Source organism: Podarcis erhardii, assembly GCF_964252035.2.
Source record: "Podarcis erhardii genome assembly, chromosome: 1".
Taxonomy (NCBI): Eukaryota; Metazoa; Chordata; class Lepidosauria; order Squamata; family Lacertidae; genus Podarcis; species Podarcis erhardii.
In genome coordinates, this window is record NC_138497.1 from 88,854,222 (window position 1) to 88,926,310 (window position 72,089).

The 72,089-nt window shown below is 43.7% G+C and overlaps 1 long non-coding RNA gene across 1 annotated transcript; it reads left to right on the forward strand.

The window, feature by feature from the left end:
- Positions 1 to 12,791: 12,791 nt before the first annotated feature.
- Positions 12,792 to 41,928, forward strand: LOC309337195. The gene is made up of 3 exons (XR_014154139.1): positions 12,792 to 12,878; positions 27,943 to 28,028; positions 41,861 to 41,928. It is a non-coding gene; the product is annotated as an uncharacterized lncRNA (long non-coding RNA).
- Positions 41,929 to 72,089: the final 30,161 nt, after the last annotated feature.

Sequence of the window (72,089 nt, forward strand, 5' to 3'; positions counted from 1 at the left end):
AAACCACACACAACCTTGTTTTATTATCCCTCGTACTATAGCACTTTGAGTGTTGTGCTTCACAATCTCACTCCTGCGCCTAGCAGCCAGGTTCAGCACTCTACTTTTGTGATTGCCAGGTGTTGCTTTATTTTATGAGGGTTTAAATTCTGGTGTCGGGGCTAGGGTGAAAAAAAGATCAGGTCTCCTGCACCTTTGAACAGAAGAAGGAATTGCAGCCCATGTCACTTCCATGTGAAACTATGAAAGGAGGAGGAGCCTCAGGCTCTTTTGCATCTGGTCAGCAGTATGCAGAACAGGGGGTAGCAACTGCAGTTCAAAAATATCTGGAGGGCTCCATGTTGGCTACCTTGATGCAAATCATGAGAATGTCATAGCACACTGTGGACAGAATTCCTCTTTGTGGGCACTGCAACTCCCAAATGTTCCTGAATCTATTGCTCCAGTATATTAGCAATAGAAGTGTTCTGTGTGAATTATTGTCTGTTCTGCTGCTATAATGGAGAATGTGAATAAACTACAGTGAAACCTTGGTTCCTGAAGTCAATCCATTCTGGAAGTCCGTTCGACTTCCAAAATGTTCGCAAACTAAGGCGTGGCTTCTGATTGGCTGATTGGCCCCGGAAACAATGCCGACAGCCGAAACAGATGTTCAGCTTCCAAAAAACATTTGCAAACCAGAACACTTACTTCCAGGTTTGCAACATTTGGGAGCCAATTTGTTCAGGAGCCAAGCCGCTTGGGAACCCAGGGTTTATAAAGAGGGAGAGTTTTTACCCCATGCAACTTTTCCCTGTTATGATGCAAGGAGCTGTCCTTTGCAAGGTTCTCCCTTCTACAGGAGCTCTGTCTACTCTGGAACAAGGCCATCCTGAAGTGTTTCCATGTGAGGAAATAGAACAGCAACAACATGATCTAATCTTTTGGACCATCTCTGATTCTTTGTTGGCCTTTCAGACTATTCTGTTCCTCTGCATTTCAGCACCAGATTTTTCAAGGGAAGATGATCTTAGGGTTTCCTGCCACCTGTGTATATGTGTTTGAGAGAACCATATAAGGCAACAGCTAAAGGAGTTCCTGGCAGAAATGCCTCCCTGACACTCACCTCTGAGCAGGCAAACAGAAAGACAGCTGACACCCATTAACAGGCGATGAATTTCAAGGCACACTTCTTGCAAATTACTCCCTTTAACCCTCCCAAAGCCCAGAGATTATTAGCAGCAAACAAAATAAATCCCCTCTCTATCTTCTATCCTTCTCCTTTCGTACTCTCACTTTGGTTCCTCAGGTTTATAATAACCTCAAGCTTGATTTGTACCTTCATATGCTGCTTGGCTTCAGAATCCAAGTTGTGGTCGTGGCAAGTCGTGGCTGTGGATCTGGCCAACTGGCAAAGCAGAACTGGTTCACAACACAGCAGTCTACCCATACTGGGAAATGGAACGACCACTCCCATCATCCCTGAACATAAGGCCAATGCTGGTGGGGCTGATGAGAGTTTGACTCTAACAACATCTGGAGGGCACAAGGTTGGGAAACGATGCACCTCTGAGAATTGTGCAGCAGAAGGAATTTCAGCAGGTGTTGCTTGTCTTACAAGTGATTTCAACAGAAATGCTGTCTTCTGCACAGCCATTATTATGGGTGCAGGAAGGAACCCTTTTGTCTTCTTTTTCACCTGGCTACCTTAGCTGTGAAAGGCACATTACAACAGTGCTTCAACATTTCCCTAGATACCATTCAAGGTACTGGTTTGGGCCTCAGGAGATATGGTCCATTCCACTGCAGAGGCCACTTTCTCCAACATGTTCTATAACGTTCAGAGAAGAACATATGGGGGAAAGGTAGCCTTGACAGTATAAAATGTAGGAGCCCTGTCAAAAATACTACTGGTGTGCCAGCATCAGACAGCAAGGCAGGCAGAAAAAGCATTCTTGGCATTGACCCTACTTACTTATGAAACTTTATCTCCTTGGAGACTTACTGAAGTTTAAGCTTGATTAATAAAACCTATTTAGATTGGCCCTGGGGGAGTTGGAAGTGGAGGGTTGAGTGGGTTTAAACCAGCATTCCCCAACTTGGTGCCCAAGTAGATGTTGTCGGACTGTGACTCCTATCATCCCTGACTATTGACCATGCTGGCTGGGGCTGAAGGCAGTTGCAGTCCAGCAGTATCTAGAAGGAACCAGGTTGGGGGAGACTGGTTTGATCTAGCATCTGTCTGAACATTATTGTGCTTCAATGGGAGAGTAATGTTTATTTAACTTTTATGAAAGTTGTTCGCCTGCAATCATTGTGTCCTTGAACACATATTGGTTTTCATCATACCTGCAGTTCTAAGTTACAAGCTTTTGGGACAGCAACTGGGCTGCCAGTTAACAGCTCAGGTTTGAACTGGTAACCTGCATGGTGGTGAAAACTTGTTGGCATCTGTCTGTCTCGGGAGACAGTGGAAGAGTGAGTCTGCAAACCACTGGAGATTTACAGAGCCTGCTGTGGCGGTAGAGACTGATATGGGAGAGACATGTTTTATTGCAGGTGGGGCAGATGAAAGTGTCCATTTTTGGCCCATGGCGTTTCTTCTCTCAGTGCTCCTCCCAGCTGCCATTCCTTCTCTGGTCACTGCTGTGGATACACAACCTGACTGCCTGTCCCCAGGCACTGCGATTGTCAGCAAGAGATTCCCATATGATGGGGCTGATGTTGCCAGCCTTCATGCCACGTTTGCAGACATCTTTGTAACATAGAGTTTGTCTGCCAACAGGCCTAGTGCCTGAAAGCAGACCAAGGATGCAATTTCCATTCATATCCTTGAGCAGTATTACCTAATATAATAACACTGACCAAATGCAAACCATTTGGTAAGAAACAGGGCTTCCCCCTCATTCACTCTTCCGCACGGGAAGTGAATAGTCTCTCAGTGTAGTTTTGCTAGGCTAACACAGTGGGATGATGAAATTAACTAACAGGAATAATGAACGACAGTGATTAGCAATTGGCTTGCAAAATGCACAGAGAACATGGCCCAGGGCCATCCTTTTGAACTGTATTCCTGCCTAGTTATCAGATAATGACAAGCACTGGCAGGTTGAAGACTCTGCCATTATGATTAAGATGCGTGTAGTAATATTGGACGAAAGGTGGTTTTCATTTATTTGGCTTGATCCTGTTATCTGAACACAGTGTGGAGATGTGTGTGGCAGGATCAACATGAGCTAATTCCTGGAAACCAACCAATCATGTCATTACATTTTTGAAATGCAGGTTGAACTCAGAACTTCCTGCTGGCCTTTATTAAGGGGACACTTTGAAGTTCCAGGTTGCGGTCTTCAGAGGAAACAGCAAAGGAATTACTAATTGAGCTGCTCCTTCCCACTGGAAATATTATCTTCCCTCTATTGGAAGGAATAACCTTTCAAGTGAGTCGCCTCCCCATCCCCCACCCCTCCCTGTGTATCATCTACTGGCTGATAGAAGAGAAGAAAGGACAGAGAAGAGAACTCAATGAATGGTTCTTTTTTTACACTTTACATGAGGGGTGCAGGACCTGTGGCCCTCCAAATGCTGCTGGACTACAACTCCCATCACCTTGACTATTGCTCATGCTGGCTGGGGCTGATGGGAGTTGGAGTTCAACAACATCAGGAGGGTCACACAGTCTCCACTCCTTCTTCACAGATATTATTCACTCCCAGACACATGTACATATGACCTTGCCAATTTTTCAACTAGTCCCTGTTGCTGTGGCTTCAACAGCAGCTGGATTTGAAATGATGACGATAATGTTTGTCTCTTTGTCACTGAAAAAAGTATCAACTCGTATTCATGTTGAGAAAGCCACTCATAAGACCTGGCTACGGGGTCCAGATGAAAAGATGACATTAGCAAGGGCAACCCAGCATAGAATACATGCCAGAAGTCTGTGTTACAAAGAACAACATAGATAGCTTAGTCTCCAGCAAACTTGGGAAGCTGTAATAAATGATACCTTGCCTGAATTCTTACATATACAGGCCATCCATTTATGAGGAATGCACACTCAACACAAGATTCACTTTGGGCCCTGATTTGCTGAATTGGAGAGTGACCAGTAGCATGACCAGTAGTGGTCAGACCTCCTGTTGTCAGGTGGTGGTAAGGTCTGGCAGGAGCACAAGAGTGTACTGCACCAACCTCACCACGGCCTGAGCCCTCCTCTTCCCAGAACTCCACAGCAATGCCCGTGATAGGAGGTCTGGTTAGCCCCACAATCCTGCATTGCCGACTGCTACTGAAAGTGGTTCTCATAGAGCTACAGTTTCCAGAGTAGACTAATAATCAAGCTCTCCTCCCAGGGAACTCTGTGAAGGCAATAGGAATCTCTTAACAACTCTCAGCACCCTTAACAGGCTACAGTTCCCAGGATTATTATTTTTGGAGGCGGGGGGAGCCGTGTTTGTTTAAAGTGACACGACACTGCTTTAAATGTATATTACAGATGGGACCACTGACAGAGCAATCCTGAATATGTCCATTCAAAAGAAGTCCTCATAACGTTCAATAGCATTTATCTCAGGTAAATGAATACAACAGCTGTTGCCAATGTAGTGCTTTCTGTTGTATTGGCTGGGGCTGATGGGAATTGTAATCCAAATCACCAGTTGTTACCAGCTTGGTGAAACCTTGTGTGGAGGATTGTGGCAGAAGGCATTTTACACTGAAACTCCTTTAGCTTCCTTCAAAATTCCTCTGTTGACTCATTTAAGGGGAATCAAAACAACAAGACGCAGCACCATGAAAACCCTCCATACAAAGAAAAGCAAGATTTGGAGATAGAGGGGGGAGGGGGGGCAGAGACATTGAGGTGGTCAGAGCAGGCTCTTTGACAAAGTCCACTCTTGCTCACACAGAGCAAGAGCAAGTCTTCAGCAGATGGCCTGTGTAGCGAAGTGGCAGTGTAGAGAACGCTGGAGCAGCAATGCTGATTGGCTCCAACTAAGAGAATATCACACTTCCAGACTTCCTGACAGGTGTGGAAGGAAACCATTAAAATTTTTCATTACATAAGAGGCAAAGTAGCACCTGCCCCTGTAATTGCAAACCCTTCCCAGAGGAGAGTGAGATCTAGGCAGGAAGGAAAGACCAAGATTAACGAACAAGGCAGCGCAAACAGAACAATACTGAGATACACCTCACTGGTTCACACCCAGAAGCAGATGAGGCCAGATCTCCTGTACCTTTTAGCACAGCCATGGGGAAACTGCAGCCCCCAGATGTTGATGGACTACAACACCCATTGTCTCAGACCATTGCCATACCACTCAACAGTCCCAATTTAAGCAGGACATCCTGGAATTACAGAAGCCAATCCTGACTTCTGGTTGGATTCTGGAATGTCCTGTCTTTTGGTCTGGCATGAGTCAGTTGGCTCACACCAGAGTGCTGGACTGGAAGATGCTCCATTTTTGGTCTGGCACAAGTCAGCTCTTGGGACCAAAAATGGAGTGTCCTGATTTTGGTACCCAGGATGTTGGAGAGTATTCCATTGGTCACACTAAGCAGGGACTGATGGGAGTTGGAGTCTAATGACATCTGAGGAGCCACAAGTTTCCCTGCTAGAGGATTTCAACAGGGGCAGCTTTTCTCATCCCTAAGCAACAAGCCCCAAAAGTATTTCTTTGATGGCAAAAGGTGCAGGAGCCCTGTCTTCATTTGCATCTGGCCCCACCTATTTGCACCAAAGCAGGCTGCATACCAGGCACATGTGTTTGAACAGTGCAAACCAGACTCTCTTTTCACCTCAGTTGTCCTCTCTCTCCTCTGTAGTTCACTGCTCAGCAGCAGAAGGGGGAGGACCAGTTCATTGTTCTGCACAGGAAGTCAGTGGTGGGATGAAAGGATTTAATCTGTTCCATGTGTGGGTCGCAGCCTGACAGGCGTTGGGTGCTTCCATGCATTGGGATAATTCCCATCAGGCAACATTTCTGCATAGTTTGGATATTGCAAATACAGCTCTCTTTGCCATTCATGCCCCCTTCTTCAGCTGTGGTGGCTGGAAAGGCCTAGTCTGTGTTGCTCAGGCTACAGGGTGTGCAAGAACTGGAAACAGGCATCGGGAAATGAAACAGCCACATTCCACTACAACATGGATCAGCATGAATCTGTAAGTGAGGTAGAGGCATCTGGGCACTTGTCTGAGGGTACCTGGCACCTGATTTTCAAGCTGCAGGGATTTTTATCCACTGAGTTCATCTGCTCTTTTTGAAACATGAATTTTGGAGTGAGAGTCTGACACTGATGAAATTACACACGACTTTTTCCCCCTGGCTCAATCTACAGGATCAGGGCAGGATCCTTATGACTGTTTTCAAAACATGCTGCACTGAAACCACCAAGCTTTCCTTGAAGGCAACTGTCAAAACAAGGGAGATAGTGTCATGTTACTGAATCAGATGAACTGTTCCTGAGGCAATTGTGGCAAGCTTTTAATATATAAATAGACACAGTGCAATCCACCTGGGCTCTGCACTGCCCACAGTTGTCCTTGTGGGCTCCTAGTCATTGTTTTCCTTGTATGCCTTTTCTGATATCCAAGAGTTCAAGGAGCTCCACGACTCTGTTAGGTGAATGCCTAATGTTCTTGAGTTGCATTCTGTATGGCACTACAGGGGTCTATTCCACCAAATGTGCATATACAAAACTTTGTTTCATGAAAGTGGTGCTCAAGAGTGGGCATGAAACCCCACTGAAGTACTTGAATGTAAGTATTTTATCTGTGATTGTTTGTAACACCTGTTTACCTTATTGCTCCTTCCATATCATTTTCTAAGCCTTGGGGGCTCTAAGGGCTTCTCCTCCTCCATTATGTGATCTCAGCTAGTCAGGGATCAGCACGATGACATCACAATTCTACATAGCCAGTCAGATGTGGCTACATGGAGATACCACAAAACCAATGGAATATGGATGGGACTAATTCAAGATTGCCATTTTTTCAAGTCAATAACCACATTCCATCAACACCGCAGAGGCCTGTGGCTGTGCATCCTTGCTCACTCTGAACTCTTGAAAATAGACTATAACATCGCCACAGTCTGTAATCCATATGACAAAGGAGCCCCTGGTGATGCTGGGGCTCTTCCATCATCCATAATATGATTATCTGTGTACATATATAATGTGAAATTGAAGCATGTTAATGGTGTTCCCTATGGGATGAACGACAGGCCCAAAGCCAGGAATTAAATGTAATGTGTATTTGCAAATTTATTGGAAAGTTTCACCAAGGAAGCCAAGAAACTGAGTGGGCAGTTCCAAGAAAACTCCTCAGCTCCTCCTTTGTCCAATTTTTTAATGTGTTAGATAAGCAGGTTGTTAAATGTTATGGCTCTTAGCAAGCCAGCACTTCTTAAAGGTTTGTGTGCAAACTTTGTGGCAGTTTGAAAGCTTGTGCAGTCTTCGTGATATACCCTGGTCTGCTGAAAGGTGTCATAGTACCAACATTTGGTAATGCTGAGAACACATTTGTACTCCCCCAACTCTTGCAGGCTGGGGTTGAACTAGGTTGAACCAAAGCACTTTAGTTCTAAGGGACACTTGTACTGGAAAGGGAGGTGAGAGAAGAACTAGAGGAGCAGATAGCTTTATGTGGCAAGTTCCTTGAAAACACTCTACATAGTGGCCAGCAATGTAGTTTACCAAAGCATGTTCTCCTTCATGGAAAGCACGTGTTGCGGTGGGGTTTAACAAGACATCCCACTGTTGCTGGGTGGGTAAAGGTAGTTGGCCACCATTGCGATTGGGCTCCTCTTGTCATTGGGGAGAATTTGATGTTGCCATTTTGTGGTGGGCAGCCAAGAAGTCTTATATTCCCTGCGTGCAGCATTGCGCTTCCTCTTTTCGCTGCACACATCGGATCACCTGCCCATCCTCCCTATATTTAGGGTTGTTTGCATTGACCTTGCTATGCCTGTCATGGGGTCATCTGCTTTAGGGGCAGGGGCCTGGCAGGAATTTTGTCCATTTGGCTGATTGGCTGGTGCCATTTGGTTTATGCCTACCGCGTAGCAAATCGTCACAACTTGTAAGGTTGCGGTTAGGCATTGCTTTTATGAATTGGTTGGTGGAGGGGCATGGATTGGCTGTGCCTGCCCCTCCAATGCTGCTGCTGCAAGGGTATTCCATTAAAAGAATCAAGGGGCTCGCCATGCTTTTGTCCAAACCCCTGTCAAGGGGCTAGGGCCACGCAAGAGCCCCTGGGAGCATTTGGGGAGAGGTGAGGGCATGGTACCCAGCTCCATCTTTCTCCCCAAAATGTTTTCCCTTTCTGATTTTTGCAGGCGTGCGAATGTCAGTCTGTCCCTGGGCAGGGTCAGATAGTCGCACAATGCCTAAGCAACCACTCACATTTATTTGTATTTTAATAAAGTTGAGGCCAAAATTATGCCAAAAACCTTTTTAAAAAATCTGTGTGAATTGTGTTTTATTGGGGTGGCTTGGGGACCTCGACACACAATTGGAAGTATTGGACATCACGCATAGTGACTGAGGTGCACCTCAGTCAACAGCACCACAGAAGTACATGGTTGCTGATGACATCAGCAGGGACAGCTAACCTGTCAGAACCACGCACTAGCTTGGTGCTGACAGAGATACACCCTGCCTACATTGCCAGCTCCCAGTGATGGAAGGAATTTCCATCACCCCTGCTACAGCACAGGGACACACCACTGTTCCCACCAGCAAATCACTTTGCCAGCTGCCACTGCTGTTAGAATGAAGGCACTGCTTCTGTTTCAGGCATTATTAACCTCTTGCACACAGACATACACACACAAACGCACATAAACGCTGTGCAGCCACCCACCCAAGCACACACAGAGTGCACCTTCTGTCTCTTCATATGGGAAAGAAACCTCTCCCTTACAAAGGTCCAAATCCAACTTCAGAGAAATTCCATAGAAATCCTTACTAGACCTTTTGGACTTTTTTCGAAATTTCCCAGCTGTTTGGTTTCTGGCAATTATCTTCAGATTGTGCTTTGGGCAAACTCCCATGGAAATCTAGGGTAGTACAGACCTCCACCACCCCTTGTGCTGGTCTTGCTGAAACCCTTTCAGCTTCCCTTGGAAATCTTCAGTTTGCATTTGTTCCAAAGCTTGCTTCAGGCAGAACTTCAGGGGTAATTCTGCTCTCGCCTTTGCTCTGAGACCAATTTGGGCACAAAGCCTCCCTGGGGTTGGCAAGACCAGTGAGTGGGTCAACCTAGCCCTTCCTCTGTTTTCAAGAACAAATATTTTAGCAACAATAATTCAAACACATGAAGCAGAGTGATGGACTGTTGTGTACTTTCTTCTTCTGCCATGACTACATAGCACATATTTTGTTTTCCACCTCTGCTAGTTATGCCTTTTTTCTCCAACCTTGAACACAGCTGTCATTTTATTTTAATTCCCCCTAATAATAATCATAATCATAATAATAATAATAAGAGGCTTGATAGCTTTCTTGTCTTTTGCACACAAAAATTTACAGATGAGAGGAAAACAGGAGATGCGGAGGGTAGGGGGAGAGAGGAGAGATCGTGCAAGGAAATTAATGCCCTGGTGAAGAAATTACAGCATCCAACTGCAATTCCCTTGCTCACATTTTTCTTAGAAAGCAGTTAAGTTCCATCTGGCTCTGGGCTGGCTGCCAAATTCAGCTTTAGAATAAGTGAGACTTTCAATTTAAGAAATAAAAAAATGGACCAAGAGGCTACTGCACCCATGGAGAAAGGAGGCAAGGGGTGGGGTGCTCAAAGACTTCATTGTCTGACCCACGGTCCACAACCCCCGTGTGGGTCATTAATCTTTTTAGGGCAATTATCTTAGGGCTTAACAAGGTTGTAAGTATGTGAAAGGGGTTTGGTGTACGATCATATCATCTATCAGATCACATCAAATAAGAATATTGCTGTCCTTGTTGGTAAAGAATCTATATTACAGGGGCAGCAATTCTTGAACTCTAACTCCCATCAGCCCCAGCCAGTGGTCACAAAAGATGGGAGCTGAAGTCCAACTAATTTGGAGGGGTGCCATGTTGACTGCTACACCACATCTTCTGGGACTCACTGTTATGTCTTAATGGCAATTGCTTATTTTGCTAAAAGCAGATTAAAAGGTTGTGGAGGTCTTAGCAGCTAAGCGGCCTTATCTGCTGTGAGATGATTCCTTCAAGACCAAGGATGAGTCATGAGACTGATAGCACCTCTTCAGCTAGAATCTCAGTGGCCCAGAACATTTCAGGATAGCATTGCTCTGGTTTGGGCAGTGACACTATGACTGCACTCAAAACTGTTTGTTGTGGATGTCAGTAGTCTTCAATCTTTTCAGACCTGGAACCCGCCTTTAATCCAAACATGCATTTGGAAACCCTTTTCTTTTTCTTTCTTTCTTTTACCATATATTTCTATGGTGCTGCAGCTGCTATTGCAACTGAACTTTGATCAGGCTGCGAGATGGTGATAGATACCAACCTGCCAGTTGAAGACCAATGGTGTAGATGAGGATCTATGATGAAGGCTTGGCACTGGCTCTCTTCATGGGTCAGCTGGCCTTTGGTTGCTTCCAGCAGACAGCTGGTCAATAAGTTTGTTCTAATGCAGATGCAGTTTTAAGTGGCATAGCCGCGGCATAGAGTGTTAGGTATCTGTTGTCTGTGGAGCTGCTGGAAACCAGAAAGGAAAAAGAGAACTCTTTCCAATCCTCTGATTCATCTTAGCTTGGCCAAAGTCCACCCTTGGAGACAGGGCTTCGGTGCAAATGATGAACCATTGTGTGATGTCACCAGAAAGTTTTTATGAAGGGCTCAGAAAACACGGTGAAAGAAAGACCTGCAGCTTGTTGTGTGCTCTCCAACTGCAAGTATTGTAGAATTTTCCCCTAATAAATGTCCTAATAAATTTGACCAATACCTCAACACTGCTTTTTGTCATTTGAAAACAAGGTCTGCTAACAAAACACAACTGGTTACTTTTTAACCAATAAACCAGTTTGTTTTTTTTAAAAAAAAAGGTTACTGCATGACAGCCAGTTTTGATTTGCAAGAGAAGATTCATAAGAGGTAAGAGTTGTTTAGATAAAGGTTGTGATCTGCCCAGACTATTGAGGTCTCATTCCTCTAAACAGTTCATTCAGCTACAATTTCCACTATTCTCTTGGCTTCAGACCCCCCACCTGCAATATGGAAATAATACTGTGGGCTTATTTTACGTGATGATTGTAAGGGGTGCTGAGATAGCCTATGTGAAGTGCTTCGAATGGAAGACAGTTAAGAGCCCCTGGCTCAGGACAGGCCTCAGACTGTGCTGGTTCTGTGAGCATGCTGAGGAAGCAAATTCGAGATCTGGACATGGCATGCCCGTGCCAACCTCCACTAATGCCCCACTAATATGCCCTCTTTTCCCCAACTCCTCTTCTTGCAGAATTATCTGCCATGCAGTTGCACTTCTGGTAAGTATTGTTTCACCAGCACACCTGCATCACCACCGATGAAACAGCATGGTCCACTCAGGGTGGTCAGGGCTGATGGTCACAAGGACAAGTGCACATTGGAGGTGGGGCTTCTTCTGCACTCTGCTGCCCCTGTCCACAGGTTGAGCTTTCACATTTTTGGAAGGGAACAGTGAGAGACAAGTTCTTCCACAAATAAATACATATGAATTATAAAGTGGCCTCTGAGCTGACACTGAACAGGTTAAACTGAGGAATGAAGATATGAGAGAACTTGGCTTCAGCTTCACCTTCGCCCTAAGATGTTAACAGCTGAGAGTACAAAACTTAGTTTCCTAAGCAGTTTTAGAGGCTGTTGTCTCACCAGGCTTGGCCCAAAGTATACTGTGATCCTCGAGAGTTTGGACAAGGCATGATGAAAAATAAATTGTATTTTAGATAAATGATATATCTTCTGGAATAAAGCTTACTCTTTGGGAACACACATAAACTGCATCCCTTACACTCTTTTTGTGTGAAAAAAAGTCTGCTGTTGACAAGTTATTACCATCAGTAACATAATACAATGGTGTTAGTCATGCCCCAGCACAGTCAGAGGAACTGGCACACTTACTTCACACTTACAGAGGAGGCAGAGACAGTAGTCATCAAAGGATTTGTGAATTACTATTGAAACAAATGGAACAATGAACATTAATCATGAAGTCCTACTCAGGCTAACCCTCGGGCCTCCCTCCGTCTAACTCCCTCGACTCACTCTAACTGAATCTCATTCCTTCTCCCTCAGCTTCTCTCAGCTGATTTTGAATTGCCTAGAATGCTTCTGTCACTCTCCAGCAATTTCTCCCTCAACATTCTAAGAGCATGACACCAGCCCATCAAGAGGCTGGAAATCAAGCATTGCCCAAGTTGTATGGTAGGGGAATAGGTGTGGGAGTACAGTGGAGAACACAAGATTTTGATGCCAAGGCTGAGATAAACCTCCCCATTGCTTCACCTGGATCTGTCATCAGTGGAGCTGGCCATTCTAAGCTCACTTTGATATTTGCCAGTTGGACTGCAAGATGGGGAATTCCAAAATGTCACCTCTTATCAATGTAGGAGTCAGGCCACGAGAGGCACCAGGTTGCCAAATATCATCTGAGGTTTATCACAAGAACCCAGGACTCTTTTTTCTTTAGCAGAAAGCTCATTTAGGCACACCTTAAGCCAGGGGTGGGGATTTTTTTTTTCTGCCTGTGGGTCACATTCTTTTCTGAGCAACCTTCCAAAAGCGTCTTGTTGGCAAGGCCAGAGGTAAAAAGTGTGAAGAATATCCAGGCAAGAAAAAGGCACCATCAGAGCTCAAGGACACATTCTGACCAGGCAAAAGCATTCAAGGAGGGTGAGGAGCAAGGCTGGTGAGAGGTACGTACACTGGAGTTTTGGGTGTGTGTGGCTGTGGTGCCTCAAGGGGGATGCCCCTATCGTCATCAGAGAAGTGCTGGAGGGTATGCAAATAGAAAGGCTTGGGAACAACAATGACATATTTGGCCCTCTAGTGTGAGCTTTAATTTTATGTTGCTGAGTTACGCAGGAAGTGACATAGGCTGAGGCTTCATTTCCTATTGCTTCTGCTCTGGTACACAAAACTCGAAATGCCTGGCCTAGACCTAATGGGTTTCTAGAGTCCAGGCAGCATTGATCTGAATGGCTGAATTATAGAACAAGAGATGCAGAATTGATTTGGAGTGGTTTATGCAGACTGCTGTGTAAGTCTTAAAAGAATCTGTTGGAAAGTGACCATTCCATCACTGGTGAAAAGCAACAAAGCAGCTCCTCCAGGCTCAAATGATGTTGTGGTGTGAAGGCCAGAGTTCAGCATGTCAAGAGGAGACAAGTACAACGGCTGAAAAGGATGCCCAGCAGTTTTTAGAATTTTTTCACCGTCACTTTTTGATCACATACAATATACTGTATTGACTTTGTCAATGTGGAGCTGAAAGGTCAGTTCATCTAGATCTGGAAGGGTGTACGGACTTGAAGCTTGAAGGACCAGTTGAGCCTAAATAGCCTAATTGGACATGAGATTATGGCTGGCATTTATGTCCTCTTTACAAAGACAAAAATAGTAAAATACATCCCTTCAGCAGCAGATAGATATACTGAAACCAAGGCACAAACTTTGATTCCATTTCTGTAAAGGGTCCCCCCTTCACATTTCAAGGTGAGACAAGAATAAACCCTACTCCCAAGAGCATTTGAGTCCACATGTATTTTTCTTTTGTTTGCTATTGATTACTCTGCAAACCTGTTTTGTCTTAGTCTTTCCCAGGCTCCACTCCTATTACTTTAATCTCTTCTAATTTTAGCTATGCAAGACCACAGTGACCCAACTGTTTGATACTAAAATAGAGCAAGGAGTGTTCAAAGCTCAGGCCTTGCACTTCTGTTATGTGCTGAGGGAAATGGTGAGGTGTTTGGCAATGCATGCTGCAAAAGTCCTTAGCGGCAGACATGAAGGAGGAGGATGTTCAACTAAAACAGGGAGATTAAAATAAGGAGACTCTGGCTTCCAGGGTCAAGGTTCTTTTGAGCACTCTGATACAGACAATTTTCACATGGGAAACTTAAAGATAAGATTTGCTTAAAAATGGTTTCCAGCTAGTTTAGACAAGGGCATTCTTTAGAAAAAGTTGTGCATTAGATTTGGATAAATCCTGAATTCCGATGTGAAGCAGGATGCCTCACATGTATGTTCTGGGCTTGTCAGAGGGAAAGTGGGATCTGTAGAAGATGGGCATTAAACAAAACAGGAACCCTTGAAGTGCTCTGTGGCACCTCAGAGATCCACATTTTTTAAAAAAAAAGATGCAGACATGTACTTGCTGAAAGTTAATGTCTCCAAAAGTACCATAATGCCAGGGTAGGAGATGGAGGAAGGGAGAACAGACACCACAGTGTGAAGAGAGAGCGTAGGAAGAGCTCCATTGTGACTGACAAGTCTAGTTTACAATCAGAAGGAATTATTTTGCCAGTGCTCTTCAATGCTTGTTCTTTGGGAATGGCGAGCAGCTTTTCCAGGGAAAAATGTATGTCTCTAAGTCTAAGGAAGACACCAGGGTGGGAAGGGGGAAAGAGAAGGAGTTCCTTTATGAATGACAAGTCTAATTTGTAACGAGAAGGTATGATTTTTACCCAGAAAGCAAATTGCTTTCGGTTCTTCCTACAGGAAAATCAACTTGCATGGTACCTAGCACAAAATCTATCAAGCTTCTATGTGTGTTGCTTTCGATTCTTCCTACAGGAAAATCAACTTGCATGGTACCTAGCACAAAATCTATCAAGCTTCTATGTGTGTTGCTCAGCAAGTTTATTACCCAGGGGCACCTCTCATGCCTATAATCCACAGAACGCCCTCTGCTGCTTGTAGAAAAACCACTGAGGCATGTTCTGAAATTTAGCAGGTTTCAGAATTTCATCAAATTCTGGCAAAAAATAAAGAAGGTTAGAGAAGATTCCTATCTGGGAAAAGCAAACGGCACGTTATAGCAGTATCCAACACAAAACTCCCATATTTATTTGCTTTTAATTTCTCAAGCTTTATCTGCAATACAATATGCCTGCAAATTTCAGCTACTTCTGTCGAACAACAACATTTTTTCCCTCTCAATAGTGAAAGGTGGAATAGAGATGGCCCCAAAATTGTGATGCCCCCAAGCCCAGACGCAGGCATCTTAAATCCTCCCACAGCAGACCTCAGTGAAGACTAGTAGCTTTCATGTCACCAGAACAGGGCATGAAGGCTGCGGGGAGGATGAGCAGAGAAGATAAAAGGAGAAATCAAAGAGAGAGGCTAGCTGGTAAGGAAGATACACTCCGTGCCTTGTTTCCAGTTTTTCTTATACAGGACTAGATTAACCATCAGGCTAAGCATACAATAGAGCAAAGCCTGCATTAATCTTGGGTAAAGAAAAGTGATGGTTGTTGTTGTTGATGATGTCATCACTTTAGCTTACTTTGCTAAAGATCTCTCAGCGGCCTTTGACACCATCGACCATAACATCCTTCTGGACCGTCTAGAGGGGCTGGGAGCTGGGGGCACTGTTATACGGTGGTTCCGCTCCTTTCTCCTGGGCCGTATCCAGAAAGTGGTGGTGGGGGATGAGTGTTCAGACCCCTGGGCTCTCACTTGTGGGGTGCCTCAGGGTTCTGTCCTCTCCCCCATGCTTTTTAATATCTATATGAAGCCGCTGGGAGAGATCATCAGGGGGTTTGGGCTGGGTGTTCATCAGTATGCAGATGACACCCAGTTCTACCTCTCCTTTGAATCAGAACCGGTGAAGGCGGTGAAGGTGCTGTGTGAGTGCCTGGAGGCTGTTGGAGGATGGATGGTGGCTAACAGATTGAGGTTGAATCCTGACAAGACAGAAGTACTGTTTTGGGGGGACAGGGGGCGGGCGGGTGTGGGGGATTCCCTGGTCCTGAATGGGGTAACTGTGCCCCTGAAGGACCAGGTGCGCAGCCTGGGAGTCATTTTGGACTCACAGCTGTCCATGGAGGCACAGGTTAATTCTGTGTCCAGGGCAGCTGTCTACCAGCTCCACCTGGTACGCAGGCTAAGACCCTACCTGCCCGCAGACTGTCTTGCCAGAGTGGTGCATGCTCTAGTTATCTCCCGCTTGGACTACTGCAACACGCTCTACGTGGGGCTACCTTTGAAGGTGACCCGGAAACTGCAATTAATCCAGAATGCGGCAGCTAGACTGGTGACTGGGAGTGGCCGCCGGGACCACATAACACCAGTTCTGAGAGATCTGCATTGGCTCCCAGTACGTTTCCGAGCACAATTCAAAGTGTTGGTGCTGACCTTTAAAGCCCTAAACGGCCTCGGTCCTGTATACCTGAAGGAGTGTCTCCACCCCCATCGTTCAGCCTGGACAATGAGATCCAGAGCCGAGGGCCTTCTGGCGGTTCCCTCATTGCGAGAAGTAAGGTTACAGGGAACCAGGCAGATGGTCTTCTCGGTAGTGGCGCCTGCCCTGTGGAATGCCCTCCCAGCAGATGTCAAAGCAATAAACAACTATTTTACTTTTAAAAGACAACTGAAGGCAGCCCTCTTTAGGGAAGTTTTTAATGTTTGATGCTGTACTGTTTTTAATGTTCAGTTGGAAGCCGCCCAGAGTGGCTGGGGAAACCCAGCCATATGGGCGGGGTATAAATAATAAATTATTATTATTATTATTATTATTATTATTATTATTATTATTATTATTATTATTATTATTTGCTGGGCTCCTTTAAAATTCCTGGTGCTCTAGAAAGTGGCTTTATCATATGACATGAGGTCAGCAGCGGCTTTGCATTCCCAGTTTTGTAAAAAATTGAAATGCTAATAGTGTCTGCACAGAACGTCTGTGTGCAATTGATCACGAGTTGCCACTAGCGACTTGTGCAGATGATTAGCCATGGAAGTCCCCCCTAAGGCCACCATACCTCTAGCCCCAGTCCTATAGGAGTAACATTATAACTGTCCATAGAAGGACAAGGAGTTCTGCAGCTGGGAAAAATGCCTGCTTGCCACTCTGCTGCTGTTGTTGTTTTAGGGTCTGGAAACTGCAGGAGAGGATGTGCCCTGCTTATGCTAGGCATGGCTCATTTTATTTTAAAGGACTCCAGGAACACTCATGTGTTGTAAGAGTGGAGCGGTTGCAAGGAAGGGCACATAGCTCAGTCGCAGAATTAGTGCTTTGCTTATATAAAGTATCAGTTTCAGTCCTTGGAATCTCCTGTTAAATGTTTATCAGCTTGCAGGGCAGAGGGGAGGAAAGAAGTCTGCCCGAGCCTGCAGAGAGCCAACGCCAGTTGGGAAAGAAAGACAATACAGGGCTAGATGAGTCAGTGGCCTGACTCAGTACAAAACAGCTCCTTTTATCATTTAGTTTCTGGAGAACTATAGAAGGGAGAGGAGATTCTCTTTTGTGATGCTATGATTTAATATACAATGGCTGGCAGTTGCAGCCAGTGGGGTGGTATACTGGGAAGTAATAAACCACCGAGTGGTGCCCAAGGGGGAGGGTAGCTAGATGCCTTTCCCTGTGGGTCACAGGGGATGGTCATGGGGCTACGAGTCAGCTGGCGCCAGCACAGTGCAAATGCCCAGCTGATGGCTTGCAATGACTCCCCACTGGCAGCAGCAGCAGCTGCAAACCTGCACTGTGATGACCAAGGATGTCCCAAGATAGTCCTCCCAACTCAAGGTGCTCAGCACAATCATAGAATTGTAGAGTTAGAAAGTACCGCCAGGGCTCATCTAGTTCAAACCCATGCAATGCAGGAAACTCAGCTAAAGCATCCATGACAGGTGGACATCCAACCTCTGCTTAAAAGCCTCCAATGAAGGAAACCTCCAATAACTTCCATCACCATTGCTGGGAATATTTTGTCTGAGTTGGCCTCTCCCAACTGTACCTAGGATTTTTGCAGTATGCAACTCTTGGAGGTTGTCAGAGTCTGAGAATCCCTGGGTGAAAGTAGTAAGAACATCTGCAACCATCCCCTTAGCACTGTTGTTGCAAGTGCAGATCTTGCTGTGCTTTGCTGGAAAGCATTTGGATGCCAGGGCCATCTCTGCAAAACATGCTTCCCAATCAAATCTGATTTTTATTTGATTTTATGATCTGCCATGTGCCTGCAAGCCAGGTGAAGTGCAGCTAGTTCATTATGAGTCCACCCCAGCATAATCTGGCTTTCATTGCCAGAGGCCTGACGGCAAGAAGACGGATGAGGCTTGAGAAGCTCTGCTATTGTCTCCTTTCTCTCTCTCTCCCCCCAAGACCTGATGGGAAAGTGACCTGATGTGCCCAGGAGGCAACATGGATCTGGCTGCTGGGGCAAAAGATGCATCTGGAAATTATTTGGTTGGGGTTTTTTAGTCCCTCTAACACTTCATGAATCTGTGAGTTGGGACAGTCCAATTCCCTTCATTGCTCCCTCCTCTCCCACCCCACTTGCCAGCCCCATCTCCTCACCTATAAGTGAGCATCCCTCCTGATCTTACCTTGTCCCTGGAAAAGCAAAGTGGGATTTCCATGGGTGCAGAAATGGACTGATTCTCCTTCACACCTACATACCATCTTATCTTTAGAATTCATTATTCAGAAGAGTACAGAGCAGGATTCCCCACCATGAAATAGCATTGTTTCACAGTTTGCAATAAGTCTAACAAACCATTTCAAAAACTAATGTTCAAAAGCTGGAGTATTTGTTTTTTGACATGCATTGAGCTTTGCCTGAATGTAGGAATGGGTGATCTGTAGTCCACCAGATATTGTTTAACTCCAACTCTTAGCCACTTCCAGCGTGGCCAATGCTCAGAGATTGTAGGAGGTGTAGCTCAACAACATCTGGAGGGCCACAGATCTTTAAACAATGGCTGGGATCCAAAGAGCTGCTGACAATCACAGAAAGGATTTGTGGTAGCCTAGCCCAGAGGAGTTTTGACTTTTCTTTCTTCAAATCCAAAAATAATGTGTTATGCAGCATGGGGTTTGACTGTCTGAGAAAAATAAGTTTAGCACACAGCCCACAAAAGTTCACAAAATTAATTTTAGGGTTCTGTGGATCCTGGCCAATGTCATTTAAAAAAGCCCCAAACAACACTGTAATTGTTGCTTTGTTTTTACAAAATTACTTTCTTTTCCCCCAAAAAGCTTCTTAAAAAATCATGGTCATTTGCACATCACTATAAATTATTTACTTTGTTTTTGTCTTTTGCATACAGTGGTACCTCAGGTTAAGAACTTAATTCATTCCGGAGGTCCGTTCTTAACCTGAAACTGTTCTTAACCTGAAGCACCACTTTAGCTAATGGGGCCTCCTGCTGCTGCCGTGCTGCCACCGCACAATTTCTGTTCTCATCCTGAAGCAAAGTTCTTAACCTGAGGTACTATTTCTGCATTAGCGGAGTCTGTAACCTGAAGCGTCTATAACCTGAGGTACCACTGAGTTTCAATGGGGATGGTTTTTTGCTATGCAAAATATGAAATATCTACTTTCAGAACCTTAAGAAATTGGCTCCAGTAGCAACAGAAATCTGTTTTCAACCTCCATGTAGTTGGCATGTGTGTTGGAAACAACAATAATGTCACTGATAGGCAGAATGCAAGGATATCTCCTGAAGAGGATAGGCTTGTACCCACATCCTAAATATGTCCATACTGGGGGCTGCATCTCTGCTTGCTCCACTCTACTTACCAGTCCCACATACCCCCTATCCCTCAACAACCCCCCCCCCAAAGTCCCTTATCTCATCTGGGCTCACCACCAATAACAACCCAATGCTCCCCCTCTTGCTGCCACTGCTGTCACAGTACCCTGCCCCCATCCCAGTCCCAGTGCCACCAGAGCTATGAGGGAAGCTCTGTGGCACTGTTCCATTTCACGAGCCATGACTGTTTCATTTAGTTACTATGATAATCTGCATCTTGGACTTTGAATGTTTTTCTAACAGCTGGTGGAGGCTTTGGTGGATGTGATAGTCTTGCAGCATGAAAATAGAGTTTATACCCCAGTATACTTGTTGCTCTCTTCTGTACTCTCCTGTCCAAGTTGAAATTGGTCTCCTGTAGCTATGTAAAATTTGGGAGAGAAGAGTGTTTTGCTAGGGCTGCCATATTTGAAGTAAAATGTCTGACACCTGCAAAGTTGTTGCTTTTGGGGGGGAACAAACCTGGATCATTGAGCTTTTGGGGGGGGATCTACAGTGATTTTAAGCTTCTTGAGCTGTTTTCGCTGCTTTTTCCATCGCATTGACATACATCCGGGTTTTCCCTGACATTTTGCCAATTTGGCTAAATTCTCCCAGACGCCATTTTTTACACCCGAAAACCAGGACATGTCAGGAATTTTCCTGACATATGGCAAGCTTAGTTTAGCTTTCCTCCTACTGTCACTCACTATGTTCTGATATCTGAGATATTGCTTGGAGGGGAGGTGCTTTTGTGGAGCACCACCACCTCTGTCCTCCTTTAGAATCCTAATGCGAGCTAAATGGGAAGTTGTTGCATAAGGCAACACAGGCCAGTGCATGCTCACATTACTAATTTAGCACTTAATGCTTAGTTGAACTGAACTTTGCTCTGAACAAAACTTTAGCATGATACGCAGCAGGAAATTCACCCTAAACCTTGGCATTCAGTTGGACACCGTGCACTGATAGATGCCAGAAGCTGCAACCTGAACTCACCTGGGAGCCCTCCTAGTCTTGACCTGAATACCTGTAACTAAGACCTGATTTACTTTTGACACAGTGGAATCCTTACAAGATGACTTTATCTTGTCAATTTCTCATGCTGACAGCTGGTATTTACTATGTCTGTGAGCCTGCTAGTCCTCACGCTTTTCTAATGACATGGTGTACATATCAGCTGTCCCCCATGTAGGAAGTGCATGCATCAGAAATATCTGCCATGTGAAACTGATGGAAAATATCACGGTGACTTGACCGTATCGAAAAGGAGCATGTGGGTTCATGCCGGAGTCTACAAGCTGCTAACACTGACTTTGCTCCTCTAAATCCCTCAATCACCCAAAAGCTCTCTTAAATCACTCCACCCTTGCTATTCCTTACATTTGGAATCCTGTTCCTGAAAACATTGGTGGTGGCTACCCCTCTCTTCATTCAGGACCAGAGGTGGCAACTTGAAAGCTTAGACTGAATTTCATGCAGCCATTGATACCATTGCATGTGGGTGGCATGGGAAAAATAGGGTGAAGAGGGGCAAAGGGCTGACAGAAAGAGAAAAGGGAATGGTCCCACTTACCTTTAACTTTGATCTACCCCACTTTCCTCTCTGCTCCCCCCACGATGAATTACTCCTGAGAGAATCCAGCCCTTTCCCCACTCAAGACTAGTCTTTTTCTCAGAAGCCTGAAGCATAAACCTTTATTTCTCAACCACAAACAAACCCAAGCCAAAGTATGTTTTGCTGCGCTTGGTCAAACAAGGGATGGAGAAGAAATTTGATTCTGCTTGCATTTAAAGGCAAATTTCCCTAATCTGCATTTTCCAAAACTATGCACAAACCAAAAGACAGCCACTCTTCGGAATTCACACTTTTCTGAATTTTGCAGTGTAATTCTCCAACCAAGTAACATGTACAAAGCGCACAGGCTAGGGTAAATTGTGCATATATTAGTAAAAGTAAAGTAACATAGATAAATTATTTTGGGGGGGGGATTGCTTTTTTAAATTGAGGGTATTAAGCAAAAGTGCACACAAAATGTGTATACTGAAATAAATTCCCATAGCTATGGTGATTGCTTTGCCCCTCTCACTGCCTGAGTACTCCAGGCACCAGAGCCCTGCTTTCATAGTTCCCATAGGCCCATCTTTCCCTTAGAATGCATTTTTTTCAACTCCACCTACCTGTCTCTGCACTACAAGATTATAGATCTTGGAGTGCATGGGGAAAACTAAATACATTTCTATTAATCCACATACTTTATTCCAATTGCATAATGTGGAGATATCGGAGCGTAGAAAGGTGGTCCTCCTAATTGTAGCTGGTCTTTTGAAGGCTCATATACACACCATGGATTAACTTCAGAATTGGTGTGCATAATCCCCATATGGACTTGCATACGCAAAACAAAAGCACTGCAAGTTTACCATGTTTATTGTGGTGGTTTTACTCACAGCCTTCTTTATCTTAATCAGACGGCTGCGTTAGAGAGTTTTTTCCACAGTGTGGTTCTCCCTTACTATCTCTCTCAGTCTGTATGCATATATAATTGGTATGCCACATGCTGCATAAAATATATTACACCGGCATTTAGAATATAGCTGGAACATATTACAGTCCAGGGCCTCTGCCATGCTCTTTCAAATATATTATACAGGATGACACATAATATATTTTCAGCCCATTCTATTAATTTTAAAGTCTATGCTGTGGTGTCTCATATTTTAAACAGCAGGACAATGGGCCAGTTCTTTTCTTTGCATTCTTTTCTTCCTTTCATTTATTCTCTTTTTGGGGGGTTGTTGTTTAACAAAAATGTTTTATACTTTGTCAGATATATTTCTACCATGTGTGCAGTAAATTACATGAAATACATAAGAGGCATGTGGGTTAGGACTGAGCTTTCAGGATCGCTCTGTGAAAAAGATCCCTTGAGTCAAACCTTGCTCCTTCCCATACCCCCATCACCTTTGTTTGTGAAAATTGTTTGCGCTTGACTTCCTTGAATTCAGCCAATAGGTGTCAGTGTTTGAAGAAATCATTCTTTTGGACCACTGTCCCTGAATTCTGCCCTCTCAGAGAGCTCCAATGCAAGTGACTGTGGATAGTGACTGCTGATGAGACAACAACAGCTACCAGTATGTTTGCTGCTACTGTTTTCCATTACAGCTTCCAAGCTGTTGTGCAAAAAAAAGAAATGGAGATGTAGAGGCATTTAGTTAAACTATAGAGCTTGTTCCCACAGGAGGCAGTGATGGACAAATTGATGGAGGAGAAGGCTGCCAATGGTTACGAGCTATGAGGGCCATGCTCTCCCTCCACAGCTTCTTCTGAATACCTTTTCTGGAGAGCACAAGAAAGAGTGCTCTTGTGCTCAGGTCCTGCTTGAAAGTTTCCCACAGGTTGGCCCCTGATCCAGAAGGCTCTTCCTATGTTCTTACCTTGAGTTCAGTATACATGAATGGAAATAAAAAAGGTTGTACTAAGAGGCAACATTGTCTGGGATGGAGGGAGAGCGTGTTTCTACTCTTTGGTCTCCATGGTTGGACACCTTTCTTCTTTCTTCATACTAGTCACAACAGAACATTATTCAACCATGATGCATGTGCTCTGGCAAGGTTCCAAGCTCACAGCTTCAATGTTGACTTGTAGAGATGACTGTTGATTCTAACTCCAGCAGGGTAGATAAAAAGGGCAGGTCCCTTTCTGATCTCTGGGATGAGAAGAATTTCATGTCAGTGTAGTCTTTATAAGTAGGAGGGTGGGGATAGTGTTAATAGCCTTGAATCTATGTCCTGATCACTGGGATTACTATTGCCACACACCTCCACTGGCTTGCTTAGACGTTCTGTAGTCACACCCCGATGACGGTACTGGATTATTTAGGCCAGTATGATGGCTGGTATGCTGAAATGGGACACTCAAATCATGTCAGGCTTGGGAAACCCAGTTCAAGTGAGATCATCCATGGAACTCACTGGGTGGTCCTGGGCAGTCACTATTTCTCAACCTCAGTCAGAAGACTATAGAGAGGACACATGATGTAAGACTTCTAATTGTGCGGTGAAGAGTGCCAGAGAAATGACTAATTTGTTATGCTTCTGACCGTTGATTTTGCATGCACATAACATTTCTCTGTCTTTTCAAAGAAGACATGCACAGTGGGATTCACCTGTATAATATTAAAGATAGATAGCCCAGATACTGAAAGAAAGAAGATCTACTTTTGTGCTAGAGCAAGCGTGGGGAGCCTTTTTTTTTCCTGTCGAGGGTCTCATTCTATTTTGGGTAGTCTACTGGGAGCTGCAGTGGTAGTACGTAGGTGCTTCAACAGGCAGTGCTGAGTGGGGTCAGAGCCAAAAGTGACCAGAATCCCCCATTTAATTAGGCTGGGAGCTGCCTAAAATCAAAGTGAGGAGTGTAGGTTGTCTACCAGGGTGGCCATGTGTTCTGCTTTACAGAGCACAATCCTCTGCTTGAAAGTGCCCTCTGTTTCAAGGGGCTGTCTAGTCCATGCCTCATTTAAAGATCAAGAAAACTTAAATGCAGGAGTGGGGGCCCTTACTCATCAATTATTTGCACCTGGACTGAGCAGGCACAAAGCTTCCCCCACCCCGGTGGTGAGATGCATTGTATTTCTGTTTAAATACCAGCAATTATTTCTACAGTTGCAGTTATACATTTAAATTGAAATGTGCAAATTTTATGCAGCTCTCTGTCTTCCTTTGTCATATCTCTTGGTGATGCATTTCCTTTTTCAAAGATGTGATATTTAGGCAGCCAAAGCCAGCTTGTGTGCTAGAGGTTTCAACAACTTCCTAGCATGCCAGCCAGACACTTAGGAGTCCATCACAAAAGGCTTCTACTCTGTGGGTTGCAGTCTCTGGCTATGTTGAGAATCTATGCAGTGAGGTGCTCAGCAGGTCCTGGAGCCATTGACCCTTCTCGTCCAGTGTTCTGTTCTCATTGGCCAAGCAGAGGCCTATGGGGAACCCCCAAGCAGGACCTGAGTGCAAAAGCACTGTCCCCACTCCCAGCAACTGGTGTTCAGAGGCAAGGACAGAGCTGTTGTATAGCCACTGATGGTCTTATCCACATTCCATTAGTATGTAAGAATGATGGCATTTATCTTGATGATGTTACACACACACACACACACACACACACACACACACACAATATTATATTTCACTGAATGTCTGAGATTTGGTAACAGTTGATACTCATAAAGGAATGTTGACAATCCCTGGTGGACAAATGTTATGAATGTCCACAGACTCAAAGATATCGCCTAAATGCCATCGTCAGCATTCATTGGTGTATATCAGAAAAACTGGCCAGCATATATATATCTAAACATTTTTGATATACATCTGGGTTTGTCAGTATTCCCATGTGGGCATCAATTCAACATTCACCAAAAATTTTGGACATTCATTGTGTGACACAGCAAAGTGGAACAGATGGATGGGTTGGGAGTCTTTCCTGGCACACAATAAACAGTCATTCTTTTTATCCCTACTTCCTTGATTCCCTTAAATTCCAAAGCAACATTATTTTAAAATCAGAAGGCTGAGGTCATTCCATCCAAACCCCTGCGCCTAGCCCCAGCCAATCAAATTCTCTTCTGCATCTGGCTGCAGCTAGACCGCACCTATTAAGACTGCATTTGAATGAAATGTCTCTTTCAGAATATTGTTTTATCTCAGGCGGGGAGTGTCGCCACATTTTATAGGCACCCTCTCTGTCTCTCTCTCTCTCTCTCTCTTTTTTGCTAAACGAAATGGCAATGAAGCTGACAAATGACTTCCGCTCCTTGGCGGTAAGAGGGGCTACCACACAGCCCCCTCCCCAGAATTTGCATATCAAATGATGAGATCATGAGAACTTTTGTTGGTGTCATTCCCCCTCCCTGTTTTCTTAATTTTAAATCTGCCATCAGATAAAAGTGATTGTGGGTCCCCTTTGAGAAATGCTGCCCTTTGCTATATCATGCCAGGATAAGGCCAAAAAAAAGGGGGTGGGGGGAGGCGGGAGAGCTTTCTGATGTGGCGGGGGGTGGAGAGAAAGAGGTTTGGTGCTTTCTGAGATTTTTGGCAGGACAAGAGGAAAAGAAAGTAAGAAATCATTCTCCTATCCAGCCTCCTTGGTTGTGCTTTTGGGTGGTCTGCTGGAAACAGAGAAGCCCTTAACATACCTTTTCTCTTCACTCCCCCAACCTGCCAAGGGGTCGCATAGGGGACACTGTGTGAAGGGAAGGACCCTCAACAAGAAACCAGCTGTGTAGGAGACAGACAAGGAGGAGAGGAAGGGACCTCCCTTTAACCAGCTGACCTCTGCCTGAGCACAAGGGTAGGTGAGGAAGAGTCAACATTTGCTGCTCTCCATCAGGCCCTCCGTGTTTTCATCACAGTATTCTGGGGCCTAGGAATGGAGAATACACCTTGGCAAAGGTCTGGCATAGTCATAAGACTCTGGATTTGGTTTTAATCATGTGGGCAATGACCAGCAGTCAGTGGAGGCTGGTCCCCATCAGGACAGGCAGAGAGGTCAGCAGGAGCCAAAGCAAATGTTGGCAGAATGAGAGCCAGTTAGAGGCAGAGCCTGCCCATTTTTGTTTCATCACCATTATCTTCCCTCCTGAGTCCCACAAAGACAACATTGAGACTAAGGAGGATCAGAAAGAATAGATGACTGAGTCAGCCTCACCCGCTAGACTGCTTGTAAGTGAGGAGGTAGGCAGGTAGGGACTGGTTGAGGGCAGACTGAGCTTGATGGGGAACTACCCTCATGGACTAACTTCCACTGCCAATGGCAGCTGGTGCCCACTGGGATGGGTAGGGCAGAAGGCTAGAAGACCAACAGTAACTGGAGCCAGAACCAATGACTGGTAGAGATACTAATGCTGGTTGTCTCCCCAGCCTCCATGGGAACTCTACTCCCTCCATGCACACACAGAGACACCAAATGTGTTGTGGTTAGGGTGGCCACATGTCATACTTCAGAGGACTGTTCCCTATTTAAGGGCTGTCAGAGGACAATCCTCTCTTTGAATGTGTCCTCTTTTCCCCCTTTTCTTTTCTTTTCTTCTTTTTCTTTTTTGAAGTGCTGTCTGGCCCAAGTCCAGTTTAATGGTCAAGAACCCTCAGGAGGAAGATCAGGATGGGGGGCTTGAAGTTGCCTATCAACAGTTAGTAGCACTGTGACAGGAAAACTGATCAGGCACACAGTTTCCCCCATGATGGTGAAATGTGCTGTATTTCAACAAATTAGTCAGATGTAAATTATCATAAACACATGTAATGCAAATCTGTGTCTGCCTTTGCCCTCTTTTTTGGTGATGTATAAGTGGGCATGCTAGTAAGTTGGTTCAAGTAACTAGAAGGTGGTTTGTCTTCCTGTTATCTTTAGTGCTCATCTTGCAAACATTGGTCTGATTTCTATGGATGCCTCAGCCAAAGCACTTACCTTTCACCCTCGCAGGATGTATGGTCTACACCCTGCAGCCTATGAAAACCTACAATAATCTTGTCAGGGCAAATCTGCATGGCAGCATCATGGATTGCTTGTTCTGTGCCTTCTTAGCGGTAAACTACAGTAATGCAGTAAAGTGTTTCACGGTGCCCTGGTGCTTTGGTTTTGCTTCTTGCAGACACTCGTTTTAAGGTGGGTGTTAATTAGATCAGAGAAGTTGTGGTGGATAAGAGAAGGGTGCTTAACTCTCCCTGCCTCTTATTTTTACACACTCTTGTTTACAAACCCTTTGGGTTTCACATGCATGTTTCCCCTTACAAACCAGGGAAGCAGGGAATATGGGAAAGCTGTAAAGGAAGTGATAAGTGTCCTTCCCCCACAGTTCCATTCTCTGAATTCCTCCCTCCTGGAGTGCTTTTGCTTTTTTAAAAAAAGGTGTGGTAATCTATTGCTGTTCCCTTCATTTGGCCAGAAGCTGGTGATACAACACAGTCTTAACTCTCATGAGCTATCCCTCAGGATCCATGTTCTAGTATTGCTGCAGACTTAGGTCTTGGCATAAGGTTCTCATTGCATTTATTAAATCCTCCCCCTTCCCCCACCACCACTGCCTTCACCAGGTAGACATCTGGCTTCTTTGTGTAAGAACATAGATGCAAGAAAGGCTAATCCAGCTACTTGCATGATCCCTGTATATTCCAAACTCCAGATACACAATGATGCCAGGTTTTATTATTCCCCCATACCTATCCCATTTTTCAATATTATATTAGAAATGAGCTGCCAGTGAATGCAACAGAGCTGCAGTGTTCTGGAATACAATAAATGAGGACTTGGAGGAATCTGCAAGCTGGAACTGGTAAGATGAAAGGGTCCCTGCCCTGTGCATGGTGTAAATCTCTTCTCTTTTGTGTTACCCTCAGCTTTTGATACATCACATCTCAATGCCTGCTATTTCTCAGGGTTGCAGTCTATGGGGGCCACAGCAATTCAACTTGTGACTTCCTCAGCTGGACTTTCTCCTGGACTTGCCCTGTGATACAGAACAGAGGCAGCAGAAAATGTCTGGGCAAAAGAAAACATCTCTCCACTCACTCCTACTGGAATGAGAATGCAATAGCCCACCAGCTATGTATCATGTATATCAAGCAATGCTTCCAGAATCCTTAGTTTTAAAAGCAATACTGAATACTGGCATACTGGATACATGGTATAGCCTCTCGATAAAATGAAGGTCCTTCAAAGGCTTTTGCAATCGAATCGCTGAAATGAATGACAGAGGACAATAATAACTCACAAGTGAAAGATTCCTTACTGGAGCTGTAATAAGGAGATCCACATTACACAAACCAGCACTTAGACATATCCAGCCTTTTTTGCTAACACTTCTCTTAGATCTTAGGCAGGCTTGAGACTCTAAGCAACCTTTCTTCCAGCTCTCATTTGAAATGGGAGTGAAGAAGGGCAATATGACTTTAGAGGAGGGAGGAATTTGCTTCTCCTGCTCCTTCCAGAATGAAGTTCTTGCTTGCAAAAGGCAATGCATGAATACATCCAGAAATATACCAGTAGGCAAAACTCCCAAGTCATTGGATCCATCACATGGGCAGCAGCCCAACACGGTTGTCGTCAACTGACTGAGACACAGAGTTATGTTGAATCTAGGCTAATCTGACCAAGTATTCCACAGGAAAAGGATGTTTCCTGATTTCTGCTCTGAATTTCTGCCTCCTCGGAGGTAGAAGGGAATGGCACGTAGAGAATGCAGCCTCCCACACACCCGTCTCATGTGAAATTATAAGCAACCACAACCCATCTAGCAAGCAGCTGGCTTCATGGACAGTGTCTGCCCCAAGTGAAATACATGGATGGGTTTCACTTAATAAATTACCTCTCTTGACTCCAGCATACCTAAATAGTAGGTGTTTTTGCCTGCATCTTCTAATGCAGGATAGGGCTGCCTCCCCCCCCCCCGCCCCGCAGTTCTTCCCATGTTTTTCTTGGATGACATGTTATGCTTCTCTCACCCAGTAAACATTGGTCTGTTGATGCCTCCACACATTATTTAGTGGGAGAACTACAGCAAAGCATATGGAGAACAGGGAAGTTCACAGGAGAGCTGTGTTTCAGTGTGTGCACTGGAAGTGCAAATTTGGTAAATTTGCATTATAATGCAAACACATTTCTCCCACCTCCTTAGGCCGCTGTCACTACTTGCTGCTTCTCTAAAAGCAAAACTGGGCCCAGGAACAGTCCTGGGCTATGTGCCTCTTCAGATAGGAAAAGTGTCGCATTCTGTCTGAGGCTTGAAGCTTCACTGCCGGTATCACCTTTGACTTCCTGGATTCAGCTTTAATTTGTTTGCTCTCATCCACTCAACCTCTGCCTCCAGATACTGGTGCATAAGGAGAGTCTGCTGGATCAGGCCAAGGGCCCCTCTAGTCCAGCATCCTCTTCTCATGGTGGCCAATCAGATGCCTGTGGGAAACCTGTAAGCAGGACCTAAGCAAAAGAGAACTCTTTCCTCCTGTGGATTCTGGCAACTGGTATTTAGAAGCATTAGGGCCTCTGACTGTGGAGGCAGAGCATAGCCATCATGGCTAGTTCAAGTGAGTTAAGGCACATTCAAGAAAGCTTTACAACTGAGCACCATCCATCAGAATCAGCTGTTTGTTGCACTTAACCCTTCTGTCCTGAGCACCACTATTCTGCTTTGATCGTTTTTGGTTGTTGTTTTTTTGCAAGTGGCCATATTTTCCTATCTTAAAGCTACCACATCAAGGGGATGCTTCAGTGGCTTCCAAATTAAAATATAACTTCACTACCCATTATGCACACAATCCAACAAAAACCATTTATATATCATTTAATTAATTATATATCATTTAATTAAGTGCGCACAGGTCAGAACTGTCCAAACAGGTGGGGATGGTGTGTGAGTGTCTTTGAATCTCAGTTTTCTACTGTGGCAACATATACTATTAAATGGTCAAGCTGCTGTTGGTTCCCCTCCACACACCCTGCCCAGGGTAAAGTAGATCACTGCTTCAGTATATAATGGAAACTTCAAAGAAACCTCTGGCTCTTAAGCATTTTTCTGTTATTTTCATTGTGGTTTAGGGGACATTCTGAAAATGCAGACCACAGTTTAAGAACTACAATATAAAAAATATGGTCCCCAGCCTCAAGTAGCCTCCAGCAGTACACAGTGGTATACTTTCTATTTATCTGTCCCTTTAGTGAGTTACCAAATAGCAATATAACTCTGCTGTAACTTTCATTCATTGGCCCCAACGCCCCTTGGTAACATTGCTAAAATATCCATTTCCATGATGTTCTGGTTTTGTCCAGCTCACTTAACAGCTGAGGAGTAAAAGGCAGAGAATGATGATCGGTGCAAAAACTGTCTGTGAAAAACTAATAAACATGGTTTATATAAGGGGTGGCCAACTCCTAAGAGGCTGTAATCTACTCACAGAGTTAAAAACTGACAGTGATCTACCCCCTTTTGGGGGGGTTCAGGTCAAAGTTGTTGAACTTCTTTGGTGGGAGCCGGTGATCTACCAATGATCTACTGCAGATGTCCAGTGATCTACTGGTAGATCACAATCTACCTGTTGGACGTGCCTGGTATATAAACAGGCACATTCATATGTCACAAAAAGCCAGGATTGCTGGTTTCTTGTGGCTTCTTATGCATGAGCAGCTTGATTACTGGTGCACACTTCCTGAACACTCCTCCTTCAGTCTGTCCCTGATGTGAACAGAAGCAGCAAACCAGGAATCCACAATTTCACTTGACTTCCCATTATATCATGGTTTGTTGCTCCCTAATAGCTAGAATGGCTTGTGAGGCTTAAACCTTGGCATACAGATCCTGGCTTGTTATGGGGGTGGGGTGGGAATTCATGCTCCTGGAAATGAATGTAAAAGGAAGTCAAGCTGTGACATGGTTCATTTCTCCAACTCATGCCAGGAAAGGAGCAAAGCAGGAATGACTGTGGAGTATCAACCAGTATGCAGCTCATTCAAAATAAAATATGATAAGCCAGTAGCCCAGGCTTATTGTAATATGGTGAACACAGACAACGAACATATCTCTGTTACAATGAAAAGCCATAAATGGAGTGTGGAGGTTCAGAGACTTCAGATGGAGAAGCTTGACAGTATGGGGAAGACCATGTCTGATGGAGGAGTTGTGGGGGTTGGAGAGAAAAAGAGCCTCAAAAGGGGGTGTTGTGATCTTACAAGTAATATTATGGGTCAAATGTGATGGCTGTGGTTTGTCTATGGAAAAGCATATGGCTGATTTCCATGAAGCTGAAGGTCATCTGTGCGAAGGGCTTTCTGAGAATATGAGCTAGATCACTGTTCTTCAGCTTTGGGTCCTCTAAAGCTGTTGGACCACAACTCACATCATCTCCAACCAGCTTAGTCAGGGATGATGGGAGCTGTAGTACAGGAACACCTCGGGAACAAAGGATGAAGAATGTCAAGATAGATGCTGGGATGGGAATAGGACCTTTCAACAGTGAGGAATCCATGCTTGGCCCCTAGAATACTGCTGAGAAAGAAAGAAAGAAAGAAAGAAAGAAAGAAAGAAAGAAAGAAAGAGAGTTTCATTCCCATTGTAGAGAATTGGGGGTGAATGGGAACAGAGTTTTGGATTCAATAAATCATATTCTGACCTAAATGGGGACATTTTGGTATTGCCTTAATGTGGATTTTGAATTTCTGTTCTCAATGGTTCTAATATCTTGTTGGTGTTTGTGACTTCTCTTTTAAGTCCTGGGAACTACCAGACTGATGGGGAGGATGTGGGGGGAGAAGGAGCTGAGACTCCTTGTGCTGTGAATTTGGTGATTAAACATTCTGCGAAAAGATTAGACTGAATGAGCAGCCCACACTTTCCCTGTGGGAATTACATCGAGGAACTTTTTCCAGTGCTCACTTCATCTGGCATGTTTCGCTTTCCCATTTAATTGCCTTTGCGATACACTCATTTTGAAGTTCAGCCTATCCTGCCAATAAACAACCTCCACTGCAATTAAGTGGTGTGATAAAAAAATAAATTAAGGCAAAGAATGTGTGAGATTCAGGAACTGGGATGACCTTGGCTGCTGCCTCAGCAAGGTTTTCATTCATTCACGTTTCTCTTGTGTCCACTTTTCAAGTTGCAAGTTGAGCTTTAGACAGTGGGAAGATTTAGAGTGTTGTTAGGTAGTGAGCAAGGAAGAGGATCATGGGTTTGGAATGCAAACCCATTGAGGAAATGCTGGTGGAGCTGGATAGTCTTAGTTCTTTTCATATTGTGCATTTTCACATTTGTTAGTTTATTTCATGAGGCTGCAGACAGAGGTATCCACAGAAAGTTGAAAGGCATGACGAAACACAGACCTGCATTGCACAATCTTGTGCTACCATTCTTGCAGGAGCAAACGTGCTTGGCACAGCTCCAGATTGCAATCCTGCCCCCCAAACACCTGAAAACATTCTGTGTCTTGGAACATTTGAAGCTCCTTTTCCAAGATTGTGTCCTAAGAGTGCTTCTTGTTAAATAACCTAGGCGAGCTATGGTAGCAATGCTAAATTTGCTGTTGGTCTAAGGGATTTGCAGCAAGCTGAATTGGTTGCAAAACCACAATAAAGCCCTGCCTTTTTTCTTTTTTTCTTTTTAAAGGTATTTCACGCATCCTTCCAAAAGAGAAAATATTTCCTAAGCAGTTATAGGGCACTGAATATCACCACCATCAGCTCCTTAATTTCCAAACTTGCTTAGTACAAAACAAGGGGAGGGGTTGGGTGCGGCCATGTAGCGCTGAGCCAAAGGGGAAAGCTGCCAATACTTTCTTATTCCCCTAGTTGGAAATGGTCACTGCCTCTTATTGGTGGAGCAGCTGAACCAGAATATGGAGCAGCAGGTTGAAGTCTCCAGTTTGGCAGCTGGTGCACATGTGGGGAGCAAGGCAGCCCACCCAAGAATAATGACATCAGAAATGGAAGCAGTGGTGACATCAGTGGTTGGTCAGTTGGGTGTGGGGGACTCTGGCTGATGATGAGCCCCTCTACTGGTGTGTGGGCCCCAGCAGATGTTCAGTCATACCAACCACTGACACCAGGCCTGCTGAAGAGCTAGGATGGCGTGGCCCAAGAAAAGAATTGTTGTGGTTGTTGTTTTACATCTCTTACTTTGCTGGACAGCAGGGTTGCAAATTTAAGCACTCACACTCACAGAGAAACCAAAACTTCCAACTGCAGATTAATTTTCTCCTCCTCATCACCCTGAAAGATAACTGGCAAGTATTTCCAATGGCATGCCAAGCAAAATTAGATCTGCAGTCATCTCATCCGGAAAAGCAAATTAAACCAATCATTTGAAAGCTGTGCCTTTCCTCCCAGTGTAATTGGCTGCAGCTATTTATAGGGACTGATATGGAAAGCAAATGGTGCTGTATTGGCAGAATGACCCTAGATCACTTAAAAAACCCCAGAATAATTAAAGACAGTCACAACTTTCTTAAAAATCAGAGACAGGTTCTACTGTTTCAGGATAGCACTGCATAGGATGCAGGAATTTGGTCTGTTGTCTTGGTTTGTTACTTGCTACCTATTCTCAGACAAGTTTGAATGGTAGTTTCACATGCTGAAGATTTATTTGTCTCTTTTACATCTGAAATAAATTCCCAAATCACAGCCCAATACTGAAGATAGTGTCATGAGCTAAAGAAATATTAGAGGAACTTATATGATTGGTTGTTTGTTTGCATTCATTTATTTATTTATTTATTTATTTATTTATTTATTTATTTATACATACTCCGCTCATCTGGCTGGGTTTCCCCAGCCACTCTGGGCAGCTCCAAACAGAATATTAAAAATAGAACCAAACATTAAGAACCTCCCTAAACAGGGCTGCCTTTAGATGTCTTCTAAAAGTCAGATAATTGTTTATTTCCTTGACATGGGAGGGCGTTCCACAGGACGGGCGCTGCTACTGAGAAGGCCCTCTGCCTGGTTATTAGTGATTGTTTTTTTACAGTTGCAACCTACAGTTAAAAACAAAACACACAGTATCACAATGCAAATGTTAAAATGCATAACATTTATGCATTATCCATAGACAGACCTATGAAGGAAACTGAAAATACTCTTTAGGAGAGTTGTGGCTTTTGACCATCCTGCAATGTGTCACTCAGCCACTAGATGTCTCTGTTAGCTGATTGGAGTCCTGAAAAAGGATTTGGCCCCAAGAGAACAAATTGGACACGGTCAAAAGTAGAGTGGAAGTCTATCAAGCTATTTACTTTTAAAGCAACTGCATTTGGCCTAAGAATGACTTTAAACTCTAGATCCACATCAAAGCAAATGCAAGGGAACCACTGACCCTAGGACTTCTTGAAGCAACCAAAAGGTCCTTCAGATGGTTTGGTGCATACTGACAGTTTGTGCCAGTGTAATGCCAAAAGCCATGGTGGTATTACACTAGTATTGAAAGAATACCCAAGTTATGGGTTATTGTTAATACAAATGTTGGCAAACTCCCTGCAGTAGGTAAAGTTAAAGGATCCCTGGACGGTTAAGTCCAGTCAAGGGCAACTATGGGGTTGTGGCACTCATCTCGCTTTCAGGCCTAGGGAGCTGGCTTTTGTCTGCAGACAGCTTTCTGGGTCATGTGGCCAGCATGACTAAATCACTTCTGGCACAATGGAACACTGTGACAGAAACCAGAGTGCACAGAAACGCCATATACTTTCCTGCCACAGTGGTACCTTTTTATCTACTTGCACTGGCATGCTTTCGAACTGCTAGGTTGGCAGGAGCTGGGACAGAGCAAAGGGAGCTCACCCCATTGCGGGGATTCGAACTGCCAACCTTCTGATTGTCAAGCCCAAGAGGCTCAGTGGCTTAGATCACAGTGCCACCTGCGTCCCTGCAGTACTAACCCACCTAAAACAAAGTATCAGCCAGTGACTCTATTCAGATGTAGAATGTGTCATTCTGAAATCACTGTGAAAGTAACATTTGGGGAAAGTTACGTAGTAATCAAGTCGGATGATCTGGATGTTTTGCTCTGAAATAACAGAATGACAGTTAAAACCTAGTGTGGCTTCCACATAGAAGCCCACCATTGTAGCTGAAAGACTGCTTTTCTCAGTTACCTGGATGTGAAATTGAAAGAAACGTTCCACATAACACTAAATAAATATCTCTGTATTATCCAGTGATGTCTTTCTACAAGGTCAATATCTTTTTCTATAATGTCTAATTAATTCTACAATGTTATTTTCTTGTGCTAATTGGAAGTCTCCTATTTGCATTTTTTTACCTGAATTTGGGGGCTAATGACAGATAGACCCTGCTGCTGTCCTGAAGTAACTGATCTGAATTCCACCTATTGTCAGTTCTCTCCCTGGGAGGAAAATGGAGGCTTTAGTTACTGAATTCCTCTTATTTTTTGTCTTGTCTATTCAAAATGTTGAAATAGCACTATTTATAGAAAAAGAGGTAGGCAGTCATGAGAGAAAGTATGTATTTAATCCCCCTTCCTCACAGGAAAAGGAACTGACATTGGGGCAATTCAGAAAGGCTATTAAAACCAAAGCCTGTATATCACTAATCCCTCTGCTCTGTTCGACAGGAAGCAATTAAAGTGAGTTGAGCTTGCAAAGAGAATGTGTCAAGTTTACAGGGATGGGAGACCCTTGAACTGTCCTAAAAGCACTTGGACTCTGTACTCCAAAGATGGGTCAAAAAATGTTCCTAAGTCCATTCACCCCTTGCAAATTTGGTGAGAAAACTTACGCAGCTTTCAGGGAGTATCAGAAAACTTTGTAGTGATTTCATGGGACCAGGGGGAGGAGGGGATGTGCTGCTCTTGTTTACTGTATGATGTGGCTGAGGGGTTTGTGCTTCCCTTAAAATGATCTTAAAAGCCCTGCTCATAGTTGTACCAGCACATGATCCTTTGGACACTGGTTCCACGTACATTCTGGATTGCTGATGAGCAACGATGAATGTGAACAGGGCCTTCCTAAAATTCTGAGAGCAATATTAACAGCAGTATTTAGAAAAGCCTCATTGGTCTTTTCAGGGGCCCAGGACTCTTCGCACACTCGGTTTTAGTCTGGTAACATTTCTTGGAATATGACCCTGCAATGTTGCATGACCACGTAGCTGGTTCCAGGCGCTGCACCACTGTGAATACACAAGGACTCACAAAATATTTTAATGGAAATAATGACTCATCTGTTGGTCACCTTATTCGGTGAATAAGGTAAGGGGAAAAACTCTCAGCACCCTTAAAAAACTAGTTTCCAGGATTCTTTGGGGGAAGCCATGGCTTGTTTAAAGTGGTATGAGGCTTCTTCCAATTTATATTGGAGACAGGGCTTCAGAGACCAGAACACCTTCCATCTGGCTACTTTTAGTTCCATGCTGGATCCCATCTGTTGTAACCTTTGCTTACAAGTCAATCTTTTTCAGCCATATATGTCAGGTGAAGGAGATGAGGGTTCTTTCCTGCAGAAGTGGAATGTGTTCTTTTATGAGTCATACATCTGCAGTATCTTGTATCCATTGTAATAACTTTTATGGGCTGTATCCAATAGGTGAGCAAGTGGAAAGCAGCACATGCAACAGATCCTCTTCTCCTCCTCCTCCTCCTCCTCCTCCTCCTCCTGTAGACTTCTACACCCCAAAAACTGCTTTCAGAGGTTGGGGGCACCTGAGAGCAGTGTGTAATATGAGGCTGCAAGGTGAAGAAGGAATTACCTGAAATCAAACAGAAGTATCTTCCACCAGCCTTTTGCAGTTAAAAAAAATCTGGCTATGTATCTGGGCTCGGCATAATCCCAAATCCCAAAACTAATTAGGTGGCTCTGGAATTTCTTTGGAGCAAGTTGGGGCAGTGGGGAGGTGAGGAAAGGGGAGGAAAAAAAGACAAGGCAGGGAAGGGGCTCTGCTTCATTGCCTGTTTCTCCCACTCCACCCTCATTGCCCACCACATAATTAATTAGGGTTTCACACCCTAATTCACCATCAGGGCCGGGTTAGGCCCCCAGTTTGGCTTGGAATTAGGGTTGGGGTAGGCTCAGATCAGTCCAGCTTAGGGCCTGATCGGGATCACTGAATTGCGCCCTGAACCAAATCTGGAGTACCTTGCACAGTCCTAAAAATGAAAAGTCTCTTTTATTGCAAAGTGCAATTCTTTAGTGTGATTCTACTGGGAATTGCAGGTGAGAAGAGTGCTGTTGTGCTCATATCTTGCTTCCTGTTGGTATCTGGATGGCTGCTGTGAGAACAGGATGCTGGACTCTATGGGCACTCTATCCCAAATGCTTCATTTTCTTCTCTCTCTGTCTACACACACACACACACACACACACACACACACACACAGAGAGTTTTAAACTCCCAGACCTTTATATTGCCATATTTGTTTTCCTTTTGGTGAGTGATTTGAGTGTTTGGATTGCTTTTTCTACAAGGCAATGCCTCATCTCTCCTTATTGCCGTTAATTAAGCAGCACAATATTTTCCATGTGAAGTCACAGGACTTTGAACGAACACATTTTCAGCATCAGTGACATGTTCTTCTCATGAGAAAGGTCCAGCTGCACTCCGAGTTCTATTTCTATGATGGTAAGAAGCCAGTCCTCACCACGGTTGGTTTGGAGCAAGCACTAGTCTGCGCCTTCTTGAAAATGATTATAAATATGTGGATCTCTCTCTTAAGCTTTTTTTTTTCTTTCCCAGAAACTATGTTGGATAAAATTTACTGGTTTTTAAAAAAACATAAAATAGGCTGGCAGCATTAAATCGGATGTTATTCTTGGTGGCTGCTTTATTTTTTTCTATTTCCCTTGGAAAAAGGCATCCATCGAAAGTGTAAGCTGTTCCTTTGAACAGTTCTTTTAAGGGGGAGTCCAGGATGGTGTTTGGCACCTATCCCCTTGCAGAGACCTTTAAAAAATTATTCCAGAGCAGAGATTTAGAGATCTAAACAACTTTTCCTGATGGATGGCAGAGGCAGCAGGATCAGAGAAGAAAAATGAGGTTCAAGAAGAACTGGTAAACCTCAAGAAGGATTAAGCAAAGCCAACTTGAATGAAATAAGAAGTGACCCAAATGGAAGTGCTGCATTCAGTTCCAATCAACCTGACACTGGGGTGGGAAGAGAGTCTTCTTACTCAAGAAAGGTCTATGTTGTCGCGGCCTGTTCTCCTGACGTCTGCTTCCTCTGGGTCATGATTCAGAATCTCCTACCCCAACCCTCTCCATGGGATTTACACTTCTAGGACTGCCTCCAAGCACTCCAAGATATTCTTTGTTCTGAGACTTCACAATAGGGGCTGCATACTCTAGGCCACCTCATGAGAAGAGAAGACTCCCTGGAAAAGACCCTGATGTTGGGAAAGATTGAGGGCACAAGGAGAAGGGGATGACAGAGGACGAGATGGTTGGATAGTGTTCTCGAAGCTATGAACATGAGTTTGACCAAACTGCGGGAGGCAGTGGAAGACAGGAGTGCCTGGTGTGCTCTGGTCCATGGGGTCACGAAGAGTCAGACACGACTAAACGACTAAACAAAACAACACTCTAGGCAAGATATGTTCACACCAGAGATGCGTGATATGCTCCCACTGGCCAGTCCCAGTCAACAGCCTAGCAGCGGCATTTAGAACTGGCTGGTGTTTCCAAACAATCATCCCATGTACCACACATTGCAGCACACAAGTCTAAATATTCTGGATGCTAAAAGTCAAGTCATCTCTGCCCAGTAGAGGCCACAGCTGATGTGGCTGTCTATTGCATTAGTCTTCAACTGGTGGGTCAGGACTCACTACGTGGTTGCAGCCTGGTCTATGGTTCTTCACAACAGCAGAACCACTATTGTACAAATACATGGTAAAAAGAAGAAAAAAATGGGTCCCCAAAATGCATATTTTAAAGCTGGATCCTGGGTCTGAAAAGGCTGAAGACTACTGGTCTGTTGCTGTCAGTCTGTCCTAACATAAGCACGTGCATGCAAGACTTTGAGAAGAACAGAACAATTGTCAACCAGGTGGTTCTATTGACATGGCACAGCTTGTAAGACAGTATCATTGTATTCTTGGATCATTGGGCCATTTAAAAAATAATAATTTTTAATCCTTGGGCTTTCTGGGAGATGATCTATAATGAAATGAAAAAGGTATTTAAATATACCTTTCAGAAGAAACCAGAGGCCTTTCTCCTGGGCATGGTCGGCCAATTGGTGCCAAAGAAGGATAGAACTTTCTTTATGTATGCAACAACAGCAGCAAGAATACTCATCGCAAAGTATTGGAAGACACAAGATTTACCCACCCGGGAAGAATGGCAGATGAAAGTGATGGACTATATGGAATTGGCGGAAATGACTGGCAGAATCCGAGACCAAGGTGAAGATTCGGTGGAAGAAGATTGGAAAAAATTTAAAGTCTATCTACAGAAACATTGTAAAATTAAGGAATGTTAGAAGGTTGTTGGAATGAAGTAATGTGGTTTTAGCAGAAATGATATAAAGGATTAGGTTAAAATTGACTTTTTAATTGGTGAAAGACATGAATTACAGTATATTAAGATAAATTATTAGGATAAAAACAAAGTTGGAAAGGATTTGCTAGAACATCTAAATGAACTAGAATACAAAAAAGGGAGGTGTGAGGAGGTCAAGGAAATAAGCAAAGGAAAGAAAGTTATGTAAAGGCTTGACTTGTTTTTCTTTTTCTTTTTGTCAATTGCCTGTGTTTTTTCTGTCTTTTTTTACTTTTCTTTTTTTGTCTTTTTATTCTTTATCTTTGTAATTTTTAAAATTTGAATAAATACTATTTTAAAAATAATAATAATAATTTATTAGGTAAAAGAATCTGCCCTGGTAATTTGTATTGTTCATTATTGTTCATTGAGCAACCTACCTGTGTTGTGACAAAGCATGAAGCCACAGATAGAAAAAGGGAAATCCATTTATTCCTCAAAGAAACAAACTTCATAATGTCCTATCCCCGATTTTAGGGGTGAGAAACCTGTTGTGCTCCAGATGTTTTGGGGGGATACAACTCCATCATCCCTGATCATCCACTATGTGAGCTAGGACTAATGGAGTGTCACAACATCTGGATAGCCACAGGTTAGCAACCCTTGCTCTCTTCCAAAACCGTGAAAACACACAGCACCAAGAGGTAGCCTAGTCAGAACATTCTACAATGGCAGAGTGAAAGTCTTAAATTTCCAAACTCATTTTGATATTTTTGTCTAGGCACTGAAGTATTCCTATCAGTGCAGTGAGGATGGCCCCATGCTCTGTTTTATGTGGAGGAGAAAGGCTCCCCAAAGGAATGCAGGTCTTGGATACCTCATTAGTGGAAGAGGTGCATTTTAGAAGTCCATGTGGGTGCATCTCACTGCAAATTCTGAATGGTCTTTTGTGGGGCAAATCCAATTAAAGAGCTCAGCAGTAATCCATTTTAAAAGCCAGTAAGGTCTGGGTGAAGGTAATAAGATCCAGATGTAGAGGCAAAGATTGTAATTCCCAAGTCAGGTATACATGATGGCTGCTACTCTCTACTCATGATCCCAAGATGGCAAGTCAGTGTTAAAGACATACTTCTGGATGAGAATGACTTGAAATACTCTGCAAGATTCTTTCCACGAACCTGTCTTTATAGACAATGCTAGCTAAGCTTCCCTCATTTCAAATATTGATACCAAGAAACATCACTGTGCTGCTGGCAGGGATGGAATTTTCCGAAAATCTCAATGTTGAACTTAAATGCATTCCCTCCCCCTGATTCCCCTCTTGTTCCATGATTGTGACATGAAGTGTGTGGTTTTTTTAACTGGTTCCACTAAAGAGACAAGGCATTCTTGCCAGGGGTGCCAGCTATAGGGGGCAAAAGGGGCTTCAGCCCCCTCAATATTTTGAGGCAGGGGGTTGAGCTCCCCAATATTGTGGGTGCCACCATCCCCTGCTGTGCCTGGGTGGGGTGGGGGCAGGAGGCTTGGAGGGCAATTTTCACCCTCTACCATGTTTGCCAGAGCATCCTGACAGCTGCCTGCATGCCACAGCAGACGTGGTCAGACTAGATCAGCCTGGGTTTGGTGGTGGACTGAATGAGAGCTAGCAGCATCTGCAGACAGAGGGTAAGCAGTTCAAGACTCCAGATAAATGGTCATTTAGCAGCTATGGATGGGATTATACTACCCTTGAAGGAACACGCTTGTAGTGTGGGAGTGCTCTTGGATCCAGCTCTATAATTAGAGACCCAGGTGTCCTCAACAGTTATGAATGCCTTTTACCAGATGTGACTGGCATTGCCATTTCAGGCTGACCATTGTCGCCCATGCACTGGTAATCTCCAATGTCCACTGCCATTGAAGTTTCAGCTAGTCCACAATGTGGTGGGCTCAACTGCTCACCAGGGCTGAAAATCACCAACATATTATGCTGCTGCTGAAAGAACTGCCTTAGCTGCTAATCAGTGACTGGACTAATTTCAAGGTGCTAGAATCTCTATACAGCTTGAAATCAAGATACCTAAAAGAGCATATGACCAACCAATCACTGGAGAGCACCTCCTGCAGATAACATCTTAACAGGAAGTCTGTTCTGCACCATGTCGGACTCAGGCTGTTACATATCAGACTGGTGTTTCTTTATTGTCTTTTAAGATGTGTTGAAGACTCTTCTTTCTCAACAAGGCTTCAAAATGCCGAGCTAGATCTATGCTATAAAATGGGTGCAGTCACACCAAAGTCACAGTCCACCATCTTGATTCAAAATGGCATCCAACAGCCATGACCTCCAATTCAGGAAACCTCGTGTCAAGTTTGATGCTGATACCTCAAGCAAATGGGTAAATAATGGGCAAAGTCATGTCAAAGTGATATTTCAGTCCCCCATTTTGATTCAAAATAGTGCCTTGCACCCAAACATCAATGAAGAGCACCATTCCCACTTTGGGAACTCTCATGCCAAATTTGGTGATGGTATCTCAAGAGGCATCTGAATGTGTAGAAATCAGACAAACAAACCACTTTCTAAACTATATAGTAGATTTTAGGGGTGTGCAGAGGCACAAAGATTAACCTTGTATCGTTACATTTTTTAAAATTCTGATTTGCTTCTCAGTGGCTGTGCGCTCTCTCTGCTTTGATCTAGGTTTTGGGTTCCAAGCTGCTCTGTACAAAATGAAGCTGACTAAAATTAAGAAACAAAAAAGGCCCCAAGTTTCCCCCCCCCCCACCCCTTTTGGCCAAAGGAATGAACTTCACAGGCACAGAGCAGATTATGCTTGCCAAACTTGAGACAAATAGTTCCAGGGACTTTTTGTGGGAGACGTAAAAGGGATTCACTTTCCTTTATAATCCCTTGTGGTGCAGGGGAAGCAGGGAGAAGAATCTGGGGTTCATTTCTTGCTCTTTCTAACCTTAAAATAATTAAGAAGTGGCTGAGTAGTATATATTCTTGCTTGTACATTTTTTAAAAAAAAACTTTGCTCCCTCAGGCTGACCTTGCCTTTCTGATGCTTGTGTCTTTAGACAGGCCTTGCTGGCCTCCTATAGGACTTGCAATGTGTCACTGTCCAAATGTTGTCTGGACAATTCTTAAGGGCTTTGGGATTGTTGTTGTTGCTGTTGTCATTAAAGCAGATTTTAAAAAACCAAAATGAAGCTTTACCTTTAAAGAAAAATAATGCTCCACTGCTGTGCTTTAACATATATTTGTGTGTGTGTGTGTGTGTGTGTGTGTGAGAGAGAGAGAGAGAGAGAGAGAGAGAGAGAGAGAGAGAGAGAGTGAGTGCACATAGTGGTACCTCGGGTTACATACGCTTCAGGTTATATATGCTTCAGGTTACAGACTCCGCTAACCCAGAAATAGTATCTCAGGTTAAGAACTTTGCTTCAGGATGAGAATATAAATTGTGCTCCGACGGCGTGGTGGCAGCAGGAGACCCCATTAGCTAAAGTGGTGCTTCAGGTTAAGAACAGTTTCAGGTTAAGAACAGACCTCCGGAATGAATTAAGTACTTAACCCGAGGTACCGCTGTATTATGCAATATTTTGGACAGCCTCATTTCTTGGAAAACACATGCCTATATGAAAACTTGGAGCTATAATGTATAGAAACTACAGAGCAACAATCGGTTGTGGGTCTCTGATCTGACTTGGGGAGGAGAGCTATTTATATTTTATTTATATGTAACTATTTATATACAGCTATTTATTTATTTATTTATTTATTTACTGTTATTTGTATTGTGTTTTGACTCAGGAGCTGGGGAAGCCTGTCAATTTACCCTGATAAACCTCATTATTTACTGAGAGCCGATGCAAGCCCCTAATATTTTTTCCTGAAAGCATATAATATTTTCTAATACTTCATCTTCTGAATTACAGAAGGGTGAATTATTTTTATATAGTGGTTTTCTGGTATTCTATGCCTTTCTTTTCCTGATTCCAAAATATAAATGAAAGGCATGAGCCACTTGAGTCTAAAGACCCGCTGTTTACACGCATAGAAAATTTCCCAGAACCTCTGTGGGTTGGTATCAAATTGCCAGCAAATTCTGCTTCAAGTGGTGTTCAGATCTGAAACAGCATCTAACCATTCTGCCCCTGTCGAAACAGCACTCAAATGGGCACATTGCCCAAATCCAGTTCATTTCTTTCATGGTTCTTGAGGCTATTGATGCCTCCATGCTGATATGGTGTGGTGACATACAGAAGACTAAAAGTCTCTGTAAATATGTGAAGAGGCTAGCAGTCATTCCAGGGCCATTTTGAATGGAGCCCAGAACAGTCATTCTGGAATCTTCTTGGCTACTCATGAATCCCTGTGATTCTTACATCCAGACTAAACAAATGTGTTCTGCTGAACTGTGCTGGCCTTCCTGGAATATCTGGATCTAATCCTGACGTTTGAGCAGAATCCAAACTCAAAAAATAACTTTTAAAAAAATTAAAATCCAATCCTGCTCAAATAGAGTAGAACCTGGCAGTTCGAACTTATCACTCTGTATGTTCAGTTTAGGTCTTCCAAGCCACTGGCACACAATCTGCTTTTTTCAGATAGAAGAGCAGAACCATGCACCACTCTCTCATAAGGATTTTTTCCCAAGGATTAAGATCAGCTTTATCTGTTGGGTTCTATTCCACTTCAGTCCAGTATATGGCACTGTGTGTCTTTCTCCAACATGAATTATGTCCCGCATGGCACCTCATATCCTTCCATTAGCCTCCAAATTATACAAACAGGTAATTTAATCCATTTGAGGATGAACACAGAACATGAGGAATCTCTCTCTTTTTCTGTCCCTTTTGACCAGCGGGGACAGGGGAGCTGCTAATGAAAACCAAGTGCCAGACCCAAATGTGCAACAAAAGTAAACTGCCTCTGAAAATGAGTTTTAAGTTTCCTCAGAGTAGCTAGAAGAAGTTGCCTCCACATCAGTTCAGCAGCCCCTCTGAAATCAACACATTTGAGTTGCCTTCCAGAATGTGAAAGCTGCAGCCCCTATGCAACAATATAAATCTAGATTTACTTTCATCCCATTACAGGGGAAATGTTTATATGAAATTTACCAAAATCCAAGCAAATGATGGAGTGAGCACCCATATGGGTATTTGTTTGTTTGCTTTTATTCTTATGGGGGGAAGAATTAGCTCTTTTAAGAAATGTCTTATTTTTCCCATCCATATGGTTGCACTTAGCGCGGAGATATAATTTTCAGAACTGATCACTTATGGGCAGACCATGCAATTAAAGTATTTGAAAAACAAACAGCTTGAAACCACTGATTGTTAAGAGTGTGGCTTTGCACACGATGGCCCATTTTCCATGAAGAAATCATCAGCTTCCAGCCCAGGACTGCCTTTGGGGAAGAGAATATAAAATCAGATTTAAAGGGAAGCCAAGACTAGGCAAAGTACAAGGCAAAACCATTGTTCTCTTTAGTTTTCACAGAGAGAGAGAGTTTAAAACCCAGTGTTGGAAGTGGACCAGCCAACGGTCCAGGGGAGGCAAATGAACCTCCATGACAGATTTTTTTTTTATGAGGGAATGGGCAAGGAGGTGGAGGCTACATCAGGGGCGGAGTTAGCTGGCCAGCTGACCTGTGATTGGCCAATTGGTACACAGTCTTCTACCCACTTCCTGGGCCAGCACGATGCTGAATTTGGGGGATGTGCTGGCCTGTGAAAAACTTCCACAAAAAGGACACATTTATTCATTAAACTTCTATATGCTAATTTTTATTTATGAATGTTTATGTAGAAATAATTATTGTAGTGTTGTGTGCCACAATTGTAAGCAGTGTATTAATACTGCTGAGAAAATCAGGCAGTCTCACTCACTGAAACAGAACTGCATATTAGAAATTCATTACTGCAACAAAATATTACAAGCAAGGTTGCATAGCTTGACTTCCGCAGAGATAAACAAGGACAGGAGGTTAACAAGGATTTCCCCCCCAAAAAAACTTTTATTTTTATGTTGTTTGTGAAATTTAATTATTAGAGGAAGATTAGAAAATCTTCAGCTTTTTGCAAAAGTCCAGTAACAATTTTTAAATTTATTGTCTACTGTCTGAAAAATCTGAAAATGCAGTACAAAGAGCCTACAAATTCCTACATACTTATTTCTGAGGGTTCCACCTTGTGCAAATAAACACAGAAAAGAATATTTAAGTTTGCCACTAAACAAACAATATAAGAACTTTTACAAACAATAATGTCAATGAACAAAGGGTCCACCTTAGCTTCCACATTTGCCAAAAAATTGTGAATATGTGCACAAACTCCTCAGCAAAAGTGCTGTTCAACACTGACACTCCACCATTGAGGCAATCAAATTGCTGTTATATATAAGCCTGGAATATCATCCCTTTCAAGCCCTAAATGGCCTCAGCCCAGTATACCTGAAGAAGCGTCTCCACCCCCATCATTCTGCCTGGACACTGAGGTCCAGCGCCAAGGGCCTTCTGGCAGTTGCATCGCTGCAAGAAGTGAAGTTACAGGGAACTAGCCTTCTCAGTAGTGGCACCCGCCCTGTGGAACACCCTCCCATCAGCTGTCAAAGAAATAAACAACTATCTGATGTTTAGAAGACATCTGAAGGCAGCCCTGTTTAGGAAAGTTTTTAATGACTGATGTTTCAATGTATTTTTAATCTTTTGTGGAAGCCGCCCAGAGTGGCTACAGAAACCCAGCCAGATGGGTGGGGTATGAATAATAAATTGTTGTTGTTGTTGTTATCTCATTTGGTAATTGGCTTTACAATTTTAAATACGGTAACTTCTCAAATGGCTCCCCCTTACCTTCCTGGAGACCAAATTTAAAAGGATTATGATGGACAGATTTTAATAACCCTTTGTGTATAGTCCAGTGTTCTTTCAGGTTGTCCATTATCTTATTCAGTGCCAGTAAAACTGCCAGCAGTTCTTGCAGATGCTCATACATAACCTGAAAATGAACTCCTGATGTCTCTATAGCTTTAGGTGCATTCTTGTTACTGGTATAAAAGACAGCCAACTGATGAGCAAGATTCATCACCATGCAGCACTTCCCTGTATATTAAGCATTTTGTACACATTTTTAACACACAATACTTTTTTTCCTCTGTGCACCTTCACAAAATCTAGAGAAGCACATAACCTAGCTAGGAGTTGTGTTCCAACCCACAAGCTTATTTGGGAGCATCAGTTCAGGGTAAACACTGAAAAAGCAGGACCAAAACAATAGTTCCTCCTCCATTCCAAGCATGTGGACATACAATGGTCACCTGCTCACTTCCCCTCGCAGAGCCACCCAATTGTTGCACCCTTATATGATATGAGGCTTTTCTAAGAAATAAGTGGGGCTTTTATTTCCCCTACTCCTAAGCTTCCTAATTGGCCTTGATCATTACACATCACCAGTAATGTTAAAGTTTGGGCTGATGTGCCTTTATTTGCTGCTACTTTGTCACAGCTGTTTTATGAGCCTGCAGGTGGCAGCTGGGAGATCAAAGTCTTCTTATCTTCAGTTCCAATTTTATTTATATAGCTATAAAGCCACAGGCCCTGTGTGCCAATATATTTCCTACTAAATATGGAGACATTATGTCCTACTTTAATTATACCAAATCTCTTCTGTGTGAGGAAAGTGGACAGACATCATCAACTGAATTCATTTCTGGATTATTAATTGTTATAATTAGTGAGACAAGCCTGCATTACCAGGAGAAATTAATCTAAATTAGTACCAAAAAAAGACAACATATCTACATAATCCTGTATGAAATATATTCCCAAACTTGAAACATCACCCCTCTTAAAAATCTGTAAAGAAAATAGAAGCCTAAACTGCTACAAGTGTAATCCAATTTAAGTAGGGTATGAACATCAATTCACTTTAAGGGTTCCAGGCCTAAAATCCTCGACTAGACAGGTGACTGGATCAGATCCATGGGTGATACTGAACACTATAAACTATATGAAATATAAGAACTTGCAGTGAGGAAAATCCACCTTCTCAAATGTAGTTTTAAATATCCAGCTTTGGAATTTGCTGTGGTGGATCCCAGGTGAGTTCAGAATACAGAATTTATTGCAGAGTTATAGCTGAGTGTCTTCCTTGGGACAGGATGGGGGGGGGGACCTATAAGGCTGAGCCAAATATTCTCTATTGAAGGGAGATTTGGTGGGGCCAAAAAGTTTCCCCAAAGACCTTACAGAAGCTTACATATATCATAGTATTTCACTACTGTTTGTAGCTCAGATGAGCTGTAGCTTCAGTGCCAATTTCTGTCTGTAAAATAGCTCTTCTACGTAGAAACCATGAGGTTGTCAGAGAACAATGCACATTGGGCTGGATGATGTCATCACTAATGGAGAACAAAGGCAATTTAGAATAAAGGCAATGCTGAATAGGCATTGGCTTCACTCTCAGCTAGCTTTGTTTGCTCTCTTAATCGCCTAAGCTCTTCGAGTGCAGCTTTCTCCCAATTGAAGTGCAGAGTGTTTGAGGACCGGGACATTCCCAGGGAAACCAAAATGCTTGTTTACAAAGCTATTGTACTACCAACCTTACTATATGTTTGTGAAACATTCACCACTTATAAACGCCATCTCCATCTCCTCAAAAGATTCCATCAACGGTGTCTCCAAAAAAGTTTACACATCACTTGAGAAGACAGGCGAACTAATATCAGTGTACTGGAAGAAGCAAAGATCACCAGTGTTGAAGCAATGATTCGTCAACATCAACTTCGTTGGACTGGTCATGTTGTATGGATGCCTGATGATCGTCTTCCAAAGCAACTACTTTATTCTGAACTTAAAAATGGAAAGCGTAATGCTGGTGGTCAACAAAAGAGGTTTAAAGACTGTCTCAAGGCAAATCTTAAAAAATGTAGTATAAACAATGACAACTGGGAAACACTGGCCTGCAAGCGCTCCAGTTGGAGAACAGCCTTTACCAAAGGTGTCATGGGCTCAGGATGCCAGGGGAAAACGTGCTAAGATGAAGGCACACTTGGCAAATCCACCCCATGATCAACTCCCACCCGGAAACCAATGTCCCACTGTGGAAGGACGTGTGGGGTCCAGAACTGGCCTCCACAGTCACTTATGGACTTATTGTTAAAACAGTGTTTATGGAAGACAATCTTACTCGGCTATGAGTAATCGCCAAAGAAGCAGCAGCAGCTCTCTTAATGCCTGTGTGATGATGCCACTGGACAACAGGGTATTTTTCCTACACAGATGCTGAATCTGCTACCCACTGGGGCTACCATAAGGTTCACAGTGGAGTGCAGATGCTGGAATATTAGAGAGGCATGGGCTTCTTAAATGCATTGGGTGTTGGCACACCTCTGTACAGCTACCCCAATGAAAAGCAAAATTCCAAAAATGCCCACCCCCCAAGAAAAACCTCAGAAAGGGGTGGTGGGCACATTTTGCAATGGAATAAAATATTCATAGTCTCCCCTCCATGCTCTGTTTTGGTTCATTCCTGGTACCACAGAACCAACCTGCATACACCATGCCAGTCTCAAAATCTAGACTGCATTCATCCCAAACCAAGCACTTTAAAGTCCACTGATTTCAACAGGACAGCATATGCTAAGGGAAGGTTGAGGGATCTGCTCTTTGTCAATTCCCATTCAAATTGATGTGACCTGCCCCTCTCAGACAGATGTGCTGATCAGATCTTAGCTATCTACTGGACCACATATTTTGCCAAATGGTACAACATAGGTATTGGCTGTTTTTTGGGGCGGGGGGGAGATACAGATAGGTTATTTTGAGAGAAAGTGCACATTTGAGCAACGTATTTTGAGAGAGAGAAATTAGATTTAATTATGAATTTTGAAAGAAAATAAACATTTGAATATATATTAATGTTTGGGGTAATTATGAAATTTTAAAAATGGCAGATTAATGGAGAAATGGAAGAAGAATTATGGGGGATGCGAAACATACCAAAGTGACTTGCCCATTTTTTAATGTCCAGCGATTTTCATTCTCCTCCAGAGGAAGAAAAGTCTCATGTCTGACTTGGGCAAAGTGGCTTGTCTGTTTGCCCAAGATGAACCCTTTCTCATATCATTCTTAGTAGTTTTTGGCAATAATGTTTAATCTTTGAGAACACCTACTATGCTTCGAGAATCTATATTAATCATTAATTGATTTGTTAACAATAGTAATGAAAGATGAGGTTTCCACCCTGCATTGTGCACATTTTCAACCACAATTAGTCTTACAAAAAACCACATTAACAGATTTTTGTCTTATACTTCAATGTATCTGATGTGCACCCCATCAGCAGCATAATTTTATTCTTCCATTTTGTGCTCAGCTCAGCCAACAGGGCTCCTTCTGACATCACCTTTAAGGCAGCCTTCCCCAACCTGTAGCCCTCCAGATTTCTTGGACCACTAGTCCCATCATCCCTGATTACTGGCCATTCCAACTTAGTCTGATGGAAATTGTACTCCATCAGGCCACCAGTTTGTGGGAAACAGTGTTTAAGGCAAAGGATGTACTGCACCACCTGATCCCAGCCACAGAGGAGGATCCCGAGCTGGAACTTTGTCCCATGCCTTCAATCCTATAGTTTTTGGATGAGGCAACATTGGTCTGGGAGTTGGCAACAGCCTGAGCTGCTCCAATACGTCCTGGGTTTTCCATCATTACCTGGGTGGTGTGGAACACCTGATGGTATTGTTGCTACCCTAAAAGCAATAGTTAAAGATTGCATAATGCAAGGTGAGCCTTAAAATAAGAAAACAGCTAATATCTCAAAGCGATATAAGGGATTCAGCTGTGTGAGACGGTGAGCTTCTGTGTGGAAGAAGTTATTGAGGAGCCGCAGGGTGATGGCACTGACTACCTATCGCATTACTGAAGCTTTCTGTGAGAAAATAACCGCTCTCTGGGCTGCGATTGGCTACTTGGATTCTTCCCTTGTCATATAATTGCCTGTGAAATTGCAGCCCATACGGTTAAAATATTAAATGGGATAGCATTACACTCCTTAATCCACAGCTGAGACAAAGCGCAGATCAGGGGTAATCCACTTGACAACATGGTCTGATGTGGGAGATGTCAATTAGCCTATAAGTGGAAACACATTTTTGCAAGTTACATAATATGAAGCCCTTTTTCACCCACTTCTTTCTTTCACTCCTCAGAAAGAGGAAAAACCAAATATTATGACACATTCAACATCTTCAGGCCTCATGTTGCTGAATGTGAAGAGTGCACCTGCAGTTCTCTTTCACTCCTAGACCCATTGCTTAGTGTTAATTGCTTTGTTTTTAGAGGTAGGGTGACTTGTCTAGCAACATCTGAAGGGTCATAACTCACATCATAGTTGACCATTGACCATGCTGGCTGGGGCTGATGGGAATCCAAAATCACTTGGCTGAAAATGGATCTTAAGAAACATCCTTAAGCCTTGGCTATGTTTTACCTCCATATAGGCACTTTACCTAAAGAAGCATGGCAGGACCCTCTGGTGTTATATAGCAATGTATTAGGTCTCTGTCACATGCTATGATGAGCCCATGAGAAAGTTTTCATCCTCTACCAAGAGAAGTCTTAAGTCATTGGTGATGGTGGGGAACCATGGTGCCAACCCTGATTTCATGCAGTATGTCAGCTCTGGGGTGTTCTCCTTAAGTTCTTACTATTTCTGTCCACCTGCATCCCCCCAGAACATTATAAGGACTCCAGCTGGGCATGGCCTCTACCATGAAGATCTTTCAGGTTTTCTGGGTCTTGTAAGACTTCCTAATTCCCCAGGACCTTGCAATTCCACAAGACGTTGCTAGTCTCTTCAGGAGCCAGATCTGCCACTGAGGCAGTTGGCTGTTGTGCGCCGAGGGCCATTCCATATTTCCATATTCCCTCTGGAACACAACTTGAGTAGCCTCATCACCAGCCACCAAATTGCCCAACCCCATATTGGATATCAAATCCTGAAGCAAATCTTGCCAGGGTTACCTCTTCGACCCCAATGCATCTTGTCTTCTTTGCCTAAGCTTTTGAAATACACATTAAAATTCTTATCACAAGATAGCGATACTACCAGAGGGCTTTTCCAGTATCAGTTTCTGACCTGGACTGATGCTCAGTGCAACAATGTTGTTATCTGTCAGACAAAAAGCTACAGTGTTTTCCAGATTTTGCAAACCCCTTCCAAATAATTTACAGGAATAGTTTTCGAAGGCACTGATCTGCACCCCCATTTCCATTTTAGGTTATTCAGCAACACTGTGATGCTAGACTCACTAACGTTAATGCAGTTTGGTCAGCATAACATTGCACCTGCAAGGTGTTGCGAGTATCTCTTTATGGTGGGCTTCCACACTTTGTGACTCACCATGCTTTCCTCAGAAGCACCTTACCCATTCTGCAGCCTGTGTTTTTGTACTACTTCTCCTGGGAACATTCCTCCTTGCCAAGCATCACAAAGTCAATTCTGCTCTTTAGCAAGCAATGGTAACAGCAGAATTGTAACAGTTCCCTCCTTTCCACAGGTGCCTAATCCCGTTCTTTGGGCTAAGGAGAAACAGAGGAACATCTGATTAGTTACAAATGTGATTTCCAAGTTTCCCAGAGCAGATTTAGATCCTATACTTCTGGCCCATACAGGCCCTTCTGACCTCCATCCCACAGAAAGCTGCACTTGTTCAGCTAAACATTTCTTTTCCATTTTAGCCAAAGCTTCAAGTCCTTAAATCTTTTCCCAAATTTCACTTGAAACAGCTGCAGGCCATTCAGTGCCAGGCCAACTCCTCCTCCCCATCAATCTTGCAATTCTCATCTTTTTAAAAAGGCTGTTCCATGCAGATGGGGGAGGTATTTGGGTAATAGGCTCCAAAAAGCAGAAGCTTCAGAGATGTAGTTGCTATTCTCCTTGGGCCTTTGGGGGGTTATATGGTCAGTTCTTCTGGCATGGACTGCTCCTTCTTTATGCCTTTTCGGCCAGGCTGGGGATTGGAGTCTCATATCATCAGCCAGAGATGGACCTTCTAAGTGCAAGGCTAAGCTCAGTGTGTCTGGTTGCTTTCCTCTCCTTCTGCTCCCTATGCAGCCAGAGAGAATCATTCCTTGGAAACTCCCCAATGTTGCTGATAGCTTGGCATTAACAAAACCCTAATGTGGGGAAAGAGTAACATGTGTGTATCTCTTTACTGTACACACTTGATAATCATATCTAAAGCTATAGGCAATGATTGAAAAAACCATAGGTTCATCCTTGACTTTGGCTGAACACATAGCATGCATGACTTCCCCCCAAGAATTATGGGAACCTCACAGAGCTATAATTCCCAGCACCCTTAGCAACCTACAGTTCCCAGTGGGTTTTTTTGGGGCGGGGGGAGTCATGTGCTTTAAATGTACTTTAAATTTATACACAATCTTATTTAATCAGGGCTATATATATTCAGAGGTATAATAGCTTAAACTAAGCTTAGTCGTTCTGACAAACAGCTATAGAAATCAACCTACAAACAAACAAATCAAACCCTACGCCAAAGGATAAATGGACATAAATCTGACATCAGGAATCACAAGACAGAGAAACCAGCAGGAGAACACTTCAGTCTCCCAGGACATTCTATACAAGATCTCAAAGTAGTTGTCTTATTACAAAAGAATTTCAGAAATAGACTGGAAAGAGAAGTTGCTGAATTGCAACTTATTACCAAACTTAAAACCATGGAGACACCTGGTTTTAATAGAGACATTGGATTCTTATCTCATTATACCTGATAAAGCTATTTTTAGCCATCTCACCCCTTGCTTTTTCCTGTAAAACCAACTGCAGTCATTAACAGTCGTCAACAGGTTCATCACACCTATCACCCATTCCCATCACCCTTCTGAGTAATACCCCTCCTTACCCTCTCACTATATATAGGGGTCTGGTGACTTCTGTTTCAGTGTATCTGAAGAAGTGTGCATGCACATGAAAGCTCATACCAATAGCAAACTTAGTTGGTCTCCATGGTGCTACTGGAAGGAATTTTTTGTTGTTGTTTAAACAAAACAAAAACATTCACAGCTTTGTGATGAATGTGTTTGGGGACAGTCGGTGTGCCAGGGGACAATTGTGAATAGGGCCTGCCACTCTTCACACTTTTAACCCTCAAAAAATCAGGCAAATACCTTAGAAACATTATTGTTGGTTCCTTCTGAATCCTACCTTGTATACTGATAACCTTGAAATGTGTAAACTGACAATTTTAAGGCACAAAGCCCTGGTTAAATGGGGCGGGGTATGGGGATCTTTGATGAAATCCACTCCCTGATCCCCCATCCATTATTGAACCTCCCACTGATTCTCATTGAGTCATAAGCCCCACTCCAATCTTTGTTCCCAAAGGCTGCTGAGGGAAGTCAATCTCCCGTAACTATATGACGGGAGTCTCATGAAACCTCACCCCTGCTCATCACATCTGATGTTTGCATTAAACTAAAAACAAAAGCATATAATGTCTAACTTGGAAGAAGTGTGCATGCACACGAAAACTCATACCAATAACAAACTTAGTTGGTCTCTAAGGTGCTACTGGAAAGAATTATTATTATTATTATTATTATTATTATTATTATTATTATTATTATTATTTTGTTTCAACTACGGCAGACCAACACGGCTACCTACCTGTAACTTGGCCTTAAAATGTTCCACAGTTAGTTCTTTTATACCCCCATTTTAAATGGCCAGCAGGAAGGAGCCACTTTGCTCATCTTACTAGCACAATGATATTTTTTTTTCTGTTCCAAGTACAGCCACAAGAGGAGATATCCTCAACTAATTTGGTCACAGCACTGGTCTCTGTTAGAGCTCTTTGCAACTTGGCCAGCTGATGAAAATACTAGGCACGTTTGTGTGGTGTAAAGGCAGGGCTGAGTGATGGAATCCTCCACAGTGCCTTCTCACCCTGGCCAACAAGAAAACGTGTTTTCCAACTGGAAATCCTTCCCTAAGCAAAATCCTGGCATGAGATGTGCCTTGGCCATTCACTGTGCTATTTGTCAAGGCTGAAGAAATCTGGCTTAGCATCTTTTTGTGGCATTCCACGTCCGGGGCGGTAGCAGGGGCGGGACTCTCTTTCTCCTAGTGCCCATCTAACAGCAAGCAGTGGAGTGCCAGCAGGTAAATGCTCTTGATGAAAGCGAATTTTAAAAAATTACTTCCTTGAATATTAAAAAGCTTTCTCCAAAGCCTGTTCCAAACTGGAATAACAGGAGGTTGTTGTTGCCTACTAGTGTAGCCCAGTGTTCCACATTATTTTGCCCGGTGTACTTTAGGGAAACTGCTTCAGAAAACATAAAAGTGGAATTCTGAACTGGATTTGTGATTTCACTCATGGCATTCCAAAACTGAATGGTACCTGGACCAGCTGGAATCTGGCAGGTACATAAGCCTTTTCCAACATTGCAGGTCATACCGTATGTGAACAGAAGGTCTCTGCATCAAAGTGACACAATTATAGTATCATGCCATGTCAGTACAGGATGCTTTTGCAGAGATGCAATGTAGCCTGCAATGGCAGAGAACCCTCTGGCTCATTTAGAGCTTACTGTATTGAGTAATATTCAGTTGGCGGGACCAAGGCATGCAGAATTCAGGATGGAAGCTCTGGGCTCACAAATATTTTGGGAGATTAGAGTCAGATGTTTTTGGTCTACTCTACTGCCCTTTGCTTTCCAATTGGATTGTTATTTACAAATCTTCATGTTGAAATGCTAGGGTCAAAATCCAAACTGCTCATCTGGATCCAAGAGCTCCTGCATGTACTTGCTGCTTCTTGAAATTTCCTCCAGCTTAGACAGCTTTAAACAGAGATTAGACAAATTCATGGAGGACAAGGTTGTCAATAGCTGCATGTCATGATGTCTGTATTCTACCTGTAGGATCAGAGGAATTGTGCTTCTCATTACCAGTCCCTGGAGATCAAAAGCAGAACAGGGCTGTTGCTCTGTTCTGCTTCTGGGCTTTTCATAAGCATCCGGTTGACCACGTTGGAGTAACTGGACATGGGAAAGTGTTAATTTCCTTCATGAGCGCAAATCGCCCAATGGATGAGCTAATCTCAGGTGCAGGGGTCAGTCAAGCCAGTTGCCATGATAACAACACAGTGCCCCAACTATATCTGTGATTAATACAGTCTGTGAGTTATCAGCCTGTTTGTGTTACCTGTTCAGTGCTACATCTTGAATTAGTGGAGTTTATTTGGAGCAACTGAAATGCTTTGTACTTATGTGTATCTGTATCTGTATCTAATAATAATAATAATAATAATAATAATAATAATAATAATAATTTATTTATACCCCGCCCATCTGGCTGGGCCTCCCCAGCCACTCTGGGCGGCTTCCATAGAAACCAAAAATACACTAAAATATCACACGTTAAAAACTTCCCTGAACAGGGCTGCCTTAAGATGTCTTCTGAAAGTCAGGTAGTTGTTTATCGCTTTGACATCTGCTGGAAGGGCGTTCCACAGGGCGGGCGCGTTCCACAGGGCAGTTCCAGAGGGCCTACCAAGAAGGCCCTCTGCCTGGTTCCCTGTAGCTTTGCTTCTCGCAATGAGGGAACTGCCAGAAGGCCCTCGGCGCTGGACCTCAGCGTCCGGGCAGAACGATGGGGGTGGAGACGCTCCTTCAGGTATACTGGACCGAGGTCGTTTAGGGCTTTAAAGGTCAGCACCAACACTTTGAATTGTGCTCGGAAACGTACTGGGAGCCAATGTAGGTCTTTCAAGACCGGTGTTATATGGTCTCGGTGGCCGCCCCCTGTCACCAGTCTAGCTGCTGCATTCTGGATTAGTTGTAGTTTCCGAGTCACCTTCAAAGGTAGCCCCACGTAGAGCGCATTGTAGTCCAAGCGGGAGATAACCAGAGCATGCACCACTCTGGCGAGACAGTCCGCAGGCAGATAGGGTCTCAGCCTACATACCAGATGGAGCTGGTAAACAGCTGCCCTGGACACAGATTTGACCTGTGCCTCCATGGACAGCTGTGAGTCCAAAATGACTCCCAGGCTGCGCACCTGGTCCTTCAGGGGCACAGTTACCCCATTCAGGATCAGGGAATCCTCCACACCTGCCCTCCTCCTGTCTATATCTGTATCTGTATATATCTACATCCAGAACTGTTTTACCAAGCCTTATCTTCTGCAACAGTAAATAAGCTGCTTCTGTGTGGTGACTGGTATTGGGAGCAACTTTCAGTGCACTTGAAACTCCAACAGACCATGATTGGATACATGAGGCTAGTCTAGATAGTTCCAGCAAGGCTATTTTTATGATGTTGACCATTGCAAGAAGTCCTCTATTTCTCTTTCTGGCAAAGTAAGTGACTAAACATTGCAGCATTCTCCATAAGATGTGTGGCTATGGGAAAGCATCCTATTAATGGGTTCACATGGTGATGGCAGCACTGCTATGTCAGCTGTGACGCTAGCAACAAGGCAAATGGAAGTTGTGTACCTGCAGAGACACATGCACACAGGCAATGATGTGGTGAAATTGTTCAGGTTCCCACTGTGCCTGATCTAGATTAGCAGCACAGGTCATGTGAGGTGAAAGCTTGGGTTTGGCTTGAACCACAAACCTTTCTAAATTACATGGCCTCTCTAGTCAAGGCTTGTTGTGGCTTTTTGTGTCAGTGTCAGCGCACAATATTGGAGTCCTGGCTATTTGGTACATGGTGAGAAAGTGCTGCAATGTGAATCAAAAGCAGTTGCCCCCAGGCAGCCTCTCAGTTGAGTCCTCTTTGCAAATCCCATCACTGCTGCTCTTTCTAAGCCTAGATTTGGAGCATCTTGTTGCCTCTTTAATCCTCCCAGACACTTGCACCTGCCAAGACGATTTCTTTTGTTGTCTATCCATAAATCTCTGCTTGGTGCAATCCAAAAAACTTGGATCTCCTGCTGGCTTTTGGGGAGGAAAAGGCACACAGAAGCCCCCCAAAGGCAACTCTGGCTGATGAAGAAGCTGAGATTTAGATGGCTCAAGACAAAGATGCAACTGTGAAAGAATAACAGTTGAGGTTATGATGGTGCTGTGGAAGAAAAGCTGGGAAGACTTGACCTGATCAGTGCCAGCCATATGATGCAATAGCCCTATTCACTCATCTACCCCCACCCCCACCCCCAACACACCCACCCACACACCCACCAATGCACAAGGGGGAAAATGGGAATGAGTTCATTAGCCTCACCCCCTCTTATACAGCCAAGTTGCCATTCTTACAGCCTCCCATGTGCCAGGATCTGAAAACCTGTGGCAGGGAGACTAATCAAGTTGGACCTGAACTGTTCCATGATATATTATCAATCATGAAATGTGGGAACTAATAAGAAGTTATACATGCTGCGAGTTCCCTGGGAAGAGGGATTGACTGTTGAACCACTCTAGGAATTGTGGCCTGGTGAGGGGAACAGGGGTTTCCTAACGACTCTCAGAACCCTTAACAAACTATACTTGCCAGAATTGTTTAGTGCAGATGGCACTCCAACTCCCATCATCCCTGACTATTGATTGTGCTGAGTGGGGCTGATGGGATTTGGAGTCCTGCAACATCTAGAGTGCCACACCGGGTTCCCAAACTTGACACTACCACCCTTCATGCATTTGGTGCCCACAGGTACCAAATACCTGAATAGGGTGCATATCCTTCCTTGTAGACAGTCCTTAGAGATCCCATTTTGTAGTGAGGGAGTCATTCACAACTCAGCACGATCCAGGCCTTGTGAAACAGAGTGTCCAACTTTTTATTTTTTTTTAAAAAAGCCCAAGATTGTCTGAAACATTCTTCACTTGAAATATAATTACTCTTATTATGGTTTCCACCATGGAGGAACCATGAGTGACTTGCACTCCCATTTTTCATCTTCACCGTGTTACATGCGGAACAGCCACTCGCCCAACTACTCCATGAAATGCTTAAAGTTTGTGATTTTCAATTAAACCTTTCTCAACCACGGAAAGCCCCACCACCATTTGATGAAAATACCATCCAAACCTCCCTATATTCCCCTGCAGCCATTTCCATTTTCAGTACTTTTGTTAACTATACAATTCAAAAAAGAAAGAAAAATCTTTCCATGTACCTGGCAAGGGGAAGCGGCTGTTCTTGTAACTGAGAGCATGACTTGTAATACTTTAGTTACATCTGCTAACTCGATTACCCCCTGCAACTAGAAAAATTAATCATTTGTGTCTCGAGTTGGCCAAATGTGTGTGTGTAGGGGAGGGAGGAAGGGAAGGACCTAGTAAAGCATTAATCTTGCTCTGCTTGTCTCTAATTCAGACAGGTTTTACTAGCCCCAGAGCTGAGTTCACTGGTTCCTTGCTCCCATCAACTGAGTAACCTGTTTCAGACTTTCCTCCATATTGGCATAATCAAAGCCAAACCCCCACTCCCCAAGGCACTACTGTGCTTTTTGTTTCTCTGTAGCTGTGTTTTATGTGACATAGGAAGAAGGAACACGGCAGCTTTTCCAAATACATTGTTCATGTTTCCTTTTTAACGATGCAGAAAAGGAATCTGTTCATTGTGGATGCTTAGGAAAGAGTTGGGGTGACTGGGTGGGTGAGTAGACTGGCATAACAATGCTCCTTGTCATCTGCCCTACTTCAGGAGAATGGGAAACCATATATATATCTGCATTCAGAAGGCAACTGATGGGAAGGAAAGGCATGGTTATATATATTTTTTTAAAAAAATATTTATTTTGGTTTTATGTAATAAAACAGATATTACAATCGAACAAAACAACAGAAAAATACAGTAAAAAACAACAAAAAACACAGTATAAAAACATATAACAGAAAAAGTAAAAAAAGAACAAAAATTAAAGAAAAATTAGTTTTTTAGTTCTTATCTTTATAACCCTCTTTCCTGACTTCCTCACATCTCCCTTTCCTGTGTTCCCCTTTACTCAATCAAATTTAGCAGCTCCTTACCCTTTTTCAAATCTTAGTCAATATTATACATTCCAACCTATTATGTCTTCTATTTCCCCTTTCTTTTTAAATACATTCTTACATATTCTTTTAACTTAATCCCTTATATCCTTTGTTTAGTTTCGACATAATTTTACTCTGCTCTTACCCTTTTTTCTTAAAACATTTTTACATATTTCTTTTTACTATGTCACTAATGCCATATTATCTTTATATCCAACATCATTTTAACATTCAAACATTTTGCAATGTTTTTGGAGATATTCTTTGAACTTCTTCCAGTCCTCTTCCACGACTCTTCTCCCAGGTCTCGGATTCTGCCAGTAATTTCTGCCAATTCCATATAGTCTATCACTTGCATCTGCCATTCTTCCAGAGTGGGCAAATCTTGTGTCTTCCAATACTTTGCGATAAGTATTCTTGCTGCGGTTGTTACATACATAAAAAGTGTTCTGTCTTTCTTTGGCACCATTTGGCCGACAATGCCCAGAAGGAAGGCCTCTGGTTTCTTAGGAAAGGTATATTTAAATACCTTTTTTAGTTCATTATAAATCATTTCCCAGAAAGCCTTAACCTTTGGGCATGTCCACCAAAGGTGAAAGAATGTTCCCTCAGTTTCCTTACATTTCCAACACTTGTTATCAGGCAGGTGATAAATTTTTGCAAGCTTGACTGGGGTCATGTACCACCTATAAATCATTTTCATAATATTTTCTCTTAAGGCATTACATGCCGTAAACTTCATGTCGGTGGTCCACAACTTTTCCCAGTCAGCAAACATAATGTTATGACCAATGTCCTGTGCCCATTTAATCATAGCTGATTTAACTGTTTCATCCTGAGTATTCCATTTCAACAGCAAGTTGTACATTCTCGAAAGTATCTTAGTTTTAGGTTCTAACAATTCTCTTTCTAATTTCGATTTTTCCACCTGGAAGCCTATTTTTTTATCCAAGTTAAAGGCCTCTCTAATTTGATAATAGTGTAACCAATCTCGCACTTTATCTTTTAGTTTCTCAAAACTCTGCAATTTCAATGTGTCTCGATCTTGTTCTAGTATCTCCCAATATTTCGGCCATTTGGCCTCCATATTGAGTTTTTTCAAAGCGGAAAGGCATGGTTATAAACATTGCTGATGCCCAGTCTAGTTGGGTGGCCGCTTCTGCATCTACCTACAAAGAGGAAACACATTACCAAAGCAGAGGAAACTGATTTGCATAAAATTTACATATGCATAGATAGATATAGATACTTACATGCACACAATAGATATATTGGAACATTGTTTGCCTGTTCACTAGGCATATAGGCACCTGCTGAGATATCATAAGCAACTTTTGCATGATGGTTCCTGAGATCAAGGAGCAGGTGTTTGTCTATTTGTATACAACTGGAAGACATTTTGAATCAAAGTGGCAGATGGAACATTTCAAAACTGCACAAATTTTAACCACTGATATCAAAACTTCACTTTTTGGTTTCTTTGAATTCCTGGGCAACAAGGTTGCTACACAAAGAGAGACAGCACACAGAGGCTTAGTTGGCCAGTTTAAGCTATTCCAGAGGTGTGGCTGCTGTTGCCAAGGGTAGAAGCTGAGTGCAGGGTGAGGCCCAAAGGTGGACAAACTACTCCAGAAGGAGCATGACATGTCCCCCACCAGAGGTACTGCCCCTCCCCAAACACCCCATACAATAGGTGAACTAGCGTAAAGTGTGCATAAAACGCATATGTTGATGAAAACAACCTGCAGAAATGTGCAATATTAGGAGAGATCTTTGTGCATATTATGCAAAATTGCACAGAAGCATGTGTATATTAGGAGAAATCCAAACTGAAATTCTAAGGAATTTTCATGAGGACTTTTAAAGAATAAACAAATTTCAAACAGACAGGGAAAAGTGGAGAAATGGATTTAGGATTGGAAAAAGGAGAAACCGGGAGGAACCAAAACTGACATATTGGCCCTCCCTGCTCTTAGTTACCGCAAGGTTTGCTTTCTTAGTGAATAACTATGTGCAGCATTCAGACATCCTCCCTTACTTTTATAGGGGATATAGTGGCTCAGTCGTCCCAGTCAGTAAGGTGTTCCCATCTCAGTCTGCAGCACTTTCTGCTTTTCTGGAGTCCCTTGTTGTTTCAAACCCAGGTGTGTGTTTCCATAGCAAGTGGACAAGACACAGCTGGACAGGAGGCCAGCCTTTCTTCCTCTCTCGTTTTTGATGACTCAGAACAGAAGTCAAAATGAGTGCCAGTTGTTCTTTGTTACTTGAAAGCATCAGGGAGGTGGAGGCAGGGGGAGAGAAAGAGAAAGGACCAAAGCTGGGCTTTTTGTGGACTTTGCGCCAGTTCCCCCTCCTAATATAATCATTATGGGTAATGACTTCCAGATCTTTTCAGTCTGTTCCTTATTACTTTGCGCTGATCTCTTCCATACAGTGAAACTGCAAGGTTCTAGGTCTAGGTCTTTCAGAATTGCACTTCAGACCTTCATTGGAGACTAGAGCAAGCGTTTACTTTTCCTAAGCTGCCCCTCCTTGCTCCCAAGAAAAGGACCTCTCATTTTGAAGCCCTCCTGGACTCCTCATCAGGGGCTGACTATGATAATCACTTGTAATATGGTGCTCTGTGCAAGGCCCAAATTTGGTGCCCCAAAATGGATCTTCTCAATTCCGTGCCCCCTCGACTCAGTGCCCTGTGCACTGCCCACGTTGCCTTAAATCTAGCATTGTCCTCCTGGTAATTTGTGGCATGCTGGGTCTGTATGAGAGCTGAAGCTTTGTTTCTGCCATTGGCTCACCAGAAATGCGACCGCAGTGGTGAATCTATCAACTGAAGAAACCTTAGTCTGCTGCATTCTGCTGTCTTATAGTTCACCCCACCTTTCTGGACAAGAGTGCAGAGGACAATCTCAATCTAGGTGAGGACACTTTTATTTCACAAGGTAGCTACAGTTATAGACTTTCTAACATTGCATAGATGAAGGGTAGAGAACATGTAGCCCTCCAGATATTGCTGTTCTGTCCCATTAACCAGTGCTTGGAGACAGTCAGGTCATGTATCCACAGCAGTGACCAGAGGAGAAATGACTGCTGGGTGTGGCTTGAGCCCACCATTTTAATTTCTTATAGTGCCATAAGTATCTCTGTGACACAGTGGGGAATTTAAATGGTGCTCCAAGCTGCCTGATGCAGGGGACAAGGGGCAAGCATCAATGCAGTATTAGACCTCAGTGTGCACTGTCAAGGGGTGCAGCATGCTGGCACCAAGCCTGGCCCAACATGCCCCCTCTCAGTCCTGGGTTAGATAGAGAGATCATTTTTGGAATACAAACAACTGCATATGCAATTCATACCATGGAACTCATCTTTCATGCTACTGCATTCACCTTTCTCACCCATACATTCCCTAAAACCTCAATGTCCTCATTTTGGCAGGTTAGTAAAGGACACAACCCATTGAAATATCTCCTCTCTTAGATTAATTTGGTTTTATTTTAATGCCACCGGGTGTACAGTGCAGCCAAATTTTAACTGAATCATAGGAACACCTCCAGGTGACTTGAGGGAAGGAACTGACAATAGCAAGGAAGCCAAAGGATGCTGCCTCTTTACCCTAGAGGCCAAATCAGTTACACACACACACACACACACACACACACACACACACACATCTTTGAACAACAGACTGCCCTGTGCTCTGGACAAAGTTCACTACTCTACAGACAGAGCTAATGCGAAGAGGAGTTCCCAGGCACTTTGTTCTTTACTGAAATTAAACTTTATGAACTTTGGAAACTGGGTGGGGTTATTATGCAATCTCGCCAGGGATTGGAAACAAAGGCTGTATTTTTTATTGTTCAGCAGTGTCCACTGTTTTAAAGTAAATATAAAGTGCCCTTGTTTCTCTAGCAGACTTTTTGTATGGGGAAATGATATAATTATTAGAGCTTATATAGGTTTATATAGTGCAGAAAGTCTTTCTTTCTTTCTTTCTTTCTTTCTTTCTTTCTTTCTTTCTTTCTTTCTTTCTGCTAAAACAAAAGCTTTGCCAATTGGGGGGGAGAGGGAGTATTAGACAAACCATTGCTTTTCAAATACTTATATGTTTATTTGCTGTTGGCAGTAGGATGGCCATGTATCTAACTTTGCAGAGGACAATCTGCTTTGAAAGGCTGTCTGGTTTCAGTCTGGTATAAGATCATGAAATGCATATGAAGGGAAAGGAAGGGCTTTGAAGTTGCACATCATCAGTACCTGGCCAGCCAACTGGGTGGGTGACACAGGCCAGCTGGTGAAAGTTTTCCTCTCCAAGGTGAGATGCATTGTATTTATATTTTAATTCTGTTAATTCTTTCTAAAGTTGCACCTGCAACTGTAAAATTGGAAAATGCATGTGTGAATTGTATGCAAATCGGTGAGCGCTTTTGTCCTCCCTTCTGACCTTTGCTTGGTACCCAGGGCTTGAAAAGTGTAGCTGGGTGCTTTGCACTTGTGCATTTGCTAGATATCTAAACAACGTTTCTAACTGAGAACCATATCATTCCGATCTTCTTTTAGCTACTTGTACATTCTACTGGGCCCAGTTAAAGGTCCTGACATTAACATATAAAACTCTGAATGACTTGGGTCCCTGTTACTTGAAGGAAGATACCTCTCCATATTTGCTGGTCTGGGGATCAAGATCTGCTGGGGAGGCCCATATTGGTGAAGCAGGGGATGGAGGGGCGTCTCAGTTGTGGCACCCCATTTGTGGAATTGACTCCACCCTGAAGTCTGCCTGTTTGTCTCTGTATAGGCATGGTCTCAAGACACACCATGTAATCAGGCCATTGGAACCATTGGTCCATGGTTAATTAGACTTTTTTGGTTTTATTCCTGCAGGTTATTATTGTTTTTGTAATATCATTAAAATGTTGTAAATATATAGATTTATAAACTGACCTAGGATCACACCTGATGGGGAAGGGTAACTTAAAAATTGAATAATTTAAACTTAAGAATAATAGAAGCCCTGCTGGATTAGAGAGAGGATCCATCTAGCCTACCATCCAGCTTCTAGGAGGAGCCAGCCAGATAACTCTGGGAAGCTTGGATAGCTCAGTTGGTAGAGCATGAGACTCTTAATCTCGGGGTTGTGGGTTCAAGCCCCACATTGGACAAAAGATTCCTGCATTGCAGGGGTTTGGACTAGATGACCATCATGGTCCCTTCCAACTTTACAATTCTATGGTCCTATGGTTCAAAGTCTCTGATTAGTGCAGGAAGGCTATATTCTTCATGCAGTGTCTTCAAGGCTACATATATGGCATGCAGCACTATACTGTACTGCTGAACATGGCAATTCCATTTAGCTATCATAGCTAACAGTCACTGATAGATCTATCATCCCCTAATGGGTCACAACCTCTCTCTCTCTCTTAGGCATCTAAGACCATCATCACATTCTGTTGTAGTAAATTCCTTAAGCCAACCGATCGGGGTTATCTCTGGTGAAAATACAAAGATGGACTGATCTGTGGGATGCAATGCACTGGCTCTTTCTAGCAAGTGAAGTTTAACAAAACCTTTTTTCCTTCTTTCCCTTTCTTTTTTCTACTAGGAGCAGAATGAAATCAGGCTCCCTGTTGTTAAAATGATAGGAATGTCAAATAGAACCACAGGGAGATTTTCTGGTTGGGAAGGGCTTTGGGTCTTGTGAAACAATTTGGCTTCCCAAGGCAAAAGAGGGAGGAAAAGAGCAAGAGAGTCAATCTTTGTGTACAACTGTATCAGCTTACTGGACAACTCTTTCAGCCAAAATACTTGGCCTTCATGGTGATTGGCAACTTGCACGTACGCAGATTTACTTAGAAGTAAGTCCCATGGATTCTAGTTTAACCCAAGTGCACCCTCACATATCTGGAATTATGAGGCAGGGCTTCCTTGCCAAATGACAATAACTTCAAGGCAGATGTAAACCTTTCCCCTCGCCTAGAAATTAACCTCTGCAGTAGGGAGCAACAACCTTAAAGGCACATACAGATTTTGGAGGGAGTGCTTTGAGCGCAACCCCCTCTAGTCACTTTTCTCCCCCCTCAGGATCAGCTCCTACAGAGAGACAGAGAAAGCGCTTGTATACACTCTCTACTTTCCCAAAGTTAAAAGTAGGATCTGACAGAATTAAGTTGAGCCTTCACTCATTCAACTTCTCCCTCCATGTAGTAATAATAATAATAATAATAATAATAATAATAATAATAATAATAATAATACAGTGGTACCTTGGGTTACATACGCTTCAGGTTACATACGCTTCAGGTTACAGACACCGCTAACCCAGAAATATTACCTCGGGTTAATAACTTTGCTTCAGAATGAGAACAGAAATCGTGCTCCGGCGGCACAGCGGCAGCAGGAGGCGCCATTAGCTAAAGTGGTGCTTCAGGTTAAGAACAGTTTCAGGTTAAGAACAGGCCTCCAGAACGAATTAAGTTCTTAACCCGAGGTACCACTGTAATATAATTATACCCCGCCCATCCGGCTGTGTTTCTCCAGCCACGCTGGGCGACTCCCAACAGATTAAAAACAGAATAAAACATCAAACATGAAAAACGTCCCTAAACAGGGCTGCCTTCAGATGTCTTCTAAAAGTCAGATAGTTATTTGTTTCCTTGACATCTGATGGGAGGGCGTTCCACAGAGCGGGCTCCACCACCGAGAAGGCCCTCTGCCTGGTTCCCTGTAACCTCACATCTCACAATGAGGGAACCGCCAGAAGGCCCTCGGTGCTGGACCTCAGTGTCTGGGCAGAACGATGGGAGTAGAGACACTCCTTCAGGTATACTGGGCTGAGGCCATTTAGGGCTTTAAAGGTCAGCACCAACACTTTGAATTGTTCTCGGAAAAGTATTGGGAGCCAATGTAGGTCTTTCAGGACTGGTGTTATAGGGTCCCAGTGGCCACTCCCAGTCACCAGTCTTTCTGCTGCATTCTGAATTAGTTGTAGTTTCGGAGTCACCTTCAAAAGTAGCCCCACATAGACTGCACTGCAGTAGTTCAAGCAGGAGAAAACCATAGCATGCACCACTCTGGTAAGACAGTCTGTGGGCAGGTAGGGTCTCAGCCTGCGGACCAGATGGAGCTGGTAGACAGCTGCCCTGGACACAGAGTTGACCTGCGCCTCCATGGACAGCTGCGCACCTGGTCCTTCAGGGGGACAATTACCCCATTTAGGTCCTGGGAGTCCTCCACACCCAACAGTATGTACTTTTCAGAGAAGGGAAAGATAGCAATGCAGTTGAGGCTGGTACATTAAGGGTGAGCAAATCAGTATATTTCCAGTCTGTGGCCTTTTTTTACATGTGTTCACCCCTAAGTCTGTTTTGCTCCATTTTGGCATAGATCAGTGAACTTTAAAAACCACCACCGCATTGGCCTAAAAGGATACTTAAATATATATTCATAAATGTGCATTTTAAAAGACATTTTGTCTCACTTTAAAAAAAAAATCATATTTCTATAGTGCTTCAATACTTTGATACTGTGTGTATATGTGCGTGCTGTAAACATCATCAGAAAACTCAGGAAGCACAAAAGCCAGTGGATAAGTTGGGGGGGGGTGCAGATCATGTCAGTTCATATCAGAATTCACAAATATCAAATTCTTTAAGCATCCCTGGCTTAGGCTTCATTATGTCAGTAGCCAGACAGAGAGAGACAGAAGTAGGGTGGAAGGAGCAAGGGAGGGAGGGAGACGGACAGAAGCAGTCTACCGTGAGCAGTCTGAGCTGTTTCACACCCTGCAACTGCACATCTGTAAGAGGTATAGTACCTGTGATATGGGTGCACCTTTTCTTCTCTGTAGGCTGACTGCACCTAATCCTGGAGTCTCCCCCACCCCCGCCACCATCAAGACTCATCTGTCTTACTTGGAAGCTACCAGTCGAGTTCAATGCTCCATGGAGCCCTGAAGAAGCTCAGAGAGCTCCCACAGGGACAAAGGCTTTCTTGGGTAATTCCAGAGAACCACTTACTGAGGATGACCTCATCATGGTGCACACATAACCACTTGGCAAGTTTCCAACACCCTGAATAAATCAGAAATATGTGGAGGAGAAAAGGGGTGAAAGTTCTCCTTGCTGCCTCTGTATGTTATAGATGACTATGTGCACACCATGGTGAGTCCCTGCTGCTGCTAATTAATGTCATCATCTCCGTCAAAGTCATCCATCACCTTTTATGAATGTAAGGTACAGTGCTGTACTCCCAGTGAAAATAAGCGCACACAGCTATCCCAACTGTATTGCAAGCTCCTGGCTCCTTTCTTAAGAGTTGTCTTTCTGTTCCTCACTATCGGACCCAAGCTTGTTCATCAACTGCTCCTCAGTTCCTGTAATGTTGCCAGCTGCCTGCATCAGCACATATTCTCCACCTGCCTTCTGCAGCATCAAAAAAGAACCATCTTCATTGATGATTATTAAAGGCCAATAAAGCATCCATTGGAATGCTGTGCTGTGCTTGCCAAGATGCACTCTCTGCCTGGGAAGAAAGCTGGGAGGCTTTCTATGTTCCTAATAATACTTTTCACTTTCCCCAGGTCTCCTCTTCCCATTTTACCACCCACCCAGGGCATTTAATTTCCTCCTAGACAATGCCAAGAGCCCTCTCCTACTGTGTCTTGTATATGGCAGAGGCTGTGGACACACTGTACATTTATCAAGCCCATTCCCCCTGCCTTTCACAGAGCTGCAATCCCCAGCACCCTTAGAACTCTTCTTCTAGGTCAGGGTGGTCCAACATATGGCCCAAGGGCCACATATGGCCCTTAACATCTTTCTGGTGGCCCTCAGCAACATTTGATGCCCCCCAGCCCTCTCACTGCCTTCTCAAAGCCAGGTAAATGAGGCACTGGGCTTTGTGAAGGAAGCATGAGGGCTCTGACAGAGTCCCAGAGTCCTCCCTCCTCCTTCACAAAATCTAGTTAACACTTTCTCAGCTTTAGGAAGGAGTTGGGAGGCCTCTAGGCCAGAGCCTCACATCTTCTTCTCAAAGCCCAGCACCTCACTTAGCTAGCTTTGGGAAGGCAGCAAGATGGCAGCGTACGTGCCAGATTTTGGGCTCACTCCCTGCCCCGACATGACAAGACAGTGAGTGGTCCTCGTGTTCAATCTGAAGTATTCTTGCAGCCCACTTGGTATCAAAAGTTTGACTGCCCTATCTTAGGTAATCTTCATGCAGGAACTCCTTGCAACACCCCTCCTAGTATTCATTCTAGGATTAACTTGTCAAAGCCGGCACTGCCATTAGACAGAGTGGTTGCCTCAGGCAGCAGATAGTTGAGGGTGGCATTATAGAATCAAAGAATCAAAGAATTGTAGAGTTGGAAGGGACTCCAAGGGTCATCGAGTCCAACCCCTTGCAAGACGGGAAACTTAGCTAAAGCATCCATGACAGATGGCCATCCAACCTCTGCTTAAATCTCTCCTTCAATGAGGCTGTTACTCCTCTGAGTTCTGTTAAAGGATAGGAACATGTGTGCCTTGCAGCCTGCCCCCACCCCAAACCAGCTTGCTGCCTTTAGATAAACTGAAGTAGAGTCAACCACCAGCCTGGGCAGCTTTTGTAAATGGAAGGGCTGGGTGCATCTTGTCCTTTGTCTCAGGCAGCAAAATTGGCCCCTGTCCTTCCTCACATCTCTGTGAGGAAGCAGAGCACTAGGCTGAGAAGATCTAGTGCTTGAGAGAGACTCATCGACCCGGTGTTTGCATATGTGATAACCCGGCTTGATCCAGCCATTCATTCAGACTGGAGGCCTAAGATTCTATATCCAAGCTGGTGCATACAGAACATGCCAGCACTCACATGCTCTTGCCACTTCATGAACATTTCTTTCCTTCCTGTTTTGCTAGTGCCTCCCTCCCCTCTCTGCACAATTTCAGGCTAATGTATTATGTACATTTTTAAAGAAAGAGACGTTTCTATTGAGTTGCCTCCAGGTTGGCAAGCAACACCTCAGACCCTCTGAAGGGGGTTGTTTTGTAGGACTGGGGTGCTGACCACAGCTGTCCCTAGTGGCAATGGAGTGGGGGGGGGGGCTCAGCTGAGGATTTTTATATAGCTCCAAGTGAGGGCAGCCAACACCTCCTTGCCCCACCTGTAACACAGGCTTCTTCTCCTCCCTTCCTCGATTCCTTTCCCTTGGCAACCTATTCCAGACACAAAAAGAAAGGTCTATTCATGGGCTGGCAGGTGGAAGATTAATACTGTCAGGGGAAGAATTTGGAGGCAAAATGACTTCAAAAACAAAATACCTTGGATGAAGGAGAAGGAGGGGAGGGGGAAGCATAGCTTGCCCAAAGGCAGGAGTGTAGGGGGGGGGAGGAGGGTAAGGCAAGTTGGCATGGTGCCTTTTCATTGCTGAGGGAAGAAACTCCCTCCTCCCCACCCCACGCCTTCTGTGCTAGCATGAGTGGCCCAGCCCTGTATTTTTGCAGCTGTGCTTTTATTCCAGTGTGCCTCTTTTGGCGGGCACGCAGGGCACGGCAGCTTGTAACCAAAGACTGCACCACTGTCAGGTTTTTTTGAAAGGAAATGTTCAAGGCGTGTAGCAAACCCCCTTGCTGGGAATACTGAGCCCCTTCTTCCTGTTCTACCTGGTGCGGCCAAGTGGACCAAATCAAGGCATTACATCTTACAAGTGCCGTGGGCCTCGTTTGCTCAGTCACCCTCCCTTCCCTCCCCCCCAACCCCCAAACTTGCCGTCCTCTGGGCCTTGTCCAATAACATGGGGCCTATTTATATATTTATAAGTTCAGAGTTTAAGGACCGAACAAGGCATGGGGCGGGGGGGGGGATTATGGTGGAGCGTGGGCTTGCTTTCTGGATGTCCTTAGAGTGGAAATCTCTTTTATGAGGTGTCTCAAGGAGTCAAAAGCCTCTTTTGAAGTGCGAAAAGGAAATGAAAAATTGCACGGCGGAGGTGCCTCCATTCTGACAAAGAGGAGTTTGCAGAAAGACTCCAGCCATCTCCGATGAAGTGGGGCGGGCAGGCGGGCAGGCAGGGAGTGAAGAGAAACTGAGCAGATGCCTCCATGTCAGAGACCCATCTAACACACATCTACGCCATGCGCCACATTGCAGTAGGTGTGCACTGTGCAGGAAGTAGGGAGAAGGCTGTGATAAGCAACTTCCCATAGCGAGCGATCCCCGTAACCTGCGTACACAGAAGGAAGATGCTTCGGTACAGGCTACAGAATCTTGAAAGTGGAATGCTTTGACTTGATGTTTCTGGTTTAAATAAAGCTGGATATCGTGCTGGAGCAGACCAGTTTGGTGGCAGTTTTGCAATAGCTCCTCAAACATACTTATTGCCGTGTAATAACTAGCTAGGAATAGACTGAGAACCAGGAGCCTTGGGGACGCTAATTAAGGCCAAAAGTCAGTATAAAAAATAGCACCTTCTGATTATGATAAATCAAGAAGCCTAGCTTTATTTCCCTCCATAGCAAAAAATAAATAAATCAAAAATCCAAGACGTTCCTTTGCTCAAGGGCAATAGACAGAAACATATTGCTCACCCTGTTTTAAACTACCACAAAAGTAATGAGATAGAAAGTACCCTACACAGAAATGGCCCTTTGCAGACTGCTCCCCTGTGCATGAAACCAGTGCATGAAATGTCATGCACTAGTTTTGACCCATAACATCTTATGTTGCCCAGGATCCCAATACCTTAAGGACAGCCTCTCTCCATATTAACTTACCAATACATTGTAATAGTCATTCTACTATTATTTATTTATTTATTCTGAACTTTTGCATCTCACTCTTCACCCAAAATGCTTCCAAAGTGACTTAGGTACAATCAAAACAGTCCCCACCCATAGACTTACGGTCTAAAAAACACAACACACAATGGAAAAGTAACAAGGAGAAAATCCAAATCCAAGCTCAGGCACCAATTTCTAAGCAATGACCAGCTGGCACAGTTCAGGGGTAGGAGGTGCCTGATACAGTTGACCTCTCATGCCACAGCTAACAGAGTGAGCTCTGCTTCTCAGCTCTCCCACTGCTGGAATGGCTGCCCCTAGTTGACAGTTGAGGGGAGAGGAGGTCTGATGGTTCTGGCCAGTGTGTCCTCCATGAGAGGTCTTGATAGTGGCAACATGAGAACAGGCCTTTTCAGTGGTGCCTCCCCACTTATGGAAGGCTCCACCTGGGGAAACTCACCTGGCGCCATCATGCCATAGCTTTTGGCGCCACGCAAAAATCTTCTTCTTCTTCTTCTTCTTCTTCTTCTTCTTCTTCTTCTTCTTCTTCTTCTTCTTGTAAGGCCTTGGCTTTTAAGTATCTATGGCTTTTTTGTGGGGGTGGGGTGTTTTAATGAAGTTTTTAAAAATGTATTTTAGGGGTTTTTTAAACGCTGGTTTTAATGTATGTATGTGTTTT